This window comes from Nicotiana tabacum, chromosome 14 (assembly GCF_000715075.1).
Source record: "Nicotiana tabacum cultivar K326 chromosome 14, ASM71507v2, whole genome shotgun sequence".
NCBI classification, from domain to species: domain Eukaryota; kingdom Viridiplantae; phylum Streptophyta; class Magnoliopsida; order Solanales; family Solanaceae; genus Nicotiana; species Nicotiana tabacum.
In genome coordinates, this window is record NC_134093.1 from 114,890,065 (window position 1) to 114,962,153 (window position 72,089).

The 72,089-nt window shown below is 37.4% G+C and overlaps 4 protein-coding genes across 6 annotated transcripts; 2 read left to right on the plus strand and 2 right to left on the minus strand.

Annotated features, from left to right (window-relative positions):
• The first annotated feature begins 4,141 nt into the window (after positions 1-4,141).
• On the plus strand, positions 4,142-6,909 carry LOC107773369 (calmodulin-2-like). The gene is made up of 4 exons (XM_016592792.2): positions 4,142-4,547; positions 4,845-5,002; positions 5,275-5,355; positions 6,593-6,909. The coding sequence occupies exons 1-4, from the start codon at positions 4,376-4,378 to the stop codon at positions 6,725-6,727; spliced, it is 546 nt and encodes a 181-aa protein (XP_016448278.1). The 5' UTR covers positions 4,142-4,375; the 3' UTR covers positions 6,728-6,909.
• Positions 6,910-13,745: 6,836 nt separating this feature from the next.
• LOC107773366 (ATP sulfurylase 1, chloroplastic) lies at positions 13,746-17,717 on the minus strand. The gene is made up of 5 exons (XM_016592790.2): positions 17,085-17,717; positions 15,294-15,699; positions 14,725-14,985; positions 14,550-14,636; positions 13,746-14,230 (listed from the first exon to the last, which is right to left on the minus strand). Exons 1-5 carry the CDS (start codon positions 17,591-17,593, stop codon positions 14,093-14,095), a joined length of 1,401 nt encoding a protein of 466 aa, XP_016448276.1. The 5' UTR covers positions 17,594-17,717; the 3' UTR covers positions 13,746-14,092.
• Positions 17,718-34,389: 16,672 nt separating this feature from the next.
• LOC107800409 (transmembrane emp24 domain-containing protein p24beta3) lies at positions 34,390-38,196 on the minus strand. The gene is made up of 4 exons (XM_016623571.2): positions 37,856-38,196; positions 35,823-36,009; positions 35,597-35,704; positions 34,390-34,754 (listed from the first exon to the last, which is right to left on the minus strand). Exons 1-4 carry the CDS (start codon positions 38,081-38,083, stop codon positions 34,621-34,623), a joined length of 657 nt encoding a protein of 218 aa, XP_016479057.1. The 5' UTR covers positions 38,084-38,196; the 3' UTR covers positions 34,390-34,620.
• A 16,973-nt stretch (positions 38,197-55,169) lies between these two features.
• LOC107800406 (cyprosin) lies at positions 55,170-60,585 on the plus strand. Of its 3 annotated transcripts, none has more exons than XM_016623569.2 (13): positions 55,170-55,323; positions 55,999-56,365; positions 56,442-56,502; positions 56,604-56,698; positions 56,774-56,886; positions 57,207-57,375; positions 57,478-57,517; positions 57,779-57,843; positions 57,931-58,044; positions 58,341-58,571; positions 59,450-59,566; positions 59,934-60,019; positions 60,126-60,585. In XM_016623569.2, the coding sequence occupies exons 1-13, from the start codon at positions 55,187-55,189 to the stop codon at positions 60,208-60,210; spliced, it is 1,680 nt and encodes a 559-aa protein (XP_016479055.1). In that variant the 5' UTR covers positions 55,170-55,186; the 3' UTR covers positions 60,211-60,585. The 3 variants fall into 3 exon arrangements, with proteins under 3 accessions (XP_016479055.1, XP_016479056.1, XP_075086010.1); XM_016623570.2 differs by having other exon boundaries at positions 56,825-56,886; XM_075229909.1 differs by lacking the exons at positions 59,934-60,019; positions 60,126-60,585 and adding an exon at positions 59,663-59,909.
• Positions 60,586-72,089: the final 11,504 nt, after the last annotated feature.

A 72,089-nucleotide genomic window follows, 5' to 3' on the forward strand; every position in this document is an offset into this window, starting at 1 on the left:
TATGTAATTACTTTTAGAAATTTAATATATTTTTTTAGCTTTGTTATATTTTTTTTATATAGGGTAAGATAAGGGTGGCAAGTGGGCCGACCGCGGGATAAACGGGTCAGGACCGTTTGGCCCGGCTTTAGTGGGCCTGGGCCGGTCCTATAATTTGGGCCCACAAGGCCCTGGACCATTTAGCCCGCCAGGGACCGGACCGGTCCCTTAGTGGGCCAAACGGTCCCAACGGCTATTTTTAAAAAAAACAATATAGCAGTTGGCTATTTATAAAAAAGTCATTTAATCCCCCAACTTTGTTTTAACCCCAAACTATTTATACATTCAATATATATACTATACTATACTATATATACATCTTATATACTAATACATCTTATATATAGTATATAAGATGTATATATAGCTTATAGTATACATTTAACCCCCCCAACTTTGTTTTAATCCCAAACTTTTTATACATTTAATATATATACTATACTATACTATATATACATCTTATATATAGTATATAAGATGTATATATAGCTTATCGAATATAACTTATTATATATATATATATATATATATATATATATATATATATAAGTAATAAGCTATATTCGATAAGTTATATATACATCTTATATACTATATATAAGATGTATATATAGTATAGTATAGTATAGTATAGTATAGTATAGTAATTTAATATATATACTATACTATACTATACTATACTATACTATATATACATCTTATATATAGTATATAAGATGTATATATAGCTTATCGAATATAGCTTATATATATATACATCTTATATCGATATACTATATATACATCTTATATACTATATATATTCGATATTAAATATTGAATATTAAAATTTAGGTCACAATTCTATAATAAAATTTACAAAGCATTGTCTTAGATATTTTTTTTAACATCCTTTTGTCTTTAATATCTATTTAATTTATTTTTTAAAAAAATATATTGGGCCCACTTAGCCCGTTTAGCTCGCAGACCGGGACTGTTTGGACCGGCCCACTTGGCCCGTTTAGGCCCGGGACCGGCCCACTTGCCAGCCCTAGGGTAAGAACTAAAAATAATTTTAAAAGGTCAAATTATTACTATTAGTATTATTTTTATTTTTTATCTTTATTTTTAAATAAAATAAATTTTAAAAAAAACGAAAAAATTAAATATTTTTTTAAAATTTTCGAATGGGAATAAAATAATAGGAAAATTAAAAGTATAGAATAAAAAAAGTAAAAGTAAAGGTAGGTGGAAATTATTTTTTAAAAAAAGTAAAAGAAAGTGGAAAATTAAAATAATAAAAGTAAAAGAATGTGGAAATTTAAAAAAATGTAAAGTAAAAGAAAGATGAAATTAAAAAATAAAAGTAAAGGTAGCTGATTTCTTTTTTAAAAAAAAAAGTAAAAGAAAGTGGAAAATTAAAAAAAAAAGTAAAATAAGTGAAAATTAAAAAAAAAAGTAAAATAAGTGGAAAATAAAAAAAAGTAAAGTAAAAAAAGTAGGAAATTAAAAAATTAAAGTAAAGGAAAGTGGGGAATTATTCTTTTTAAAAAAGAAGAAAAATAGGAAGTGGAAATTCTTTTTAATTAAAAAATAATAAAATAATAAAAATAAATCTGAAACAATTCCGAATTGTTTCCCCTATAAATAGAAGAGAAATGTGAGGAGAAAAGAGGAGAAGGAAGGAAAAATAGAGGAGAGAATTGAGAGGGAAAAAAATCTTTTTCTGCGCTAAGTGAATTTCTATTTGTTTCATTATTTCTTTCGAAAATTCAAGCAATTCATCACCGTGTTTAAGACCTAAAAATACCTCAAATTCAAGCCTAAAAATACCTTGTGAAGCTTCATTGATAGTCACCTCTCTCACGCCAAAAACCAGCAGTCTCACGAGGTACAGTCGAGTTTCGGTCCGAGCTCGAATTTGAGAAGGTTTGTCGCTAGATTTTTTGCTCATCTGCCGATTTGCCCTTGATTTGGTGTACTTGCTCGGCTCAGAATTGTTTTTTCATTAATCAAGTTCTGAAGGAAATTTTTTACTTAAAGGTTCATTGCTTATTATCCATTTGTTAATTATTTCATTATTTTGTGTGATGTTCTTATAGAGGTTCATGTGATAATTTTTTGTGTTATTTTATTTATACACATTATCATGTTGTAGTTTCTTTTTACATGTTTCGTGCAATTTGTCAATAGATTATTTGAATAGGATTTCATCTTAATGAGATTTGCTATTTAGAATTAAGAATGAAGATCTTGCCATATTAATGGGCCATGCGTTGGAGTTCAAGTACGTGAATCACGAATGAGTTACCACATTTAATATGAAAGAAAGAATTAGACATGAGTTTGATTGAGTATAAATCTGTCAGGCCCAATAATTTTGTCACTAGACTAATAATTAGCTCATTCTTCTATAATGGATAAATGTCTCCTAATTTCAAAGATGGAGTAGTAAGTTGTAAATATTTCTAAGTTTGGATGACTTTTCAATACTTTAAATAACTAATATATTTTCCGACTTCCAAATAATTTTCTATCCATAAACTCTTGGTCTTACAATAATTTCAAATTAGTTTAGGAAAATAATACAAGTGCACGTTCACATGACTTGACCAATCAACTTCAAAAAATAATAAATGTGTTATTGATTGTGTACATGTACGCGTGACATGATTCTTGACGCCAAACAAAAAATGAGTACACGTACGCGTGACTTATTTCAAGATAATTTTTATAGATCTAATCAAGCAATAAAAGCGGATATAGGTAAAACATGAGAACCAATAAAACACATGTTATCCAAAAATAATATATGCCCAATGTAGTCAATAAAACGACCGTGCTAGAACCACGAGATACGGGGAATGCCTTACACCTTCTCCCCGGTCAACAGAATTCTTTACCCGGACTTTTTTTCGCAAACCAATAATAATAGAGTCAAACCTTCCTTTGACTGGGGATTCAAATAAATGGTGACTTGGAACACCCAAAAAATCAATTCCAAATGGCGACACTTTAAATAAAATAATCTCTACTCAAATTTGTCACTTTAATTGAAAAAACTCTTTAACCCGTAACAATTCATAACACATATATCATTGGAAAAAAGAGGTGTGACAGTTTTCGCGACTTGAACCCGTACGTGACCTAGGGCTCATAAAACTAAAAACGTTCTTATTAGAAATTTTTTCATATCTAAGGTTCGAATCCGAGACTTTTGAGGATAGAATCTTGGATGGTTTTTGGTCAAGGTTGACATGGCTTTCGTGACGGAGTCATGACCAACGACTACTCTTAATTCTGGTCTTAAACACAAATTGACTGTTTTTATTTAAGTAATTTGTTTTTTGAATAAAAGCTCTTTATTTGGAAAGGCCTTGGGAAAAACATTTTCAGAAGCCAAAACTAATAATTTTTCGAATAAAAAAATCATATGTTAATATCAAAACTACGTTTTAAAACAAATTATTAATCTCATCCTTTCTTCTATTATACTTTGATCTTCCCCTTTCAGTTTTTTTTTCAAGTTCTTTTTTCTTCTTCCATAATCATTCGCTAAATAAAGTTCACTACTTATTTCCTCTTATGCTATTATTTTTCGGCCAATTTTTGCTTCTAATATTTTAGTTTTTTGTTCTATAATTTATGTTTGTTTATTTTAAGCATTACTACTTGAAATAGTTAAGTGGTCTCATTTAAGTCTCATCTTATATTAAAAGAGGGAAATCTGTAGACATTATTTTCTTCTATTAAAATTATCAAAGGAGATAATTTTTACTTGTCATCAAAAGAAAATTAGAAGGTTAACTCAATTCTTTCTATCACAAAGTGTTGTGATAGGATGGATAAGATTCATCCACCCATAACTATAGAGGTTTCGGATCTTAGATTTGAGAATGAAAAAAATTAAAATAAAATAATGAGCTTGGTTTACTTGACCGAAGGGTGCAGTAGAACCTGAAGGAGAGAAATAAATACCTGGTCTATAATTTTGACTAAAGGAGGACCACTATTGGGAAATATCTTCCTCCTCTTGGTCGTCATCAAAGAAGTTGACGTCCGGACTTCCTCTTTCCCTTTAAAATAAAATCGGTGAAGTCCATCCTAAAATTCAAAATCTAAAAATCTTAAATTTTCCGTTTAATGGGCGTTACGCAGCAGTGCAAATCTAAATTAATCGGAGCTCAAATGCTGCCGAAAACCAGATGAAAAAAAAGAAGCTCAATTCTTCTTAGTTAATTATGTTCTAAATCAAATACTCCCTTCTTAGGTCAAACCCCTTATTTGCTCCTCTTTTTTTCTAACTTGTAATATTAATTTTAATGAAATTGAATGTTTACTAAGCCCTCTAGGGACAATGCTATTTCCTTTATTTAAAGCCCAGCCATTATACACCTATGCCCATCTCTCTCTCTCTCTCAGACACACACACAAAAACAAAAGCTCAAGAATTAATATAATGGCAGATATATTAAAAGCAGATCAACTTATTGAATGTGAAGAAGCACTATTTGACAAAGATGGAGATGGTTAGTAGTCTTCTTTTTCTTGAATGATTTGCTTTTCATTTATTTTCTTTCATTTATACTGTGTTTCACGGTATGTTGCATACATCACATCTTCTTGAGGTGCGGTACTTCCCGTATTCTGGTTGAATACGAAATGCTTCGTGCATCGAGCTGGCCGTTTTAATTATATACTGTGTTTCTTTCTTTTAAAAATCTCAAACATGACATTCATATATATGGTCTAACCAAGAACTGGATTTCATTGTTTTTTTTAGTAACACTTTGACAATGTGTTTTTAAGATGCATTTTATGTACAGGCTGCATTACAATTGAAGAATTGGCGACTGTGATTAGATCATTGGATCAAAATCCAACAGAGGAAGAGCTGTATCGTATGATTAGTGAAGTTGATGCTGATGAGAATGGAATCATTGAATTTACTGAATTCCTCAACCTCATCACACAAAAAATGAAGGTAAAAAGTTAATCGCATTGGGTATTTATACTTAACCATATCAACTTACTGTTGTTAAGTGGGCATTCCGGTACACAAAGTATCTCGCGCTTACGCAAGGTTCGAAAAATGGCCGCAGGGGTGTGATACACACAGCCTACGCGGCTCGAACCAGTAACTTATAGGTTACACAAAAATAACTTTACCGTTGCTCCAACACTCTCCTTAAATTGAAAAAAATTATTTTCTTATATATATGTATAATATTGTTATTTTTTGTTTTTCCTATGCAGGAGACTGATGCAGAGGAGGAACTAAAAGAAGCTTTTAAGGTGTTTGACAAAGATCAAAATGGTTACATTTCAGCTAACGATGTGAGTCTGTATTTTTTTGAATTTCGTGTTTTTATTGTTGTTATTATGTTGATTTTGAAAAATTAACCTTTAATTTATGCTTTTAAAAAAAATTATATAACTTTTTTCAAGTACTCTTATAATCTTCTTCTTTTTTCGTAGTCAATCATGTACGGTATGTACTCATATTGTTCTTGAAGATCAGTCAAAAAGATAAAAATGTTTTTTAATCAAAAGGAATATTTACGAATAACAAATTGTCACTAAATATTATTACTTCCGTTTTAATTTAGATGAGATAGTTTGACTCGGTACGAAGTTTAAGAAAAAAAAGAAGATTTTTGAAATTTGTGGTCTTAAAAGCTTAAGGGATAAATATTTTGTGGGTCATGACATTTATGTGGTTATTAAAACTTCTCATTAAGGGTAAAATGAGTAAAATGAAGAGTTTAAAGTTGAATTATTTTCAATTATAAAAATTTATTATTTTTTTAACGAATTAATAAAAAAAGTGTATCATCTAAATAGAAACAGAGCAAATAATTAAAACAATCTTTCTTATCATAAAATAATAGCTAAGGGTTAGTGCAAAGGAGTTAAACTACATAAGGAGAAGGTGAGGAGTTCACATGTTAATTTTATCTATCATTATCATAAAATATTCTTATGTTTACAGTTGTTCTGTTTCAAATCCTAGATATTTATTAGCTTATCTCTTTAAAACCAATCTGTCGTACAATGAATTTTTCCACAGTTCACACTGAACAATGCACTTGCTCCTTTTGACTTTTTATTATTTATTATTTCTTCCGTCTCAAATTAGTTGTCATATTTCGCTCGTCGAGAATCAATTTGGCTATATTTAAAACTAAATTAATATAGATTAACTCAATATTTTAAAACTAAGATTTAAATATTCAAAAATTATATGATATGATAGAAAATATTTTTAAAATTATTAGTCAAAATTCACATATTTTGACACTCGAGAAGTAAAACATGACAACTAATTTTGGACGGAGTGAGTAATTATCTAAGAAGTTTTTTATACACTATGATTAAAAAATATTTATATAATTAAGTCACTTATAAGATAATTACAGCTAAATTATTTGATGAACATTAACTGATAACCTAATAAAAATAGTAGTAACTAATAAAGTAACATACAATCTTATGTTAAAATTATAAAAATATTCTTTAAATTGTTAGTATATATAATTTAAATCCGTTAAAATATGTTTATGAATCTGCGCAGCTGAGGCACGTGATGATTAACCTAGGGGAAAAACTAACAGATGAAGAGGCAGAGCAGATGATTAAAGAAGCAGATTTGGATGGGGATGGTCAAGTCAACTTTGATGATTTTGTTAAAATGATGACCGTTGGATAGAAGCTTGATGATAAAAAATGTTTTTTTTTTTACTTAATTAGTGTTATTTTATTATTTGTATTATTGTATTAGCTGTTATCTATGTCAGTGTTACAACCAAGGAATTAATTGTAGGATTATTTGATTAACTATTAGACTCTGAAAATTGTAATCAAATGCAGTGGTGGAGCTGGAGTTTAGGTTACGAGTTTGATCGAACGTAATAGCTTTGGTTCAAAACTTCATATCATATATTTGTCTTAAGAAAATTTATTGAATATGTACAAATCAATAATTTAGAATCTAGTAATTTAATAGGACTAGAATCTAAACTTGTAAGCTTCAAATTCTGACTCTGCTTATGATCAAATGACCTCTTATTTTAGTTTTTATAATATATAAAAATAAGTACTCTATTTGTTTTAATTTATGTGACATAGTTCGATTTAGCTCGAAATTTAAAAAAGAAAGAATTTTTTTTAAAATTTGTGGTCTAAAACACGCTATAACACTTGTTTCGTAATAAAAGTTTCTCACTGAAAGTAAAATAAGAAATTTAAAGTTAAATTATTTTTAATTATAAAGCGTGATATATTAATAGAAAATAGTGTCACATAAATTAAGAATGAAAGTGTATAATATATTCAGCCAAGTTTGTTATCGGTATTACTTGGTCAACTGATTATCAATGGAACTCCTCCTACTTTCATCTTACAAATAATAGTCTATAAATAATTTGTTTTGTTTCTTATTTAATTTGCACATTATAACTTAAGAGTTAAAAAGGAACTTACTTTTCTTTTTAACGTTTTATGTTTTACTTTAACCCTTTTTCATGTGTGATTTTTTGATTTATAAATCTTGCTATAGGAACTAATTAAATTAATTTGTGTAGCCATACAACTCGAATAATTAATTTGACCCTTCCAATAGTTGCATAAAAAAGTATCTTCAAGATGGAAAGAATATAAACAATGAAAACAATAGCACCAATAATAATATTATAATAATCGCTATTGTGGTAGAGTAGTAAATACTCATATATCGTTAATCAGATATTATAGATTCAATCCTTGAGCATGAAATTATCTTTGGTAGGTAATTTTTTACCCTCTAAGTGAGACTTTTCCGACAAAATTTGAATTTATCGTATCCCAAAATGGATATCAGATAGACTAAAAATATATTATAATAGACTTAATTTTAGCAACAATAATAATATTAGTAATAGCAATAATAGACTTGTCATTTGAAGGAAAAGAAAAGAGAAAGACTTTGTATTGGTTTATATAAGTCAAGCCACATCCTTCTACTAAGAAGTGTCACATGTCAAACCAATTAAAAGCATTTACTTCTTCACATCCCTGAATTTTGGTGGCATTGTGTTTAATTAATTTAAATTTTTGACCTTAGTTTTTCTCAGAACAAGTCAATAACTTATAACCATAAGTTCTTTCCTTTATACCTTTTTGAGTTAATTTTTTAAAATTACACAGACATAATACTCGTGTGTACTTTATTGTTAATATGGAGAAGTACAAGTAAGGATGAAAAAATATTTGTTTTAAAATTAAGAAATTAAAAAAAAATCAAATATGTTATGTTTATTACAGAACTTATAGTGTATTCTATGACAATATTACATACGACAAAACTATAATACTAACATATAATTTATAAATAAATAAAAAAGTAGAGTTAGCAAACCCACTTTCTTTGAGTAGGTTATGACTTATTTTATTTCATATAACTATCAATTAGTCGTCAACTAATTTCACTAAGGCACGTTAACTAGTCTACTAGCAATCGTCATAGTTTTTGATATGAAGATAGTTAGGATTTGCTACGAAAATATGACAATTACCAGAATTTTTCATATAGTGATTATTAGGATTTGCCACAAAACATGACAGCCGTCAGAAACTTGTATATAGTAATCACCAGAAATTACAAAAACATGACAGCCGTCAGAAATTATCATACGGTGATTACTAGAATTTGCCATAAAAAATGACAACCGTTAGTATTTTTCATATGAGAAAATCCTTGCAGCGAAATTATTTTATTAAATAAATTTTAAGGAGGTCAAAATATAAGCAATGGTTCTAAAAAGATTCATCTGGTGTAAATTTTAATAAAATAAATTGATTTTACAAACATATTATAATCTTCTCTTACGGGGTAAGCTAATGAGCAATGAGTCGAGTCTTTTACTTCTTGCTTGAGGTTTACTTCTTTCATGCTTCAACAACTCCACGTATGTCTTTTGACTACAAAATTTAAATACTTTTCTTCTCACTCGTTGAAGGTGTGATGTGATGAATATAATTTCTTCGCCCTTAATTATAAATCCCGTGCTCGAATACTAGAAATAAAAAAATCTCCGATAGGAGCACTTCTCTTTTAAATAGGTTTTGCGAAACACTAATCTGAATTAGTTGAGTTAGTAGTTTCCAATATCAAATGATTACAAAAAAAAAGTTTCAAATAGGCTTTTTGGTACGTCTGAAAAGTGAAATTCAAAAATAGCCAGATTTACAAATGGTAATTGAAAAATAGTTACAGTTTCAAAAATAATCGAAATTTAGTCACTTTTCATGTAAAGATAAATCTGAACGAAAACACTGTTCAAAATCCGAAAAATATTCCAGCATAATATACTGGAGTTCGAATTTTTTACATGTGAACTTCCAGCATAATATACTGGAGTTCCAGCATAATATACTGGCCCAACATAATATGCTGGAAGTTCATACACAGGTGCTCCAATCTCCAATATATTATGCTGGAACTTTCCGTGTTGCAGCAAAATAGTGGCTATTTTTCAATAATTTTGCAAACGCTGGCTATTTTCCAATTATCATTCCAAAAACTGGCTAGCCCGTGCTATTTTTACAAGTTTTTCATGTTTGAGTGGTGTATGCTTGTATGGGTATGTCTCTTGACTATAAAATTTAAATACCTTCCTTTCCTACTCCTCGAGGAAATGGTGGAATGAATGCGATTTCTTCATTCTTAATCAGACGTCTCGAGTTCGAATTTTATAAATGATATTTTTTATAGGAGTGCTCAGGGGCAGCCCGATGGTAAGGCAACTCAAGCAACCGCTTGAGGCCCTATATCTATGGGGGCCCAAAATTTTCTAATATTAAATAGTTGCATATGATAATTTTTAAAAGAAAATTACTAATATATCAAAAAACAATGTATTTTTCATGAAAAAAGAAATAAGAGATAATATGGTAATATGAATAGTTACTTTTGGGATTCAGCCCTAAACTTTAGGTGTGAATATGTACTTCTTTATACACTATCATCATTATCATGAGACTCATATTAGTTGATTACTTTGTTTTTCTTTACAAGTCCACTATCTCATAAAACATTCCGTCAAGTAAGATAGCAAAATGGCAATTGCAACCCTTTTTTGTCAAGCTTTCCCGGCATTGCACCAAAAATATTGAAGCAACAAAAGTAATATCAAGTTATCTATAACTGTTTGTTAAACCAGGTTCAATTGTTCCGTACTTTTCTTATTACTTTGCATCTATAATTTGTTATTTTTTGATATCTTTTGTTTGTAAGTATATGTATCATCCTTTTATTTATTTATTATGAATTTTAATATGTCAACAAGAAAATATGAATCCGCGTATTAAAAATGCCAAAAAATGGAAGAATTAGAACTTTAATACAATCCCAAAAAGGAGCGCTTGACAAATTTTTAGCGAACAATAAAAATTTTAAATAAAAAATTAGGAAAAATTTTGTGGTAGATGAACAAATCACTAATATAGTTGAGTTAGACGACAATGGAATCCAAGAAAAAGAAGAAGAAATTGGTGAGTCACAGATTTTTTAGAAAATCAGGAAATCCTAAAAGAATTGAATAATAATCCTAGAAAGTGAAAACATATATAATCCTAGTCAAGAAATCGATTATAAATAAATTATAAATAATTTTACATCTCAAAAAACTAGAAAAATAAACTTTAAATAAAATTTTACTAAATGAGTTTTTTAATACCGAAAAACTTAGGGGCCATCATTGAAATTTGGTTTTAGGCCCCAAACACCGATGGGCCGCCCAGGGAGTGCTTCCTTCTCTAATCGGCGTTGCGTACTCAGAATTTGAATTAGTCAAGTTACACACAAAAAAATTCATGTAGGCTTTTTCATTTAGTCTTAGCCAGAGATTTCGAATTCGAACCCTAGGAATAAATTATTTATTTGGTAGGAGTTCTTTCAGCTTAGATAAGTCTTGTTAAGCGCTAATCCAAAATAGTCAAGTTAGTATGATCGGACACGAAAAATCTCATGTACGTTTTTGGCTCATTTGAAAAGTTTTCCATACTTGACTGGTGTGTGTGTCTTTTGACTACAAAATACCTTGCTTCCCACTCCTGAAAAAGAAAAGAACAGAACAAAGAAATAATTCATGTTGAACATTTCATCTGCCGAAACGAGTCAAGTGAAATCTAATTTTTTGAATTAATTATAATTAACTAAGAAGTATTTAATTGATAATAGTAATTGAAAAAGGGGCACAGAAAAAGCGAAAGCGAACAAAAATCATAAAGTAAATGCGAGAATTATAAAAGAGACAATAATATTTTTTGTATGTTTCCCACCCGATGTCTGGTACCCGCATTGATGCCCGACTATATTCGGATTCACGTCGCGAAGGGCCTCATTCGGGGGAAACGCTCCCTACCAAAGATTTTTTTCATACCAAGACTCGAACCCGAAACTCATGATTAAGGGAAAAATAGCCCCATCCGTTGAAGCACATCCTTTGGCGGTAAGAGACAAATATAAAATATCATATTCTTGTGATATACAAAGAATAATGTAGCAAAAGTCTTGGTTTATTTTCTCAACTAAACCAAGGTACAAACTAGTAACATGCATAAGCAAAGGGAATAGAACTACAGATCAAGTAGAAAATACAAACTGAAAATCAAATTAAACTGCATTCTATTACTCTGTCTTTGGCTTCAAATTTTGCCAATTCAGATTGCTAAGGTATTGTTTCTTCACAAAAGGTGTTCTCCTGACAAACCATCCAATCAGGAAAGATGCAGAGCAAAGGAAATACAAGTTAACCATAGCCAATAACTCAACCTAGTTGTTCCTGCACCAACGGCGGAGGCAGGATTTTACCGATGATTCAAAATATTAAAAAAATGTAAACACGTCAGGAAGTAGTGGCGGAGTCACATTGAACCAAGGGGTGTCAATCGATACCCCTTCACCGGAAAATTACATAGTATTGCTAGATAATTTTTTTGATTTATGTATTTTTTACTATACGTTGACCCTCTTGATTTTTCGGTGTATCTAATTTTTTATATTTTGACACCCCTTAGTAAAAATTCTGGCTCTGCCACTACCAGAAAGCCAGAAAATTTTGACCTTATATACATATTAGAATTTTTTAATAAAGGAGATTCAAAAGAAACCCCTTTTTGGTTTCCTAGCTCCGCCCTGGAGGCCTCCCAAAACTTGTAGCATAGTCACTTGTGAAAATAGAATGGGCTAGCCAATTTTCGCATTGATTATCAAAAAATAAGCAGCGGTTGCAAAGTGATTGAAAATAACTACTATTTTATGTGAAGATAAAATTTGGAAAAAATATCCTAACTGAAACACGAAAAATTACAACATAATATGCTGGAATATGGAACATATTATGTTGGAATCTCAAATGTAAAAATTCGAATTCCAGTATTTTATGTTAGAATTTTTTCGAATTTTTAAGGGTATTTTTGTTCGGTAAAAATTGATTACTTTTGAAATCATGACTATTTTTTAATTATCAATTGTAAATCAATCTATTTCTGATTTTTTCCCCCTCGAAAGACTGATTAGCCCCATAAATCCCCTAAACATTTTCTTTTTATGTAAGTTCCTGATAACTTTCTTTTCTCTAAGTCAGGCACTGAATATGTTGCAGACTTGCCAAAGGATATATGTGTTGAGTACTAGTGTATCCTTCTCATAAGCATTTACATTGAGCAATTATTTACCCTTGAAATGTATGGCTAAGAGAATAGTCATCTGATACAATGCTTGAATGCAGATTTTTGAGAGCATATATTTGTTTAACATTGGCTCCTTTCGATCCCTGGGATGCTTATACATTAGCTCTTCAGTAGGTGGCTTTACAATAAAAAAAGGACAGCCCAATGCATGTAGCATCGCACCTCAAGAGGGTGTGATGTAGGCAGCTTATGCTGATGCAAGTATCAGTGGCTGATTCCACGGCTTGAACCTGTGATCTATAGGTTACACGGAGACAATTTTACTGTTGATCCAAGGCTCCCTTTCTACGTTAGGTGGCTTTACACTAATAAGGGCAGCCTGCACGAAGCATCCTGTATTCAAGCAGGGTTCGGGGAAAGGTCGCATCCCAAGAGGGTGTGATATAGGCAGTCTACCCTAGTTCAAGTATCAGTGATTGATTCAACTGCTCGAACCAGTAATCTATAAGTTACACGGAGACAATTTTACCGTTGCTATAAGGCTCCCCTTATACATTGGGTGGTTTTACAATGAGAGCAAAAAGAGATAAATGTAAATTCCTCTTTCCCACCTTAGGATATCAACAATAATAGGAACATGATTATCCCTTATGACAATATCCGCGCAGGCATTTGCCATTTCTGCACTTTGAAGTCCAAAACATAGACCTATACTTGCTTAGGTAGTTCGTAGTGATAATTTATGGATGTGACTAGTGGTGGAGGTGGTTGGCTGGTTTTTCTACGTTGTGATGGTTGACGGTAGTAGTAACAATTGGAAAAGTTGTAAAATGTTATATTTACCAAAGCCGAGGGTCTACTGGAAAACAATCTATCTACGTACACACAACCCTCCCCAGACCCCACTTGTGTGATTATACTGAATTTGTGTTGTTGTTGTTAAATGCCTAAGTAATTTCAAAACTCTGTACAAGTTCTAAATGATTCACATAAATTAAGAGCTAATAAGTTATAGCGAAAGTGAAAAAGAAAATACAAATGCGCTAAATAGGCTAAGATCTAAATGATTCATAATCAAACCTCCATTAAATGAAAATAAATGGGCTTAAGTTTGCTTTACCCTTTCAAAAGAATGAAAAGCAACCCTCCAACTTCTATACTACATATCCAATTCCACTAGAAAACTTGAAACTCATTTTCAATGAAAGCAGAAACTATAATATAGGTGCACACAGATGTGTGCATAAATTTAGCACTATAATTTACAAGATGGAAACAATTTTTCATCAACCTATAACCTATAACTTGTCGCACTATTAATTATTGGTAATTTGAAGAGTAATGTTGAACATATGTTCAGACACCACATAAAGAGAGTAATTCACTTTCTAACATTAAACATTCAAACAGGCACTGCTTCAGGAATTCTGCCATTTTCAGCTGAAGCCAAACTATCATAGTATTCCACCAAAACCTTCCAACCACCTGGGCACATAAATCCATCTGGAGGACTCTCCTTGTTCTTTGCAAGCGCTCGCATCTGAAAAGAAAGAAAAAAAGAACACATTAATTGCGCCATATTGACTGGCGGACAGCAGCACCAGAGGCGTATTCAGGATTTAAACTCTATTGCTTCAACCTTTAAGGTTCTTAGTTTGAACCTATTATATTTTTAAGGTTATACGTTCGTAGTTACTCTGTATTGTAATTTTACTGGATTTTAATGCATAATTGAAAGTATTGGATTCAGATGAATCGGTATTCCGGTGCTGCATCCGCCCCCTGATCAACACAATAATTGATCTAGCACGGGGTTTGGAGTGGGGTAGAACACTGAAAGCCAACGGTGAGATAGATACCTTAGTGCCTGAAATGAAGAGAAAATCTTGAGGCCTAGAGGGATCAAAGAAAGCCATTTTATTCTGAGTCTTGTCATACGCAGCCACCTACAAGTAAATTCAGTATTCACATTAGAGTTCGAAAATAAAAAGGAAAGACGCGCTACACTATAACCACGAGTAATTGTTGTCGTACCCTGAAAGGCAAGATATTTAGCCGTTCTAGTCCCGGGGCCATACTGAGTACCTTCTTGCCATGATCGGCGTCATACAAATCTCTCTTCTCCAGTGGATGACCCATACCTGCTGGATCTCGTCCGACAATATAAAAGTTAGCACCTGCATTGATCCGAGCCTTTGCGTGCCATTGCACCTCGGTTGGACCAGCATAGTGCATGGGAGATGGGAATATAGAAACCACAGTTGTCTCTGGATCAAGCACCCCGTCTTCGAGTACCTGAGAAGAGTTTCCAGTCACATATAGGAGTTAGAAAGCAACCAGATCCAGGATTTTAGCGTTATGGGTTCTATATTCTAAAATGACGACTTCAAGTATTAATAACTGGGTAACGTTCTAAATTTAAAAATGTGTTCATATTTAATGAATTTTTTAGTGCAAATACACTGGATTCAGCCGAATTTGTATTCAAGCTTCTGGCCACTGTTGAGCTTCTTAGCCGATTGAAGGGGGAAGAGAATCAAGTAGCGTAGCGTTTCATTGCTTTATTTTACTACCAAAAACAGAAGGTAAACAGAAGGACAAACCTTCTCATGTTGCTTCATTCGCCAATGAAGAGGAACATCATCTGCCTTTGTGAAACCTCCAAGAGGATGAAGCAAAAGGATTGGATTTTTATACCCTATTTCAAGAAGTCGTCGACGTGTGTCAGTCATTAATAACGCATGGCCATTATGCACAGGATTTCTCAGTTGAAAAGCGAAAACTGCATCTGCATTACGCCTTGTAAATTCGTCACGAAGTTCAGCAGGTGAAAGCCGGAACCTGTCAAGACCATCATTGTACTTGATCGGTTCTATAACTTCCAAATCGCCACCAATTAGCCAGTTTCCAGCATTTGTTATAGTTTCCTCCGCATAAGGAAGTCCCCGGGCAGTGGTGCCCCAAGTTCTTGCTATCCGTTCTTCTTTGTTATGCTTGTAGATTTCGATACTATAATTACCATAAAAGTAAAGACATTAGACGTAAGAAAAACATAACATCAGCAGCGGATTCAGGATTTAAACTCAATGTCAAATGAAGTAAGAATATTAGTCTGATCAATATCTAAGATACATTACAAAATGTAACAACATCCATTGAGTAAATCACAGAGTAAGTTACTCCATTTGAGCAATTTCAGTCGCTACATCTACTAAACAAACGATTACTGATATTGGATTCAAGATAAATAATTCATATATAGAAAATATTTTCAGACACTGTAGTTTAATATTCCCCTATAAGCACACAAGATAGTGCATAAAATATTTTACAAATAAGATTCAGTTGCATAATATTCTTTAAGTAATTTGACTATATTATTGATGGTGAACAGCCGACCTCGTGCCATTGACATAGGCATGCCACGACCGACCTCGTGCCATAGTGGCCTGCCACGGCCAACCTTGTGTCATTGATATTGGCATGCCACGGCCTACCTCGTGCCATAGTGGTCTGCTACGGCCGACCTCGTGCCATTGATATATGCATGCTGAAAGGGAATTTGCGAAATATCGACAAATTCAGATTTTGGTGCTTCTGATATCTAGTTAAGCACTCTAACCTTCAATTAGATGAAATATCCACTTTTGATCCTTTTTCTTGTGAATCTTCACAAATTTAAGAAATTATTAATAGTTAAAACCATTAAATTACCTACTCCCTCCATTTCACTTTATGTGGCAAACTGAACAGGCAGAGTTAAAAAATAAAAAAAATAAAAAAAAATTAAAAAAATTACTTTTTAAACTCGTGGTCTTAAATATGTTTCTACATTAGTGTGATTATAAAAAAAAATTCTCATTAAAGGTAAAATATCAAGTTTAAACTAAATTATTTTTAAATTTAGAATGTTATCATTCGTTTTTAAACAAACTTAAAATGAAATTTTGCCACATATCTGGGAATCCAAAGACCATATGTTATGTTAAATTTGTTAGATAATCTAAATATCACATATTTCGGGACTTGTCCCTTTTCGAGGTTTAAACTTTAAAATTTTGACATGTATTTGGACTTAGAATATTTAAGTTTTTTGAATTTTTTTTATATATTTGGAAACTATAATATAAATCACAATAATTAATAACTCAAAATAATTAAAAGACATATGAAAAATTTACGGTCAAACATATAACTCAGTTTGACTCTCAAAATTCCACGGCAGTAGGAGTACATTTTAATTAATTCAAAGTTAAAAATGCTTAGCAAAATATCACAAGGACTAAAATCATAATTACTGGTAACTAACGGGACCAAAAGTTGTACAGAAATTGAAATAAAATGGTGTAAAAAATTAAATTAATGATTTCGATAACACAGAAAAATTCACTTACTCATTTAAAATGGCAATGGTGTTATTTTTGTCATCAACAAGGGCCACACTACTGGACCCACCAATTTGATCCTTTTGAAAATCATCAATTGCAAGTACAATTGGAACCGACATGTTAACAACCGACCCGTTTTCAAGTCGGGTCGAATTAAAATGAAGAGTTTGGAGGAACTCGGATTCTCTCATAAATCCTTTTAATGGGCTGGCCCAACCTTCACTTAACACATGAACCCACTGAATATCAATTTTTGAGAGCTTGATTTGGGCCAACGATAAAGCCCGTTTAGCTATTTGGGCTTTTTGTGATTCCTCGACGACGAGATTCACAAGTTTGCCGCCATCGGGTTCTATCAACTCGCAGCGAATTCGGGCCCGGACTTGTTGTCCAGGCCCGAGTTTGCGGGATGAGAGAGGAAGATTGAGAGGTGTAGAGAAATGGGTTTTGTGAGTTTTAGGGAAAGGTTGAGTTGGGGTTGGAGTTTTGAGAAAAAGATAGCTTATGGTCGCCATTAATGGAGTTGCAGAGAGTAATTCTTTCTTTTTTCCTCTATTTTCTCAGTTTGGGGGTTAACAAAAGCTGGTGTGGTTTTTATAGGATGATTAAATATTGGAGGGAGAGATTCTTTGGGTATTTTTATGGAAATAAAATATTTGATTTCCTTTGGACTAATATATGTCAGCAATGTCGAAAGACAAAGATTCTATAATCAGTTTGGACTTTAACAACTATTTTTTTTTTATTCCGTGTCTCGTACTCATTTTGAGATCTGATTAAATTTATGTTCATCTCAAAAATTTTCACATCCGAACAAAATACTCTCTAACAAAGACGATTTCTTATAACTCAATACATTTGATTAAGAATAAAAAAATATTTATCATTTTTTAGACTAATGAAATCACTTTTTTGAAAAATAGTCTTACACAAAAAAAATTCAAAAATAAAATAACAAAGAAAAAACTAACAACCTGTTTTAAAAGATTTAAAAAAAATATTTCCAGAAATAAACCCGAAAATGATTCATTCATATAAATAAGATTATAGGGACATCTTGAGTGGATACGGAAGGATGAACCTAGACACTTTTTATGGATAATGAGAGTCAAATTAATTGTAATATAAATTTAGATAATATAAATTATTTATAGTTTGAATTCAAACTTGTACGAACAACTATTTATATGTGAAAGTAATACTATAATGATTTAAGCATGCTCTTTATCTCTTTCCAATGAATGAATCATGCCCATTTTAAGGCCAAATTCGAAGTGGAATGAAAAAGAAACTTTTCTTCTTCACTATGTAAGACACTTGTTGTCACTATTTTCCAATTCAATTGGCCGACCAACCGAGCTAGTCAAAGGCCTACCTGTACTTTTAGATATTCGATATTCGTATGAAAAAACTTCATATTGCCAGCAAAGCACTCTTTAATAAAAACGCATTTTGTATTTATAGCTGGAACCAGAAACCGTTTATTAAGGATAAAGAGAACTTATTACTCACTACTGTAATGACTTAATCGGTCATTTTGAAAGTTCGTATGTAGCTATTAATTATGCTATATTCGGGTAGTTTAGGACTCAAATCATGAATTACTTGTGATAATTACATCTTTTATTTGATTAAATTACTGGAATTATATTGTAAATTATTTGAGAAAATAGTAAAAGATCGAAACTTCGTATACTCGATTTTTGTGTAAAGTATTGAATTGTTAATAGAGATTGAACATCCTACGTGTTAATATTATAATAACTTCTCATTCCGGAGGTTCATAAGAAAATGTCCTCATTTCTTGTGGAGCGGGCCGAATGCCTCGGCAGTATAGATGCATCTATGGATCGTGCCGCACGTCTCTCGGCAGTGTACACGACACTCTGGATCGAGTCGTACGACCTCGGCAGAAATCGTGCCTAATAATAATAATTACACGATACCTTGATATTTTAATTGATGTTTGTGAAGTTAATTGATAAATTGAAAATTATTGAAATGTAAGGAATTAATTATTTCTGCTTGTTAAGAAAATTATTTTTGTTCATCTAAAAATCATGTTTAATTCAATATATTCTATTGAAATATTATTGACCCATAGTGAGTGTCAAAGTCGACCTCTCATCACTACTTCTTCGAAATTAGGCTTGATACTTACTGGGTACATGTTCTTTACGTATTCATGCTACACTTGCTGCATTTTTTGTGCAGGACCTGAGACAGGTACTATCGGAGGACCTATCGGCGCGCACCCACGTTATCCAGAGTTTTAGTGGTGAACTGCCTTTCTGAGCCGTTCTGCAGCAACTAGTGCCTCTTCTTGTATTTGTATTCTGTCTATTTTATTTCAGACAGTATTTAGAATTTTGTATGATCTATTAGATGCTCATACACTTGTGACACCAGGTCTTAGTACACACTAGTAGAATTTTGGATTTAATTATTTTACTTGGGATTTAATTTATCTTATTTTCTCATATCTTTCTTAATTTTTGAAATTTCGAAGAGTTTGATTACTCGGATAATTTTTAAAGAAATGAATATATGTTTAAATCATTAGTTGGCTTGCCTAGCTGGGATGTTGGGCGCCATCACGACCTATAGGTGAGTTTGGGTCGTGACAACATGGTATCAGATCACTAGGTTCACGTAGGTCTCACAAGTTATAAGCAGGCCTAATAGAGTCTTGCGGATCGGTATGGAGATGCCTGTACTTATCTTCGAGAGGCTATAGGGTGTTAGAAAAACTACCTTTCTTCATCTCCCATCGTGCAAATAATGTAGTACTAAATATCTTTCTCTTATTCTCTCACAAATAGTGAGAACGTGCTCTAATGAAGTTCCAGACCAGGGAAGAGCTACTCCCCCTGTTGTTAGAGGCTGAGGGAGGGCTCCAGCCCGTGGTAGGGGACGAGGATGTCCCAGAGTTGTTCCAGTTATACCACCAGTGGGTCCATCAGAGGATCTTATTATTGAGGAACAGGGCGATGTGCCCGTAGCAGAGCCAGCTCTGGTGGATTTCATGTCTGCACCGGCATTCCAGGAGGTCATAGGCCGAATGATGCGGTTCATGGACACTATGACTCAGGCCGGTTTATTTCTGGCAGACCCAGCCACATCTCAGGCGGGCGGGAGAGCACAAATCCTTACCGCACAGGCTCATGGGCAGGCAGCTATTGTATATCAAACCTAGGGTGCACTACCCGTGGGTGGAGTCCAGCCAGTGGCAGCAGCTACACCTGAGCCCAGGCCAGCTACGGCCGCCGAGCCGCATAAGCTATTGGACCGATAGACTAGACTACATCCTCCTATCTTTGGGGGTGAGCGACATGAGGATCCCCAGGATTTCATTGATCGGTGCAGGGACAGACTGCACAACACGAGGATATTGGAGTCTCATGGGGTAGACTTTTCTACTTTTCAACTGGAGGGCAGAGCCCGTACATAGTGGAAGTCTTATCTTCTTGGCAGACCAGCAGATTCTCCTCCCATGACATGGGACAGGTTCACCCGTATTTTCCTGGATAGGTATATTCCACCCTCCCAGAGGGAAGAGTTGTGGTTTCAGTTTGAGCAGCTCCAGTAGGGTCAGATGTCAGTGACCGATTATGAGGCGAGATTCTCTGAATTATCTCGCCATGCACTTATGATACTCTCTACTGAGGCGAAGAGGGAGCGGAGGTTTGTTGCGAGTTTACATACTGGCATTCAGGCCACTATGGCCTGAGAGGTTGAGATGGGGACTTCTTATGAGTTGGTTGTGGAGATAGCCCGAAGGATTGAGAGTGTGCATCAGCGCAGCCGAGAGCAGGTTATGAGGGATAAGGGATTTAGATATTCTGGAGAGTTCAAAGGTGTTCTGTCTAGAGGTAGAGGTCAGTTCGTGAGAGGGCAGTCCAGCAGGCCCCCATATCCAGTACCACCGCCTCCTTGGGGTGCCCCAATTCGACCTTATTTCAGTGCTATGCCAGAAAGTTCTTATCGCCCACCAACTATTCAGGGTTCTTCCAGTGGGTATTCAGGTCATCAGGGCCAGACTTCTAATCAGCATCTCATCGCACCGAGAAGTTGTTACGAGTACGGGGATTCCAGTCACATGCAGAGATTCTGCCCCAGGCTACGGGGTAAATCAGTGCAGCAGGGTCAGCAGCCTATGATTACCGCACCAGTTACTCCACCAGTCGTCCGACCACCCAGAGGTGGGGGGCAGGTAGGTAGGGGCCGTCCTAGAGGTGGACGCCAGCCAGTTGGTGCTCCAGCCCGGTTCTATGCTTTTCCTGCCAAACCAGATGTAGAGGCCTCAGATGCAGTGATTACAGATATTATTTTTGTTCGCGGCAAAGATGCCTCCGTTTTATTTGATCCAGGATCTATGTATTCATATGTGTCCTCTCTATTTGCTTATTTCCTGGGTGTTTCTCGAGAGTCCTTGAGCACTCTTGTTTATGTGTCCACTCCTGTGGGCGATTCTGTTGTTGTGGATCAGATCTATCGGTCATGTGTTGTTACATTCTGTGGTTATGAGACTAGAGCAGATCTTCTACTGCTTGATATGACCGACTTCGAGATTATCCTGGGCATGGACTAGCTATCCCCGTATCATGTCGTCGTAAATTGCCATGCTAAGACTGTTACTTTGGCAACGCCGGAATTTGCCTAAGTTGGAGTGGAAAAGTTCGTCTGTCAGCGCATCTAATCATGTTATTTCTTTTCTAAAAGTTTGACATATAGTCGAGAAGGGTTGTTTGGCTTATCTAGCCTATGTTCGTATAACGACCCGGCTAGTCGTTTTTAGAGTTATAGCTCTGATCTCCTATTAACTGCTTCTCCCATATCTATTTCTGCTATTGTGACTTGCCGGGAGGTTTCGTTTTGGTTTTTGGAGTGATTTGGGACACTTAGTCCCTAAATGATAGCTTAAGTCTTAGAATTTTAACTGTAGTTGGAACTGTGTGAAGACGACTCCGAAATGGAGTTTTGTCGGTTCTGTTAGCTCCGTTGGGTGATTTTGGACTTAGAAGCGTGTCTGGATTGTGTTTTGGAGGTGTGTAGCTTATTTAGGCTTGAAATGGCGAAAGTTGAATTTTTAAAGATTTGGACCGGTAGTGAAAATTTTGATATCGGGGTCGTATTCCGATTCCAGATATTGGAGTAGGTCCGTAGTGTTGAATATGACTTGTGTGCAAAATTTGAGGTAATTCGAATGAGATTTGATATGTATCGACGTCGTTTGTAGAATTTAGAAATTTCAAAGTTCATTAGGCTTGAATCCATGCATAATCCGTATTTTTGATGTTGTTAGACGTGATTTAAAGGCTCGACTAAGTTCGTATGGTGTTTTAGAATTGGCTGGTATGTTTGGTTGAAGTCCCGGGGGCCTCGGGCATGTTTCGGATGCTCAACAGGTCATTTTTGGACTTAGGGAGTTGGCAGATTTTCTGGTGTTATTGCAGACATTTTTCTTCATCGCGTTCGTGAGGGAGATCTCGCGATCGCGTAGGTCATCTGAGGGGTCAGCTAAAATTGCTCTTCGCGTTAGCGAAAATGAAGACGCGATCACGTAAGGTTATCAGGAAGTGCACCGCGAACGCGTGGGCTAGGCCGCGTTCGTGAAGAAGAAGTGAGGCAGCAGTGGAGTTTGAGTGTTACTCTTCGCGGTTGCGTGAGGAAAATTACGATCGCGTAGGTGTGAGCAGCTAGTGCATCGCGTTCGCGTGAGGTGTTACGCGTTCGCGTAGAGTAAATTTTTGAGGAAGCGAAGTTGTTCTTTGCGATCGCGAGGCCTTTTCCGCGATCGCGATTAAGGAACCACTGGGCAGAATTTAAAGTTCAAAAACGAGGGTTCAAGTTCATATCACAAAATTTGATTAAGAGCTCGGTATAAGGCAAAATTTGGAGAGATTTTCGGAGGAAGTTATTGGGTAATGATTCCTTACTCCTTTATGATTAAATCCCACTTATCTATGCTTGATTTCATCATTTAATTTCGGATTTGGGGTGGAAATAGGAGGGAATTGAGAAAAGTTCTTAGGCCGAATTTTGGGATTTTGATCGAGATTTTTGTATCGGATTTGAGTGAATTTTCTATGGTTAGACTCGTGTGTAAATGTGTGTTCATAATTTGTGACTGTTACCTGATTCCAAGACGTGGGCCAGGGGAGGCTTTTCGAGCATTTTTCTAATTTCTTGTCTTAGCTTTGATTTTGTTAGCTAGATTAGTTTGTTGTAGCTATATTTATGTTATGTGATTGATTTTGGCTAGATTTGAGCCATTCGGAGTCGGATATTCGTGGAAAGAGCATTGTGACGAATTGATTTGAGCTTGGTTCGAGGTAAGTGGCTTGTCTAACCTTGTATGGGGAAACTCCCCTTAGGATTTGGTGAGCGCCATGTACGTGAGGTGACGAGTACGTACACGGGCTATTTGTTGTAAAACTCCATTTTTCACTAAGTCATAACTTGTTTTCTCCTTATTTGAAACACACTAGCATATGTAACTATCCTGTTTAGACTAGAATAACATGCCTACTTGTTAAATTGCCTATTTGAACTCTGTGCAACATGTTTAGTGAAATTACCTGCTTTCCTTGACTTGAACTTAGTCTAAACTGTAGGATTTCTTGCTGTAATTATTATTTCGGTTGGTTGCGCTGTATATTTACTTTGCGACTATAGAACGGTATTCCGGGAGATCCCCCTGTACTGCATATTTACTTTGGGACTACAGAACGGTATTCTGGGAGATCCCCCTGTTTTGCATATTTATTTTGGGACTACGGAACGGTATTCCGGGAGATCCCCCTGTTTTACATATTTATTTTGGGACTACGGAACGGTATTTCAGGAGATCCCCATGCACATTTACGTTTGGGACTACGAGACGGTATCTCGGGAGATCCCCTGTTTGTTATCATTGTGTTCTGAGCTGTTGTCTTTTGTTGATTCTATTCTTGTTAAATTCTCGTATTTATTTTACTGCGATATTTCATTCTGTCTTATTTCATTATATTTATATCAGTAGGGCCCTAACCTGATCTCGTCACTACTCGACCGAGGTTAGGTTTGGCACTTACTGGGTACCGTTGTGATGTACTCACGCCCTTTCCTGTACATGTTATTCGTGTGCAGATCCGGGTTCATATTACCAGCCTCATCACTAGTTGCAGTCGCTGCTGCTTATTGGATACTTCAAGGTACATCTGCTCGCGCCCGCAGATTCTCGGAGTCCCCCTCTATCCCCCTTTATGTTCATTTTGCTTTCTTTCTGTAGAAATGATATATAGAATGGTTAAGACCTCTTAGTAGCTTGAGACTTACGGTATTCCGGATTTTGGGAAAAGTGAATATTATATATGCCGAGTGGCACTGTTTCTGCTTATTTACTATATCTGTTAGCTGTTATCTTTGTGTTTTCATCTCATTTCCGCAATAATTAGGCTTACCTAGTCGTAAAGACTAGGTGCCGTCATGACGGTTCACGGAGGGAGAAATTGGGTCGTGACAGTTCGGGATACTACTGCAGAGACTCCGACTATTGATTCAGTGTCTGTAGTTCGGGAGTTCTCCGATGTATTTCCTTCAAATCTTCTAGGCATGCCACCAGATTGTGATATTGATTTTTGTATTGACTTGGCTCCAGATACCCAACCTATATCTATCCCACAGTATCGCATGGCTCCGAAAGAATTAAAGAAATTGAAAGAACAGCTTGAAGAGTTACTAGCAAAAGGGTTCGTCAGACCGAGTGTATCGCCTTGGGGTGCACCGGTATTATTTGTGAAGAAAAAGGATGGAACTGTGCGAATGTGTATTGACTATCGCCAACTAAACAAAGTTACCATTAAGAACAAGTACCTGTTGCCGTGTATTGATGATCTATTTGACCAGTTGCAGGGTGCTAGGGTGTTTTCTAAGATCGACTTGAGGTCGGGGTACCACCAATTAAAGATTCGGGATTCGGATGTTCCGAAGACTGCTTTCCGAACTAGATATGGTCATTATGAATTTCTGGTGATGTCTTTCGGTTTAACTAACGCCCCGATGACGTTTATGGATTTGATGAATGAGGTATTCATGCCATATATTGATTCGTTTGTCATTGTCTTCATTGATGATATTTTGATTTACTCGCGCAGTAAGGAAGAGCACGAGCAACATATGAGAGTGGTGCTTCAGACACTACGGGAACAAAATTTATATGATAAGTTCTCCAAATGTGAGTTTTGGCTAAATTCTGTAGCATTCTTGGGGCATATTGTATCGGGCGAGGGCATTAAAGTTGATCCTAAAAAGATCGAGGCAGTTCAAAATTGGCATTGTCCCACTTTGGCGACTAAGATCAGGAGTTTCCTAGGTTTAGCAGGTTATTATCGTCAGTTCGTGGAGGGCTTTTCATCTATTGCAGCACCTTTGACCAAATTAATCCAGAAGGGTGCTCTGTTCCGATGGTTTGACCAAATTAGTGTTGCCTTTCGGTTCGGGGATGTATACAGTGTATTATGACGCTTCACGCGTTGGTTTGGGTTGTGTATTAATGCAGGAGGGGTGAATTATTGCATATGCCTCGCGTCAGTTGAAACCCCACGAGAAGAATTACCCGGTACATTATTTGGAGTTAGCTGCAATTGTTCACGCTCTTAAGATTTAGAGGCATTATCTTTATGGGGTGTCTTGTGAAGTTTACACTAATCATCGCAGTTTGTAGCATTTGTTCAAGCAGAGGGGCCTAAATTTGAGGCAGCGCAGATGGCTTGAGTTACTAAAAGATTATGATATTACTATCATGTATCATCCGGGCAAAGTAAATGTGGTTACCGACGCCTTGAGTAGAAAGGCAGAGAGTATGGGTAGTTTGGCTTTCATTTCAGCCGAGAAGAGACCATTAGCTTTGGATATTCAATCATTGGCTAACAGACTTGTGAGGCTGGATATTTCAGAGCCCAGGCGAGTTCTTGCATGTGTTGTGCCCCAGTCTTCCCTATTTGAGCAGATCAAGGCTCGCTAGTTTAATGATCCACACTTAATGGTTCTTCGAGAAACGGTACTACGGGGTGGTGCCAAGGAAGTTACTATTGGCGCGGATGGTATTCTGCGACTCCAGGATCGTCTATGTGTTCCTAATGTGGATGGACTAAGGAAAAAGATCCTAGAGGAAGCACACAGTTCTCGGTATTCTATTCATCCAGGTGCTAAGAAAATGTATCGTGACTTGAGGCAGCATTATTGGTGGCAGCGGATGAAAAAGGACATAGTTGAGTATGTATCTAGGTGTCTAAATTACCAACAAGTTATATATGAGCACCAGAAGCCGGGTGTCCTACTTCAGCATATGACTATACCGGAGTGGAAATAGGAACGCATTACTATGGACTTTGTAGTTGGGTTACCGCGGACCTTGCGTAAGTTTAATGCAGTTTGGGTCATTGTCGATAGGTTGACCAAGTCGTCACACTTTATTCCGGTTGTAACTACGTATACTTCAGAGAGGTTGGCCCAGATTCATATACAGGAGATAGTTCGGTTGCACGGTGTGCCAATTTCTATCATATCAGATAGAGGTCCTCAGTTTACTTCACTTTTCTGGAGACCAGTACAAAGTGAATTAGGGATCCGCGTAGAGCTCAGCACAGCTTTTCATCCGCAGACTGACGGACAGTCAGAGCGAACAATTCAGATTTTGGAAGATATGCTCAGGGCATATGTGATTGACTTTGGAGGTCAGTAGGATCATTTCTTGCCTTTGTCCGAGTTTGCTTATAACAACAGTTACCAATCCAGCATCGAGATGGCTCCATTTGAGGCTTTATATGGTCAGCGATGTCGTTCGCTCATCGGATGGTTTGAGCCCAATGAGGCTAAGTTACATGGTATTGATTTGGTAAGGGATGCCTTGGAAAACATAAAATTAATTCAGGAGCGACTTCGTATAGCACAGTCCAGGCAGAAAATTTACGCGGATCAGAAAGCGCTTGATTTATCATTTATGGTGAGTGAAAAAGTTCTCTTGAAGGTTTCGCCGATGAAGGGAATCATGAGATTTGGGAAGAAGGGCAAGTTGAGCCCAAGGTTTATAAGACCATTTGAGGTGTTAAGACGAGTTGGGGAGGTTGCTTATGAGCTTGCTTTGCCTCCCAGTCTATCAGGAGTTCATCCGATTTTCCATGTATCTATACTCCGGAAGTATCATACCGACCTATCGCATGTGTTAGACTTCAACAGGGTTCATCTAGATAAGAGCTTGGGTTATGAAGAGGAGCCAGTTGCCATTGTTGATAAATAGGTTCGCCAGTTGAGGTCCAAGAAGATTACTGCGGTAAAAGTCCAGTGGAAGGGCCAACCAGTCGAGGAAGCGACTTGGGAGGCCGAGGAGGACATGCGGAGCAGATATCAACATTTATTCAGCACTCCAGGTATAATTATAAACTCGTTCGAGGACGAACTTTGTTTAAGAGGTGGAGAATGTAATGACCCAATCGGTCATTTTGAATTTTAGAACCCCATTCTCCTAAATAAATCTCCCTGTATGTGCTTTTATTAATTTATGACTTGCAGGGATGGTTGGTTCGGGATTTGGAAGTGTTCAGGTTGAAATCGGAACACTTGGTTCCTTAATTTTGTTTTAAAACTCCAAGTTTGACTTCGGACAACATTATGAGAAAACGACCCCGTAATCGGGATTTGACAGTTCCAATAGGTTAGTATGATGATTTTGGACTTGGGCGTATGTTCAAATCGGGTTTTGGACAACCCGGGAGCGTTTCAGAGCTTAATAGTGAAAATCAACTATTTGAAGGTTTAATGTTCTTTAAACTTAGTTTGGAGTAGGTTTTAGAGTAATTGAAGTCCGTTTGGAATTCCGAGCCTAATAATAGCTCCGTATGGTAATTTAGGACTTGCACATAAAATTTGGTGTCATTCCGAGTAGTAGAAGTATATTTCGGCACGTTTGGAGTAAGTTTGAAGAATTTGAAAATTCTAAGTTGAATCAATTTGGCTTGAGGTATGATTTTTAGTTTTGATATTGTTTTACACGTTCGTAGGGTTCGAGCGAGTCTGTTTTATGATTTCAAACTTGTTGGTACGTTTGGGCGGGGCCCCGGAGGCCTCGGGTGTTAACCGGAAGAGGCTCGGATCGATTTTGGACCTTAGAGCAGCAACTGAAGCTTCGAGCTTCTGCTGCAACCGCACCTGCGCTTGGCCAACCGCAGGTGCATGAAAAGCACCGCAGAAGCGGACTGGGCGCAGATGCGCAGGTATAACCGCAGAAGCGGATCGCAGATGCGATATACAAGCCGCAGAAGTGGACGGGGCCGGCTTAGGGAAAAACCGCATCTGCGACGCATTTTCCGCAGATGCGGAGCCGCAGATGCGAAAGGGTTGTTTAGCAGAACCCTTAAAGAACGGGGAAACAACCATTTTTGTCTATTTCTCTCCATTCTTGGGTTATTTTGGAGCTTTTTGATATGAGATTTCAACTAGCAACTTGAAGGTAAGTTAATTCTACAAATTTTGAGTTAAATACATATATTATGGGTAGATTATAACCTGTAAATTTGTGAAAATCAAGGGATAGAGGCAAAACATAGATTTGTATAAAAATGAGATTTTAACCACGAAAATGGTTATAGAATTGGATGAAAATTATATATTTGAGTTCTTGAGATTATGGGTAACGATTTCCTCCGAAAATTTCCGAAATCCGGGCACATGGGCCCGAGGTGAATTTTAGGAATTTACCATTTTTGGATAGGGTAATTTATTTAATAGTCTAATTTCGAATTATTGAGCATGTATTAATTATTTTATATAACTTTTGGATAGTTTCGGATCTTTCGGCACCGAATTGAGATTTTACACGACATTGTGATTGGGAAGTGGGCTTTGAGACAAGGTAAGTCTCTTGCCTAACCTTGTAAGAGGAAATTTATCCCATAGGTGATTCACATTAATAATTGTTGCTAATTGTGGGGGCTACGTATGCACGAGGTGACGAGAGTCCGTGCATAACTACTAATTATGCTATGTCCGGGTAGTTTAGGACTCAAACCATGAATTACTTGTGATAATTGCATCTTTTATTTGATTAAATTACTGAAATTATATTGTAAATTGTTTGAGGAAATAGTAAAAGATCGAAACTTCATATACTCGAATTTTATGTAAATTATTGAATTGTTAATAGAGATTGAACATTCTACGTGTTAATATTATAATAACTTCTCATTCCGGAGGTTCATAAGAAGATGTCCTCCTTTCTTGTGGAGTGCGCCGAACGCCTCGGCAGTATAGATGCATCTATGGATCATGCCGCACGTTCCTCGGCAGTGTACACGACACTCTGGATCGGGTCATACGACCTCGGCAGAAATCATGCCTAATAATATTAATTACACGATACCTTGATATTTTAATTGTTGTTTGTGAAGTTAATTGATAAATTAAAAATTATTGAAATGTAAGAAATTAATTATTTCTGCTTGTTAAGAAATTTATTTTTGTTCATCTAAAAATCATGTTTAATTCAATATATTCTATTAAAATATTATTGACCCATAGTGAGTGTCAAAGTCGACCTCTCGTCACTACTTCTTCGAGATTAGGCTTGATACTTACTGGGTACATGTTCTTTACGTGCTCATACTACGCTTGCTGCACTTTTTGTGCAGGACATGAGACAGGTACTATCGGAGGACTTATCAGCGCGCACCCACGTTATCCAGAGGCTTAGTGGTGAGCTGCCTTTCTGAGCCGTTCTGCAGCAACTAGTGCCTCTTTTTGTATTTGTATCCTGTCTATTTTATTTCAGACAGTATTTAGAATTTTGTATAATCTTCTGGATGCTCATACACTTGTGACACCAGGTCTTGGCACATACTAGTAGAATTTGTGGATTTAATTATTTTACTTGGGATTTAATTTATCTTATTTTCTCATATCTTTCTTAATTTTTGGAATTTCGAAGAGTTTGATTATTCGATAATTTTTAAAGAAATGAATATATGTTTAAATCATTAGTTGGCTTGTCTAGCTGGGATGTTGGGCGCCATCACGACCTATAGGTGAGTTTGGGTCGTGACAACTAGAATCCTTGTTAATTACAGGCGGGCCTACTCTTAGGGTAGGAGGTCACTGGCACTCAATAGTCGAAAATATGTATATATATATATATATATATATATATATATATATATTAAATATCAAAAACCCTTCCACTTCTTCCCGTACTCTATCTTTTAGTTGTAGATTATAGTTTTATATATATATATATATATATATATATATATATATATATATATATATACAATATATATTTTGATTGACACCTGCTTTTCTATCCTTTAGTTGTAGATTATAGTTCATTTAGTTCCTTTGTTTTATTTCTTCACCTGCTTTTCTGACCTTTAGTTGTAGATTATAGTTCCCATTAGTTCCTTTATTTTATTTCTTCACATATTTTGTGACCTTTAGTGGTAGATTATATTTCGGTAATTCATTTTATTTTTATTGCTTATTTTTGGGATAGAACTTACGTAGTAGTGGCTTTGGTGAATGATGGTAGGGTAAGATCTTATCCTTGGGGGTGCCAGCGTAGGGGAGGGGGTAAGAGGGTAAGAGGGCTAAGGGAGCTACTAGGCTGAGAGTGGGGTCTTGGAGCATAGGTACTTTGACTGGAAAATCTATAGAGTTAGCGAATATTCTCGAAAAAAGGAAGATTAATATAGCTTGTGTACAGGAGACTAGGTGGGTAGGAGATAAGGCGCGGGATGTGGGCAGTTTTAAAATTTTGTATTTTGGGAGGGTGGGGGCAGGATCGGGGTAGGTATCTTGGTTGATAAGGACCTCCGTGAACTAGTGGTGGAGGTTAGGATGGTGAATGACCGGCTGATGACTATTAAGCTAGTTGTGTCCTGCATACCGAGAAGCTTTTCATAGGAAGAGATTTCAACGGCCTTATTGGAGCGTCGCCTGGGGGGGTATGATGATGTGCATGGTGGCTTTGGTTTTGGAGATAAAAACAGAGGAGGAACGTCTCTGCTGTACTTTTTTAGAGCATTTGATTTGGTGATAGCAAACTCGAATTTTCCGAAGATGAGGGAGCACTTGGCCACCTTCCGGAGTTCGGTGGCCGAGACTCAGATTGATTATTTACTCTGCAAGAAGTCCGATAGAGGTCTTTGCATGGATTGCAAGGTCATCCTAAGTGAGAACCTCTCGACCCTACATAGGCTCCTAGTCATGGACCTTGAGATCACAAGGAAGAGAAGGAAGAGGGCGATGTATAGCCAACATAAGATTAAGTGGGGAGCCTTGACGGAAGCTAAGGCACAGGAATTAGGGGTCAAGCTGGTGACTATGGGTGCTTGGAGAAATATTGGGGACGCAAGCGCTATGTGGACCACGACTGCAGTGTATTAGAGAAGCCGTGAGAGAGGTATTAGGGGTCTCAAAGGGTTACTCTGGTGGTCAAATAGGAAACTAGTGGTGGAATGGAGAGGTGCAAGGAAAAGTGAAAACCAAGAAAGCAGCGGATCTGAAGCTAGTGGAAAGTGTAGACGGGGAGGAGAAGAGAGAAAATCGAGAGTATTATAAGTTGGCTAAGAAAGAGTCAAAACTAGCAGTTATGGCGGCCAAGACTGCAGCTTTTAGTCGTTTGTATGAGGAACTCGAGAGCCGAGGTGGGGATAAGAGGTTTTTCAGGTTATCCAAGGCACGAGAAAGGAAGGCGCGTGACTTGGACCAAGTGAAGTGCATCAAGGATGAAGAAGGTAGAGTTTTGTTGGATGAGGGGCTTATCCATCGGAGATGGCATACCTACTTCCATAGTCTCTTGAATGAGGAGGGGGACATGAGAATTGTACTGGGTGATTTGGAACTCTCAGGGAATCGTTGTGACTTTGGGTATTGTAGTCGGATTAGAGTTGATGAAGTTGAGGGGGCTATACGTAAGATGAGCAGGGGATAAGCGACCAGGCCGGATAAAATTCCGGTGGAGTTTTGGAAGAGTGCAGGCAAGGCAGGCTTGGAGTGGCTCACTAGGATATTTAATGTCAGTTTTAGAACGAAGAAGATGCCCGAATATTGGAGGTGGAGCAGATGGTTCCTGTATACAAGAACAAGGGTGATATCCAAAATTGCAATAATTATCGGGATATCAAGCTGCTTAGCCATATTATGAAAGTCTGGGAGCAAGTGGTAGAGCTAAGGATGGGGAAGAGTGTGTCTATTTCCGAGAACCAGTTTGGATTTATGTCGGGGTATTCGACTACAGAAGCCATGCACCTTGTAAGAGATTGATGGAGCAGTATAGGGAGAGAAAGAAGGACTTGCATATGGTATTCATCGACTAAGAAAAGGCGTACGATAAAGTTCCGAGGGAGATTTTGTGGAGATGTTTGGAGGCTAAAGGTGTACATGTTGCCTATGTTAGGTTGATTAAGGACATGTATGATGGAGTAAAGAACCGTGAGGACGGTGGTGGGGACTCGGACCATTTTTCGGTTATGATGGGGTTGCATCAGGGGTCGGCACTCAGCCTTTTTTTGTTTGCTATGGTGATGGACATACTGACGTGCCACATCCAATGAAAGGTGTCTTGGTGCATGTTATTTGCAGATGATATTGTATTGATTGACGAAACGCGAGACGGTGTGAGTGCGCAATTAGAGGTATGGAGACAGACCCTTGAATCTAAAGGTTTCAAGTTGAGCAGGACCAAGACAGAATACTTGGAGTGTAAGTTCAGTTGCGAGACTCAAAGAGGGGAAGGGGAGGTGAGGCTGGACTCGCAGGTCATCCCTAGGAGAGGGAGTTTTAAGTAATTTAGGTCGATTATTCAGGGGGATAGGGAGATTGATGAAGATGTCACACATCGTATTGGGGCGGGATGGATGAAATAGAGACTCGCTTCCGGTGTTTTATGTGACAAGAAAGTGCCACCAAAACTTAAGGGTAAGTTCTACAGAATGGTGGTCAGACCAACGATGTTGTATGGGGCTGAGTGTTGGCCAGTCAAGATCGTTCATGTCCAGAAGATAAAGGTAACAGAGATGAGGATGTTGAGATGGATGTGCAGGCACACCAGGTTAGATATGATCAGAAATGAGGTTATTCGCGACAAGGTGGGTGTAGCCCCTATTGAGGACAAGATGCGGGAAGCGCGGCTTTGGTGGTTTGGTCATATGAGGAGGAGGAGCACAGACGCCCCGGTGAGTAGGTGTGAGAGGTTGACATTGGAGGGCCTACAGAGAGATAGAGGTAGGCCAAAGAAGAGGTGGGGAGAGGTGATTAGGCAAGACATGGCGCAACTTTAGCTGACCGAGGACATGACCCTTGATAGGAAGGTATGGAGGTCGAGGATTAGGGTAGTAGAGTAGGTAGTCTAGAGTGTTCATAACAGTAGTATTGGCATGCAATCTCGTTTTCTGTTGGTAGTAGGTTTCTGTTATTTTTTCTTTCATTGTTGATCACCTTACTATCTTATTGTTTTTATTCTACTTTTATATGAATTTTTGGTAATGTCCCTTCTTGTCTATATTTTCATTAATGTGGTAGCTTATACTTTCCTGAGTCGAGGGTCTATTGGAAACAGCCTCCCTATCCTCATAAGGTAGGGGTAAGGTCTGCGTACACACTACCCTCCCCAGACCCCACGGTGTGGGATAATACTGGATGTGTTGTTGTATATTGTGATTGACACCCTAAAACTCAAAGATTAGACAGTTGCATTGGTCGATTAGGGAGCACAACTTAACTTTTAGTATGCTACTTAGGTTCGATTCCACTCCAGTATTTGCTCAAATTTTTATTCGGTAGTGATACCCCGCTTTCAAATCCAGTTGGTAAAGGCCATCGGAAAAATTCGTCATATTTTTATTGTTTGGTTGTATCTTACATGAGCACGTACGCAATTGCTCATTGACCGAGAATATAAATATACTGTTCCAAATATGTTTCTTTTTTCCTTTTGTCCCATAGCGCCATCTCACGAGAGTCCCAAATCCTACATCCCCGTTCTAAAATCTTAAATGGCCATTGTAATTTGGATTTAATTATATTTAAAGATTCTTTTCCCATTAATGTAATCATGTAATAGCAATATAGCAGGTTAATTATTATTTTTATCAAGTTAGAAACTATAGCTTTACCACAGAAATTTACTTTACCTCATAAATGTCATAACTTTGTACATATTTTTACTGCCCCTAATGTCCCGACACATGGCAAGCTCAAAAACAAATAACCCACCCCGGATTTTAAAACCCGAAAACCCACCCCTTATTTTGTTCAATCTATTCAATAGGACAAACTGTAAAAATAGGAACTTTTAATTACTCAAATAGAACATAAACCAAAGTTAGACATTTCATCAAAACTCCAAAGTACCACTACAATTAAGTACATCGATCATATTGAGAAACTTGAAATAACTCAAAATTAGTTTACCAGAATGATACATCTCTTTCAACTGCAACTGCTTACAAGGTTACTTAAGTTACTATGGGACAAAGCAGAAAAAGGCCGTGGAGCTTCATGAAATTTATCAGATCCGATTATAACCGATGGACTTACTGAACAGGCTTCGAATGTACAGAACTTGCAGTCCACTTGCCAATATAAGTAGAACATACTCTGCGACGGTGTAAAATAAAACGCGCTTGCTTGTGCTCTCATTAGCTGCACCAGAAAACATGCACATCAATGGAACAGTTTTAGCAGATAATGCCTCAAAGCTCTGACCATGACCAAAAAATTGCAAACAGAAAGCTATAACAAGACTTCCATCTATCATAAGAAGAAATGAGAACGGCTAAAGATACATTTAACAGTCTGAAGAAAAATCGTATTTACTACAAACTCCAAGCGATAGAAAAGTGTGACTCTTCAAATATCAAAGAACTTCACGTTACTCACTTTGCTATGATGCTCAAAAAACTATAAACCACAGCTTCTTTTCTTGTTTCAAGTCATATAGCAATTTAGGGGAAAAAGTTATAAAGCAATTGGACAGATAGTAAATGAGCATAGATTCATTTTCCGAATCAAATAAGGAATCTCGAAGTGCTGCAGAATATGTCAACCCCAAGTTATAATATAACCAAAATATATTAACAGAAGTAGATCGATATTATTCCAGCAATTATCAGTATCAATAAGCTATTACTATCTAGATCTACAAGAATGAGCAACTCATAATATTCTAATAAAGCAAATAGGTTGCTGAAACAAGAATGATTGCCACAATCATTAGATGTTACTGTCTTAACTTAAGAGCATGTCATGTTTCACTAAAAAAGGTCTTGGCATAAATGTCCACACCCGGTCAATGGTTGTCGTGAACATTTTCAGAAGTAACCATTACTTGGTTTAAATGCAAAAGAAAGAGTTGTCTATGTCAAGAAATATCTCATTAGAAAGCAAATCTACCAATGACAACTAAAACAAAAACCTGTAACATTATGCATCTTCAGAATTAAAAAACAATTAAGCTTTTATTAAGGAAAAGATTGGCGACTCACTATGACGATGACGAGCATCACGTGCTCTCAAGTATTTCTGCTCTGCTGTAACTGACTCCAATGCCTCCCCTAGTTCAGCAATTTTGACATTGATGGGGTCCAAATGTTCTGCAAAAAGGTCAGTATAGATTATATCTAGAAACAGGAATCAACAAACACAATGTACAACATGCTTAACCGCTAATCCTGGCCATAAAAGAACAATACTATAGCAAAAAAGACAAACCATCTTTGGCTAGGTCATGCTCATTGGGAATGTGTCCAACATGTATGTAGAACGAGACTGTTTCTGGCGTTGAATGTGGATTATGAAAACAGAACTTAAACATCCCACTCCTTGGGGCCTTGAGCTCAAATTTATCCTCTGCTGTTCCCTTCATGGTATGCACGACATTTCCCGCAGGCGATGTCACCTGCACAAGTGAAAAAGTCACATAAAAGGAAGACATCTTGGCTAGGTATCTCTTTTTCTCTAAGTAGCCGCAGAGAGAGCAGAATCAAAAGAAAAAAGGTACTCCTTGTTCTGTTTATGTAAATATTTTAGCATATCACCAACTTCTTTTTTAATTTCATGAGTAAATTTTAAGTCATGCATAAGGTCAACAGCGAGTTTGCCTCATTTATTAAGTCCAATTAGTTGTGTTAGCTAGTTTTTATCATTTGAATCATGTCGCATTTAGCAGCCATGGCAAGACACAATGTTAAGAGGAGTTGAATTCCCACGACTTGTCATAAGCCAAAAAGACAATCATAATCATCTATTCCATTTCACCAAGGTAGGTGGGAAATTTCACCCACACTCAGTGTTCATCTCCACCAGTCCATAGGTGGACAATATTTTATGAAGAAAGTGGGGATGCGAGTTGAGGACGGATAAAAATGTTGTTATGAACCAAGGGCTGCAAGCATCATATAGGCAAGCTGTTCCAGCCTAATCAACCTATATCTATAGAAATGTATTTACTAAATTCTACTTTTATAGTCTTTTAATTCAAGTATACATGTTATGCATGGATTTAGAAGGACATAGAAATCTATAGCAAAAATTAAAGTTGCAGGTGCGCACATATGTTCTACAAATGGTGGGTACCATGATCGGCATGGGTACATCAAAAACCGACCCACTGCGCCGGGGGAGGTTGGGTATAACAGGATATTCTAGCCATATTTAAAGTTATCACATCTACCCACAGCTCCACTGCGGCTCCTACAACAAGATAGAGCACAACATCTGCTCACAAAAAACCACTAACAAGTACCAAATTATTCTGAAGATTGCAACTCTCTGTCTGTCAACAGCTCTCACCATTTCTATCATTTTTGCATTATAGGTTTCAGGAGATATATCTGTCCTCAGTGCATTGACCTTTCTGGTATGAAGAAGCCTTTGTATATGTGATGACATGGTTGATTGACTGGGAAGGTTAATAGTTGGAAAAAAGGTTCGCATAGAAGAGCTAATGGGTTTTAGAACATACAGAAGAGGCTGCATGAGGTGGAGAGAGAAGAATAAAGGCTGTGAAGAAGGAAGCAGTAGTTGGAAAGTTGGAGAATGGTTTAAGAAGTCATGGATATTGCTGAAAAAAAGTGAAGTTCACTTAATATGAGAGAGAAGCATCAGTTCATAAGCTCACAGCTCAGCAACATATGCTTGAAAGATTTGTTTCGCGATGCATCTAGGTGAGTCAGACAAACGGTAAGTCCTATGCTACATCGAATATGAGAGTCAACCCTAGCTGAGGGTGGCTCTTCAGTGGGGGCAGAGCTAGCTCTTTGGTTATAAGTTGGCCGAACCCAGTAGCTTTGGTTAAAACCATATATTCGTCTTAAGAAATCTGCTAAATATGTACAAATAAGAACCCAATAACTTGAAAGGACTAGAACCTGAAACCATAAGCTTCAAATTCTGGCTCCGTCTACGCTTCAGAGAGTATCATACACATAGGATCTAAGTGTAGTTAAGAAATCACCTAGTGGTTTTTGCACACCTGAGACTTATTGATTCTTTCACGCTTCATTGACCACTAGGCTACACTCTTCGCTGCACTCTAGTTTACAAATTAGTTCACATTATAGATTCCAATTACCATAGATGATTAGTTAATTTTTTGTATAAAATCATATTGAAAGAGATTTATCCCTTTCACTCTAATAATAAAAGATCTAGCAACAATCAAAATAAATCAATTTCACACATTAAACAACTAAGCATAAAAATAAAAGATTTATATTTTGGAGAAAGGAAAAAAAAGGTCATACAGTGAAATCAATGCCGGGGTGGTCAGAGCTCCAGAAAATTTCATGATCTACAACGACGAAGTTCCCCGAAATTGTGTCGCCTTCATTCAGCACGTATTCGTAAACGCACTCCTCGTCGTTTACTGTCACAGACAACGCCGTTAGGTTTCCGACGAAACTGAATACCAAAATCGCAACCAAAGCGAACACTTTGGAGCACTTCACTCCGGCTCCGGCTATCCTTCCCATCTCCGGCCGACGAATTTCCAGTTTTATCTCCTCGGAATTGTGACAATGTCTATATTTTTTACTTATATTTATTAGAAGTGGGAAAATAGATTTGGGTTTGGAGTGAAAGTCGTGTATAAGACGTGCGAAGATGGAGTTTTGACTTTATTAAGCTGTGAATTTTTTTTATTTTTATTATATCCAAAAACTACTACCAAGCTAACACTTACCAGAAAAATAATTGCAGAATTTGAACATCTCCATTTCGGTCAAAGTATAATTTCATTATTGTAAATACCAAATAATTACTAAAGTATTGTCGATGATTTAAGATTTTAACACTTTTTTCATTAAAATAACATGAGCTAGCCAGTTTTCGGACTGGTAATTAAAAAAGAAAGAATTACAAGAAAATACACGTGACTTCACATCATAACAAAAAATGACCCATGTTTTTAAGTTTTACCCAACCTAACCCATATACCCATATTGTACATATTTTGAAAGCACTAGCAAATTTAAAATTTGTGTTCTTACAATCATTACTTCTAAAAGTTATGGAGTTAAATCTGTGTTCTCACAACCATTGGTTTCACTTTCTCTCTTCTTCTTACATCTTCTACATATGCTTCAAGGGGCCATATATTTTCTGTTTCCCCACTGTGTCACCTGGTTGCAATATAAGAAAATTGAAGAGTAGAAGTCCATCATTGAAGACCATTCAAAGCTTTGCTTTCGAAAATATAATTTTTTGAATTTGTTAGTTGTTTGGATTGGGTATTGTTCCAATTAATTGAAAATATCAAAAGGAGTTCAAAATTTAAATTTGAAGTGATTTGGAGTAGATTTGACCAATATTTGAGTTAAATTTCAAAAAAAGACGCAATGAAGAAGACGGAGTTAGTTTTTTGTATAATTATGTATAATATTATATAATTGTGTATATGAATGTATAAACACATCTTATACACTATTATACACTTTTATACACCTTTATACAAGCGTCTGTAGATTCTTCCACGATTTTCAGTTGCAATTCTTGTTCAAAACTAGTCCAAATCTCCATTAAATGACTTCAAATTTTATATACAACCTCCTTATACTATTTCTAACAAGTCTAAATAATACCCACTCCAAATTTCTCACAAAATCAAATTCAGAATTTAAACCCACATATTTAAGCTTCTTAAAAATCTAATTTTCACCACCCAAATGGATTTGGTTTGTTGAACTAATATTTGAGTCACAGTTACTGATTTGAAAATTAACTTATGAGCAATCTTTTTTAAAAATTAAATAGTAATTTCGTGAACCTATTGGAGTTGGATGTTGAATCTTAACCTATTATTTTTGGGCTAGTTGGTTGTAAATTAAAATGTGGTCTATAAAATTGAAAAGTAGGGAGCCCGGTTGTTCTTATGTGAAAATTTTTCATTAAAAAATAGCCAATGTTTGCGAAATCATTAAAAAATAACCAATATTTTGCTGAAATACAGAAAATTCCAGCATAATATGCGGGATTATGGAGCTCCTACATATAAATTTCTAGCATATTATGATGGAACTCCAGCACATTATAAATTCTAACATATTATGTTGGAAGCTTATATGTAAAAATTCGAATTCCATCATATTATATTGGAATATTTCCAATTTTTTAAGAGTGTTTTTAATCAGATTTTATCTTTACATAAAAAGTGACTAAATTTTGATTATTTTTGAAAGAGTAGCTACTTTTTAATTATTGTATGGGACAAAACCTACCCTAGAATATTTAGGGTAATATAACATTAAGGAAAGAATCAGTCGAGGTCGGCCAGGGAGCAACAAGATTGTAAGGCCTCGTAAAATTTTTCCTACAAACCCAGTTTTCGTGATGCCGAAGTAGGCGTAGAGGTTAATCGGTTCGGACTTTTTGGATTAAACAGTGCGCTGGGGAGTTGAAGAAAAATGTTGGGCAGAAGTAGGCATTTCTGCGGCCCGTTCTGCGACCGCAGAACCACTCTGCGGACCGCAGAATGGCCGCATAGTGGAGCAATCTTTTGGGCCATTTTTAATGTCATTTTTGCGGCCCATTATGCGACCGCATAGCTATTTCGCGGGCCGCACTCTTGTCGCATATCCCGCTTTGGAATTTTTCGAAGGGAGGTTCTGCGGTGCATTATGCGACCGCAGAATAGGTCTGCGGGCCGCATAGTGACCGCATACCTGGTCAGTTCCTTTCCAGTTTTGGCACACGAATTTCACGGTCATTTCGTGGACCGCATATTCATTATGCGGTCGCATATGCGACCGTATAACCTGTTCCGGAGTTTTATTTTTGGAATTTTTAAACCCGACCCTATTCCGTTAAAACACATCCCATAGACCATTTTGAGCTTATTTCTGATATCTTTGGAGTGAGAGAGAGAGAGTCCTAGAGGGAGAAAGTGATCCTCATCAAAAATTTCTCTTCAATTATTGCTTAAACCTTTGAAGATTATTAAGAGAAGCACCTAGGTCTTCATCCTAAGAGGTAAGATTCTATCACCAAGCTCTTAAATTCGAAATATAACTAGAATGGGCAATTAGTAAGGTAGTTCATGGGGATGGGAGTGCTTACCTTGCATGCATGTATTCTTAAGGTACGTGGGGAGATGGTGAGTTAAAAATAGAAAAGAATGGGGTGTGGGATGGTGAAGTCTTTCATAAAAAGGGCCATGGAACCTTAATACACACATAGTGTTTGATGAAATGCTCAAGTGAGCTAGAATCATGATTGTTTCCCTATGGTTCAATTTTTGCTATATTGCTAAAATTGATTGAAGTTGCTAATATTTCGGAACATCTTAGAGTTTTAAAAAGCTCAATTGAGATATGTTGGCTAAACCCCCTCTTCTTAGAATTGAATCCCATGGTATTCATGAAATCGATGCAAGTCCCAAAATGAACGTCCTAGAAATTGTTATCCCGGATGTGCTTGTTTTGAAAATATATGTGTAATATGTATTCCCATGCTTCTATCATGTTATCTCATCGTCTGAGAAAATGTTCATTCAAGTCAAATTCGAATAAAGATTGTTATGCCAAATTGTGTGAAAAGCCTCTATGTGCCTTAGATTCTAAATTACTCCCATGTGAAATCAAAAGGTCTTGAATGAAAAATTGTGTTGTTGTTGATGATAATAAAAATGTTGGAATGTGGAAAAGAACCTAAATCATGAAATACGGCCAAGCGCCAAGAATAACTTTATAGTTGGAGTCACTCGTGCCATTGTATTGAAAAAATGGGAAAGAAATATGAAGTGAGATGACTAATTGAAAAAGTATGATGTCTCAAATGAGATGGCTTAGCCGATCGGACCGAGATCGGACTTCGTGTAAGAACACGGTGGTATTGTGGATGAAATTGTGGATATGATTGATGTCTCAAATGAGATGGCCTAACCGATCGGGCCGAGATCGGACTCCATGTAAGAACACTGTGGTATTGTGGATTGTGGCATATTGACACTAAAAATCATCCAACCTAATAATGCGGGAATTGACTTAAAAAGCTATGTGATCCTTAACTTGATGTTTTAATATTATCTGAAGCTCTTATTGAATTCTTGATGGTTCCTCTTGTATTATTATTCATTCTATTGAAATGGTGTTTAGCTATACATACTAGTGCTATTCGACGGTACTAACGTCCCTTTTGCCGGGGGCGCTGCATCTTTAAATGGATGCAGGTAGTTCCATAGCAGACAGTGTTGATCACATATAGTGCTGCATCCTCTTCCCAGCGGACTCGGTGAGCCCCATTTTATTCCGGGTCATGTATTGTACCTTTTATTTATATTGTGGTCGCTTTTTGAGATATAGTCGGGGCCTTGTTGCCGGCACCATCTTTACTCTCTTTTGTATCTCTAGAGGCTCCGTAGACACTATGTGGGTTATATATGGGTATTAGAAAGGTCAACCTATCATGTTGTATTTGGGGCTCTTGTTCCACTCAGTCATAAGGATGTATGTATTTTGAAACTTAACATTGATGTAACCTTGATGTAACCAAATGAAACGAGTTAGTAATGTATATATGTATGAACTTTCTACTGCCTAACTAATGAGAGCATGCCTTCTCTGGATCATAGGTGAGTCGGGTAGATAGTGTCTAACAGGCTTGCTTGACCGGGTCCACTCGGTTGAGCGCCGGTCGTGCTCCCCGAGATTGGGACGTGACAAAGATTCATGGTCGCGACGTCAATAATGACCGAGGTCGAGCACCACTGACAGAGCAGTAACGGCTAATTTTTGAAATAGGATGTTAAAAAGAATATTCTAGTAAATATTCTCTGCACTTGTACCATTAGGGTTTGTTAGATGTATGTCTCAAAGAAATAAGAAAAGGGGGGAGGATATGTAATATTCACTCGACAAGAACACTTTTCAGAGGAAGAATCTCTCTCTTGTAAAGATACAAAGATTACTTTTTTATTAAGATTTTTGCCCATATTATCACTGACTTTTTCATCAGATCCGAGAATAATTCGAACAAACCTTGGATTTATCTGTCATTCATCATTGTCACGAGGAACATTCGTCCAATCCACCATTTATTAAGTGAATCATCCCTCTTATTTACTTAAATGTCATTTATTGTTATTTATTGCTAGTTACACCTCCATTATTGCTCATTCTTTATGAACGTTTTGTGCCTATCATTGTCAACATTTCACTGGATCTGTCCCATCTCATGCACGTTTTTAAGATTCGCATCTAGATTTATTATCTTTAACTAGGTTTAATCCATTATTACATAAATTGAATAGTTTAGCCGAAAGTTATACTTTTTGGTCAAATAATTTGGCGCAGTGTGTGGGGATTATCTAGTTAACTCTCTTAGTTTCTTCTAGATCTACAACTAACACTGGTCATTAACATAAAAAAAAAAAACAAGAACTCTTTTCCCTCTGCATACATAGATCTAACATAGCAGGTAAAAGAGAAGAAAAAATGAGAATAACAAGTGACCTCCCAACCAACCTCATGAACATCATCCATGAGAGCTTTGAAGTAGTGGACGAGGACACAACGCCCAATACCTCCCCCAGACGAGGTGGGTCACCCCCTCCCCACTGCAGCATTACAAAATCTCTTGGTAAGACAGCCTCCACGTCCGCGGTAGAGGAGGCGCCGCCAGCAATAAAGAAGCTCCTTGAGGCCTGGCTAACTGACATACTGACCATCGTCCTCCATAAGCCCGTTTGAGATACGGCCACATAAAATGCAAGAACTTGTGTTATACCACCAGTGGACGAGCAACATGATCAACCTCCTCCCACGACAGGTAGTACTCACAATGTTGTTAGCAATGTAGGTGATGACGCTTTCATGGCCATTCTACAAAGGATGGAGGAAATGGAAAATGAGAACAAGGTACTTCGGGACCAAATGAGAGAATACCAAGAAAGGGTCGATAAAATACCGGGCTCTCCTAAGCTCTTGCCGAAAAGAGATGCCGGTCGGTTCGTCGAGGAGCCGTACAGTGACAGTGCTTCCTCACATGCCATACCAAAGACCTTTAAAATGCCACCCTATTTGAAAATATACGATGGTACAACCGACCCGAAGATCATGTGACTCACTACGTCACCGCCGTGAAAGGCAATGATCTCAACAAGGAACAAGTGTCCTCCATCCTACTAAAGAAATTCAACGAGACCCTCACAGGAGGCGCGTTGACCTGATATTCACAACTGCCTGCACGTTCCATTAAAACCTTCGAGGAAATGGCCGATAAGTTCGTAACTTCTCATGTCGCGGCCAAGAAGTCCGAGGCAAGAGTAAACGACATCTTTGCTATTAAATAGTCTCTGGGAGAAGGGCTGAGGGACTTCCTCACCCGTTTTAACCGAGTAAGAATGACCTTGCCAAATGTATCAGAAGGAATGGCGGTAGCAGCTTTTCAAAATGGGCTGAGCAAAAATGGTTCAAGGGCGACAAGAAAGTTATTACGTCGGCTTATGAAGTATCCCCCAATGACTTGGGACAAAATACATAACGCATATTACGCCGAGGTCCGAGCAGGTGAGGACAACCTCAATGGGCCAACCCATCGACTAACCTCGGTGCAAGCAGAATCCAGGAAAGATCGAAGAAATATTATCAGAAGAGATCCCCCGGCATCACGACCAAACCGGGAAAGACATCTCCCATATGTCAGAACCACCACTGCATCCTCATCCCGTCATGAAGAAGGCCCACCCTGATCAAGAACAGGGACTCACCAGAACGAGAGAGGTATGCCCCTTTACTATTTGCTCACAATTTTTGTGTATCACCTACAGAGATAGTCTATGCCTTGGAGAAACTCGGACCAAAGGTGAAGTGGCCACAAAAGATGAGGTCAGACCCGAATACCAAAAAATCAGATGCCCTCTGCGAGTTCCATCAAGAGCGAGGACACAAAACCGAAGATTGTATCGACTTAAGATAGGAGGTCGTAAACATGCTACGATAAGGGCATCTCAAAGAATTGCTGAGCGATCGGGGAAGGACCAACTTTGCCAGAGGACGTAAACAACATCAAGGACCACCGAAACCATCCTCGCCAGCCCGCACCATCCACATGATCATCGGTGGCAGGGACGATGCTTCCATTAATAATGTGAAGTTCACCACAACCCACAAGCTCAAACGGTCGATCACCCACGAACGATATGATGAACTCGAAGAAAGTATCATCTTTGATAAGTCAGATACCAACGGTTTGGATTTCCCTCACTATGATGCTCTTGTTATCACTTTACGAATTTTAGATACCGACGTGAGACGGATTATGGTAGACGAGGGGAGCGGCGCATGTATTATCCATCCTCAAGTACTTGCACAAATGAAACTCGAGGACATGATAGTGCCACGCTGCATCACAATAACAGGTTTTAACAATGCAGTTGAGCGAACATCCGGCGAGATCACACTCTTCGTCCGAACAAGTGGTGTCACTCTGGAAACCACATTCCATATCATGGACCAGGACACAACATACAACGCCATAATAGGGCGACCATGGATACACACCATGAGAGTCATCCCCTCCAGCCTGTACCAAGTCTTCAAATTCCCAACTCCATGGGGAATATTCAGTATACGAGGGGAGCAATGCACGTCCCAGGAAAGCTACCGTATCGCCTTAGACTGTATGACCACCCAACAAACAAAGGATAAAGAAAAAGAGGCATATCAATCAACAGGGTCGAGGTCGGTATGCGATGACAACGAGGACGTTATTAGGGACCCCAATATGGTTGAGGCCACAAGATCAACCGTAGAGGACCTCGACCCCGTTCATTTAGATAGCGACGACCACAACAAGAAAGCTTACATCGGCTGCAAACTTTAGGAACCGGGTAAGTTTCGTGAATTTTTAACTACTAACGCGAATTTGTTTGCTTTTAGCCATGCAGATATGCCAGGTATCCCAAAGAAGATCGCCACGCACAAATTGAACGTCGATCCACTCTACCCCCCCGGTGAAGCAGGTTAGGCGTAAGTTCAACTTTGCAATTAATGACGCAGTATGCGAAGAAGTGGAAAATAGTTGGAAAATGGCTCCGTCAGGGAGTTGAAGTACCCCAAATGGGTCGCCAACGTAGTCATGGTCAAAAAGAAGAACGGCAAATAGCGGATGTGTTTAGATTTCATCGACCTGAACAAAGTTTACCCCAAGGATTCATTTCCAATACCCCATATCGACCAACTCATCGACGCAACGGCCGGGCACGAGCTACTAAGCTTCTTGGACACCTACTCGGGCTATAATCAAATCCTCATGGAGGAAGAGGATCAGGAAAAAACCACCTTCATCACCCACCAGGGGATGTATTGCTATAGGGTCATGCCCTTTGGACTGAAAAATGCAGGGGCAACTTATCAAAGGTTAGTAACGAAGATGTTCAAAGACCAACTCGGTAAAACGATAGAGTTCTACATAGATGATATGCTGGTCAAGTCCAAAAGGAAAGAAGATCACATCGACCACTTGAGGGAAGCCTTCGGTATACTCAGGCAATACGACATGAAACTGAACCCCGAAAAATGTGCATTCGGCGTGGCCTCAGGAAAATGCTTGGGTTTCCTAGTGTCGCAACGAGGTATCTAGGTAAATCCCGATCAAATCAAGGCCATCGAGGGGATACCAGAGCACTTGACCACCAAAAAACAAGTCTAGAGGTTGACTGGCCGTATCACCGCCCTTTCGAGGATCATTTCACGATCCTCCGATAGGTGCCATAAGTTCTTCGGCGTACTCAAGTAGGATAATGGCCTCTAATGGACCCCTGAATGCATCCAAGCCTTGAAGGAGTTAAAGGTGTACTTGTCATTGCCACAGTTGCTTTCAAAACCAGAGCCGGGGCAGCCCCTCCTCGTCTATCTCGTCGTGTCTGAAGTAGTCGTAAGCGCGGTTCTGGTCCGAGAAAACAAAGGTACGGAATCCCCAATCTATTACATTAGCAAAACACTAGTCGACGCTGAGACAAGATACCCACATCTCGAAAAACTGGCTCTGGCCTTAGTCGTAGCTTCACGGAAGCTTAGACCATATTTCCAATGCCACCCCATCTCGGTCGTCACGACTTTCCCTTAAGAAGCATTTTGCATAAACTCGAGCTATCGGGCAGGTTGGCCAAATGGGCCATTCGAACTGAACGAGCACGATATTACATATTGGCCGCGAATGGCGATAAAGTCACAGGTCCTCGCAGACTTCATCGCCGACTTCAGTGCAAGAATAATGCCTGAAGTTGAAAAGGAAGCCGTCCACGCTTCTCCCCAAACACAAGACCTTTGGGCCCTGTACACTGATGGCGCGTCTAACACGTCAGGATCTGGGTTAGGACTCGTACTCGAAGTCCCAACGGGCGAAGTGATTCGCTAGTGCATAAGATGCCCGGATATAACTAACAATGAGGCCGAGTATGAGGGTGTGATTGAAGGACTAAGACTAGCACTTAAATACGAGATGAAGCGGCTAAAACTGCGTTGCGATTCTCAACTCGTGGTCAACCAAGTCATAGAGACTTTCCAAATCAAGGAGCAAAGGTTACAAAAGTACCAGACCAAAATCTGCAAGCTGCTATACGATTTTGATGAATGTCAACTCGACCAGATCCCCCGAGCACAGCACACCGAGGTGGACGACCTCGCCAAATTAGTTGTAGCCACCAAAAACATTACAACCAGTGAAAGAAATGTGGTCCACAACCTCAACTCATCGATAGATCAAATCAAGGTAAGAACTATAAACCTGACTTGGGACTGGCGCAACCGCATTGTTACATATTTGCAGGATGGCACACTCCCCAACGATAAAAAAGAGGCCAAGAAACTGTGAATGCAAGAAGAAAGATACATCATCATTCACAATGACCTGTACAAAAGAACATATGGCGACCCTCTGGCGAAATGCTTAGGCCCAAATCAGACGTGGGGCGTCCTTGAATAAATACACGAAGGCCACTATAGAGCTCACTCCGGTAAACGAGCTTTGGTTAGATGCCTCATACGGGTAGGGTATAACTGGCCCACTATGAAAAAGGAGGCCACGGATTTATGAAAAAATACGAGCAATGCCAGAAGTACGCCCCAATGATCCACTAAGCAGGAGAACACCTACACTCAGTTACTTCCGCCTGGCTGTTCATCAAATGGGGAATGGACATCGTGGGCCCTCTCCCGGCCGTACGAGGTAATGTATGATTTCTTTTAATTTTAACTGACTATTTCTCTAAATGGGTAGAAGCAGGAGCATTCACCAAATACGCGAACATGAAGTGATCGCCTTCATATGGAAAAACATCATATGACGTTTCGATCTCTCCAAAGAGAGATCAGCTGCAACAACGGACCCCAGTTCGCGGGAAAAAAATTCGATGAGTTTTTTGAAAAATGGCACATCAAAAGAATACACTCAACGCCATACCACCCCGCGGGCAACGGGCAAGCGAAATCCTCCAATAAGTCGATACTGAACATCATGAAGAAGATACTCGAACACGCCAAAGGACTGTGGCCGGAAATATTACCAGAAGTACTCTGGGCCTACCGAACAATGCAAAAGATGAGCACAGGAGAGACGCCATACTCATTAGTCTATGGGACTGATGCGGTAATACCAGTCGAGGTCGGGGAGCCCAACTTAAGATACTCCCACAAAAGCAGACCCCAAAACGACAGTAGAAGGAAGGAGCTCGACGAAGTCGATGAACGAAGAGATATGGCCTACGTAAGAATGGTCGCCCAAAAGCAACAAGAAGAATGCAATTATAACAAAAAGGCAAAGATCAGGCCACTCAAAGTCGGGGACTATGTACTTAAAGCTAAAACACAAGCGAGCAAAGACCCACAAGAAGGCAAACTAGGAATAAATTGGGATGGCCCGTACAAAATCACGGCAACAACGAACAAAGGGTCATTCCAACTAGAAACAATGGAAGGAAAGCGACTACTAAACAACTGGAATATTACACACCTCAAGTACTTCAACTTCTAAAAGACGAAGCGCCCCCAAAGTCGTACTCTTTTTTCCCTCACTTGAGTTTTGTCCCAATTGGATTTTCTCGAGGAGGTTTTTAATAAGGCGGCGAAGGGAACACTTCAAGATTGAAGGAAGTGTGCAACGGCTAGTTCACTGCTCGACCTCTCAATACTTCTCCAGGTCAACCAATGAAGGGACTAGATAGACTGGGACTGGGACGGAAATGCTAGCCAACGCCCGAAAAATATGTAAATTTCTCCAAGTGTATGAGCAAAGCACAAATGCATAAAGTTTATTTCTATCTTCTCCAAATGCACAACCAAAGCGATGTTGCCTTATAATCATATCGCCTCATTCGAATTAACGCATAATCGGCCCTCAACCGTAACTAAGCATAGGTTACATTCGCCCTCATTCGAATTAATGCCTAACCGACCCTCAGCCATGACTAAGCATAGGTTACATTCGACCTCATTCGAATTAACGCCTAACCGGCCCTCGGCCATAACTAAGCATAGGGTACATTCGACCTCGTTCGAATTAACACCTAATCGGCCCTCTGCCATAACTAAGCATGGGTTACATTCGACCTCGTTTGAATTAATGCCTAATCGGCCTTCGACCATAACTAAGCATGGGTTACATTCGACCTCGTTCGAATTAATGCCTAACCGGCCCTCAGCCATAAATAAACACACGATATACCCGACCTCGTTTGAACTAACGTCCACTGGCCCCCGACAATGATCAAACCTAAGTTTGTTTCGACCTCGTTCAACCCCACTCAAGCTGAATCATTACGACCAAGAAAACCAAGGCAACCAAGCAACAAAATCAAAAAGCATACAAACCCAAACAAAAGAAAAAAAGGATCAGGTACAAATAACGAAACTGGTATTTTATACTTAGAATATATTTTACAAAGGCTCGAGAAGACGCCCACCAAAAAGCGCACAAGTCTGTGGCAACACAAAAAGGAAAAGAAAAGCTACTAATCGCTGCCTGGCCCAACCACACTATCGGCCTGGTCGCCTAGACCATTGTCGTCCGCCCCTTCACCATCACCATCGCCATCAGGATACTCAAATTCATACCAGGCGTCCTTTTCAATCCGGCCCACGCCTGCATCCTCTTCATCGTCACCGGCCTCCGGTGTAGCAGGATCGTAGCCACATGCAACCCGAGCTTCTCGTGCCTTAACACGAGCATCCTCGAGGACGACTTCCAAAATGGTTCCCCCTTCATCAAATCTCTGAATATATATAGCTGGGCCTCGGCGTGAATCCACTCCTCGTATAAATCTCGAGGAACATCAGGAAAGTTAGAAACATGGGAAGAGGATGGTCGAGCCAATAATTGTGCCTTCTCGGCCTCCAGAGCGATGACTCGTTCACAAAGGCCAGAAGCCTCTTTCTCCAATTCTCCAATCCGTTCATCAAGCCGCTCTTTTTTAAGTCTGGCCGTCTCCAAGGCATTCTCTCGCTCGGATCGGAGAACACGTATGACTATCTCCAAAGCCTCCATATTCCTCATAGCCCCCGACCGAGCTAACTCCGCCTTCTCGAGATCCGCGGCCTTCTCAGTGACCTCGCCCCTTAAAGCATCGGCTTTGAATTCACACCCCTCGATCTCGGCGCGCAACGAGAGCAACTGGTCTTAGAAGCAACGAGAATCGCTAAAACCAGTAAGAAAACACACGACAATGGAGGAAAAAGAAGGAGATAGAGCTTTTTGATGCAGGGGTTTCGTAAAAATTAAAACGTTTCCCACACACCCCTATTTATAAAAGATCAAGAATCGTGACCAAGGAATTAATCATCATTACCTGGCACTGTAACCGAAGCGGCAGACTCATTCAGGAGACGCACGTGAAACGAAGCAACATCTTGGGAAATCCCGCCATAATGACGTCAGTCGCCATGACGTCACCCTGATTCATGGGACTTACAACCCCAGAAATTATGGCTCAAAAGGAAACGTTACCAACTCGCCCCAATCATCACGGACCGTTCAGGTCATCCAAATCCTTCAACCACATTATACAATATCCGTTCATCGAGCCCGCCTGAGGTCGGCCTCAATTAGCAGAGGGACTAACTGTATGGATAAAATCTACCCTAGAATATTTAGGGTAATATAACATAACGGGAAGAGTCAGCCGAGGTCGGCCAGGGATCAGCAAGATTCATGGTCGAGACGTCAATAATGACCGAGATCGAGCACCGCTGACAGAGCTGTAAAGGCTAATTTTTTGAAATAGGATGTTAAAGAGAATATCCTAGTCAATATTCTCTTCACTTGTACCATTAGGGTTTGTTAGAGGTATGTCTTAAAGAAATAAGAAGGGGGGAGGGGGAAGGATATGTAATATTCACTCGACAAGAATACTTTTCAGAGGAAGATTATCTCTCTCTTGTAAAGATACAAAGATTACCTTTTTATTAAGATTCTTGCCCATATTATCATAAACTTTTCCACCAGATCCGAGAATAGTTCGAAGAAACCTTGGATTTATCTGTCATTCATCATTGTCACGAGGAACATTCGTCCAATCCACTCTTTATTGAGTGAATCATTCCTCTTATTTACTTAAATATCATTTATTATTATTTATTGCTAGTTACACATCCATTATTTCTCATTCTTTATGAATGTTTTGTGCCTATCATTGTCAACATTTCACTGGATTTGTCCCATCTCACGCACGTTTTTAAGATTCGCATTTAGATATTATCTTTAACTAGGTTTAACCCATTATTACGTAAATTTTATAGTTTAGCCGAAAGTTATACTTTTTGGTCAAACAATTACCAGTTATAAATCTGGTTATTTTTTAATTTCACCCCCTTTTTCTAGTTTAATCATTCGATGTCCCATATTCAAAAACCCAACTAATCTAGATTCACCCTATATATGACTTATTTAAGAGGGAGGCGTTGCCTATAGAAATTTTTCCATAAGGCTCGATTTTATTTTTTGACACATTATATTTTATACTTGAAAATTATTTTTCCTTCGGACTTTGTGTTGGCAATCAAATTTTTCCTTTAACTTCTTACTGTTAGGGATATAGTAGATATGCCCTAGATTCATTCTTATATTTGATGATTTGAACATATTTTTGTGAACGTTATTTGACATAAAAATATATGGTATTTGATATTCTTTTATCATGGTTATTATTAATTGCTTGACTAATTGAATAAGGTCCTTGATTAAATTTTAAGACTTATGTGATAAAGATCATGATAATGAGAGTAAAATTTCTTACAATTTAATCTAAGTTTTATTCTTGATCATAGGATTATTAATTTGGACATTAGTAATCCGGTTAGATCAATATTCATGTGATCGTCTTTATGGGATAAATATTAGTTGATCTCATTAGTTAAATCACATAGATAGATGATGCATATAGAGATATGATCGTTGAGCCGACTCGTTGGATAATTCCTAATGGTTAGAATTACCATAAACTAGCAATAAGATATTCTCTTGAAGAATGTGATGTAAGAGTTTCCTTCGACCTGAGATCGTCATAGTAATTGACAAGTTATTTATTGTGTTTTGATACTAGACACTTATGGCCCTAGGGCAATAATTAAAAGGATATTGGTATGACTAAATGCTTGTAAAATTAGTGATTGATCAAGATGAAATCTGTCAACACTTGGTAATGAGTTTAAGCTCCATGTTGTCATGAATTATAAACGACCAAACTAAGACCTTGGCCATGGCGATTGAATAAAAGAAGAAAAGAGTTTCTTAGGTCATTCAATGGTCGATTATATTTGACATGAACACATAGTTGGTCGCCTATTAGGATTTGACAGTTGAATCATATCCTAGGGTGACTCAAAGCTATAAGGACAGAAGAAAATACTACTTTATTCTTCTAATGGTTCTTGAAAATAAATTTTATACTTTATTCTATCCGGTCGTTAAGGAGTGTTGCTAGACGCCACCCTTGATTAGTATATTGATGTGATCAATTTACTATCGGCTTAGTATTGAACCTATGGGGTCGCACACTAACGAGTGTTCTGATCTTTACTAAAGGATTATTTACTTTATTATTTGATAATTAAATTAAAAAATTTAATTAGTCAAATAAATTTAGTTATTAGTCCAAATAAAATATTATTATATTCTTTGCTAGCACAGATGATATAATTAATATTGTGAATAATGTGAAATATTCTATTTAGAATAGAGAAACGAAAGTATATTTCTTGGTTGAAATATATATGTGATATATATAACTAATATTTATTTATGTTAAGTATGTATATAAAATATTAATAGTTAATTATTTGTTAAATTCAATTTTGAATTGAATTAACTTATAAAGTCCATGAAAGGACGAGCGGCTAATTTAACCCATTGAGAACGGGATTTGATTTTAGACAAGAGGGGTTGCTCTGATGGTAAGCAACTTCCATTTCCAACCAATAGGTTGTGAGTTCGAGTCACCCCAAGAGCAAGATGAGGAGTTCTTGGAGAGAAGGATGCCGAGGGTCTATTGGAAACAGTCTCTCTATCTCATGGTAGGGGTAAGGTCTGCGTACACACTATTCTCCACAGACCTTACTAGTGGAATTATACTGGGTTGTTGTTGTTGTTGTATATTAAAATACTAATAAGGATTTTATAATCCAAATTGGAATTGGACTTTGCGGAAATCAACCAAATAAGAAAGGAGTTTATAGGTGATGATGCTATATAAAGGGTGATAGAGAAAAATTTACAGGATCATTCAGTTTTGAGAAGAAAAAAATTACTTTGTGAAAGTGAGAATACAATACAAAGCCAAGAAAGAAAATACAATTACAAGAAAAGTGTTTCTTGTTCTTCTATCTTTGAATTGAGATTTTTGAGAAAAATTTCAGCACAAGTTTTTCATTCAATTTGTTCGCGTGTTTCATTGATCAAAGAGTTGATAACAAGGATCGGTTTCGGTGTGGATACGCATAGAATCTTCGCACTATCGAATTTTTTTTTGATACAAGACTGTCTTCACCAGATCCTATCTTTGACATGTAAATAAATTTTAAACACGAAAAGATCTTTCTAAGATTGTTATTATTTTCTATTGCGTGTTACGAACACCTATATGCAATCCTTCAATTAAAATAGTCGTTTTATAAATAGAGATGTGAATTTTGCTCTATAGATTATCGACTTCCTCTTTTTGTATATTCATTTAGTACTATCATTTATACCTTGTGTACTCTCCTTGAATAGTATTTATGGATTCAAAAGTAAATAAGAAGTAATCAAACACATTTATTAATAACCTTGAACAACGAAACAATTTCAAGTAACAAATAAAATTCATGTAAAATAATGAGAAGAAAATTTTACACCTAATCACAAAATTTATCAATTCCAATAATTGAAGCTCGAAACTTCATTTACAAAATAGAAAATGAAAAGAATAAGGCCGGGGCTCAATAGTAGTTGTTAAAGGGTTAGAATAATAAGTATTACCTCCGTTTCTATGTGAACATTTTCGCTTATAAAAATCATCCAGACTTAAAACACCTTCACATTTTCATTGAAGGATAAGGTTAATAGCTTTTGGCCAAGTTTCTAAAATCTGCTTATTTTGAGAAGTGTTTTTTTTAAAAGTGCTTTTCAAAAAAGTACTTTTGGTAAAAATCGATTTGTGTTTGGCTAATTAATTTGAAAAGTACTTTTGAACAGTAATTAGTGTTTGGCCATGCTTTTGAAAATTACTTCTAAGTATATTTTTCTCAAAAGTGCTTCTCAGAAAAGTACTTTTGGAGAGAAGTTACATTTTTCTGCTTCTCAAAATCTGCTTCTACTTCTCCTCAAAATCACTTTTTTTTCCTTCTAAAAGTTTGGCCAAACAACTCAATTTTTTTGCCAAAAGCACTTTTGGCCCCAAAAAAAAAAGCTTGGCCAAACAGCCTATAATACGTTTTAATTAAGTTGCTAGGGGTACCTATTGTGACCAGTTATGACATGACAAGGAAAATTCTCTACCAAGTATTTTCCACTTTAGGAAATTGCTCACATAGTTACATATTTTTTACATGTTGAATTTTTTTAATTATATATAAAGCTTGTAAATTATAGGCGAAATCAAAATTTAAAGTTTGATGAGTTTGATCTTTAATGTTCTTACCACTTAACTCATTATGCTTCCAAAAAGCCTATGTGACTTTTGTGGTGAGGAAAGAAAGTGGATCAAGGACTTGAACATTATGGTTCTGAGTTCGGGATTTTATGAAAACCTAATCGATTTATTGGGTTTGAAACCCATTATTTGCATAGGAAGAGTCATGATTTGAAATTTATGGGTTCTGGATTCTAATCGTTTTAAATTATTGGGTTCTAAATTAATAATTTATGCATATTCATTCGATTTTTAAGACAAATACAAGCTTCAAACCAAAACTATTGAGTTCAGCCGAACCCGCTCCCGACACTCTAGCTCCGCCACTGATTATTTGTACCGATTTTTAACACATATACAGTCACTTTCTCGAACTCGACAATGATGAAACTTTCTGCTCATTGTCAAGTACATATCAGACTATACTACTTAGGCGAAATTGCAGGGTGGTTTCCTCAAGTATTGGACTGATTTGCTGCGAATGATGACTGTTGATCACGCTTCTGAGTTTCTGCCTACATATAAAAACACCCTTTATATACTTTGGGATTTTTCATCTGTTTCCTTGCCTTATTGGTTATTTGCATTATCCCTGGAGTTTTTTTTGCTTTCACTAAGGTACTAGCTGCTTACTATAATTGTGCATACAATTATATTTTAGTTTTTTTTTTAGAAAAAATGGGAATTGTTTTTGTTTCCATTTTAGTCTTCAAGCTTTCTATTTATAGCTTTCAAGTTTAATGCAAATTGAACACTCTCTAGTTCCTAGGTTCTGTCGCATAATGACAGGAATTTAAGTTATACACATTGAGAGTGTAAAGATTTTTTACTCAATCAGTGTAACTTGACCTATTACAGTCGGTAATTAGTTACCAATTTATCAGGTTACCGCATAAAGATTTGTCTGGAATTATGTTATAAGTGACATGATTGTATAAGAATTTTTTACTGTCTGTATGTAGAACTTAAACTCTCATGACTTATTTTGTGCGGATTCTCCAAAGTGTTGTCGTACCCGTATCAAATCCTCCAAAAATACATTACTTTTACAGGACCTGACACGAATCCAACGAGAGAGTCCGAACAATATAACTCATGACAAAGCATGATCAATGATAGGAACTAGTAAATAATGGAGTATTTTGCTTTATTATCAACCTAAAACCATACATTTTGATTGAATAGAACCAGGTGGAGTTAGTTGTTAAAGGGTGTAAAGAGGGTAATAATAAAATAGATAAAAAAAATTGAGAAAAACTTTCTTCTAATTGTTTTCACCTTTCTGCTACGTAGAGCTCAAGAACTTGTGGACAGCATGGGAATCAAACTTTTACTTGCAGCATTACTAATATGGGATTTCATAACCTGTGCTTTTGGCTTCAATGTATCTGCTGATAATATGATAAGGATTGGATTAAAGCGACGACCTTTGGATCTTTATAGCGTAAAAAGTGCAAGAATCTATGCTAAAGATCATCATAAAAAAGGTTCAAATAGGAACTTTGCTGCACTTAAAGATGAAATAGTTTATCTGAAGAACTACATGGACGTTCAGTATTTCGCAGAGATTGGTATAGGTTCACCTCCTCAGAACTTTGCTGTTGTGTTTGATACTGGTAGTTCCAATCTTTGGGTCCCGTCTTCAAAATGTATCTTCTCTGTAAGTCTTGTGAAAATGTGGGGATATACTTTTCATAACTAGAAATTTCCTTTTATGATCATACTTTTTGGTGCAGATTGCTTGTTATCTTCGTTCGAGATACAGATCAAGACTATCCACTACATACACAAAAATTGGTAGTTAGCCAATGGACTTAAAAACTTCTATTTTTGATTGAATGTCATGGATTTCAATGAAATCCTTTATAATATGTTTACGTTTGCGCCCTTTACTATAGGAAAATCTTGCAAAATCCCTTTTGGAACAAGATCAGTGCGCGGATTTTTCAGCCAAGACAATACTAAAGTTGGGAATGCTGTTATAAAGCAGCAGGTGCAATCTATATTCTTTGCAGCTGAAGTTTTACATATATTTTCAATGTTACATGTTGAAATAAGAATCTGTCAGGTTTTTACTGAGGTAACCCGCGAAGGATTTTTCACATTCTTGCGTGCACAGTATGATGGAGTACTAGGACTAGGATTTCAGGATGCTGCTGCAGGACGAGTAACGCCAGTATGGTAAATATATCTATCTGTTCATAGATTACTTACTTTTTCACATAATATTTACTGCTTGTCTCTAACTGAAAGCTGAATCACGAAGGGAAAACTACACAGTATAACCGCTCTCGAAAATAATAGTCTGCCAAAATGTATATTTTTTGTATATTAATGTATAATATACATACGTTATACAAATTTTTCGTATATTTGGCTAGCGAATATAATTATTTTTGGCTGACCGACCAAATGTGTAACTTGCCCAATCGCGAACAATTTAAATCAATCTATATATTTTTACTTAGATCATGTGCAGTAATTTAGCACTAAAATTGCAGGTACAATATGTTGCTTCAGAGTATAGTTACTAAGCCAATCTTCTCGTTTTGGTTAAATCGAGATCCTAAATCTATTTTGGGGGGTGAAATTCTCTTTGGAGGTGTCGATTCGACACACTTCAGAGGTCAACATACTTATGTTCCTGTCGCTCAAAATGGTTACTGGGAGGTAAAAACTATATAGAGTATACATTATATTCATGTGTTTTAGAGTTTTCGTCTTATGATTTACTTAATCCCCTGATCATACTGAGTTTGTTACATATTCCAGATTGAAATAGGTGATCTTTTTATTGGTAACAATTCAACAGGTAATATATTCATATACAGATGTTCATTCACTTCATATCCAAAACAGACTATTGAGCACGCAACTGTTGTTTTTCTGTTTTTTCCTTAAGATTGTTACATAAATAGTCGTCAAATCCAATGTTTACATATTCTAGCCGATATATATTGTTTATACTTTGTTATATATTTTTTATACATGAATTATACATTCTCTGACTATTTATAATTTAAGAAATTAGGCCGGCGGCAACTTTGGTTAATTCTTCTTTTTCGTTTCACAGGTCTTTGCAGAGGTGGTTGTCCGGCTATTGTGGATACGGGAACGTCTTTTCTAGCTGGTCCGACTGTATGTATTTCGACGATTGCTCCCTTTTTCTTCGTATTTTGCTACGTTTTTCTCTTTTCTTAATCATTTATGTGTGCTAAATTTCAGACTATTTTGACTCAAATAAATCATGCTATTGGAGCAGAAGGAATTGTTAGTATGGAATGTAAAACTGTTTTCTCAAATTATGGGAATTTGATTTGGGAAAACTTAATATCAGGGGTAAGTTCTTTTCCACTTCTCGTTGTTTTTCTATGCATAATATATAGTATGCGTCTGGAAAGGGAGCCTTGGCGTAACCGGCAAAGTTACTGTCATGTCATGTAACCAGGAGGTCGCGGGTTCGAGCCGTGGAAACAGCCTCTTGCAGAAATGCAGGATAAGGCTGCATACAATAGACCATTGTCGTCCGGCCCTTCTCCCGACCCCGCGCATCTATAGCGGAAGCTTAATGCATAAGGATGCCCTTTATATTGTATGCGTCTAGTGCTTTAACGTCTCACTCTTTGTTCCTGCAGTTACAACCTGAAAGAATTTGCCACATAATTGGCCTCTGTAAACATAACGTCTCGTTCGATGAAAATGTACACAGCCACGAGCAGAAAATGGTGGTTAGAAGTTCAAAATTGGAGAAGCTACCAAATGATGAGAGTGCTTTATGTTCTTTCTGTGAGATGACAGTTTTCTGGATGCAAGTAGAATTTAGAAAAGAGAGAACAAAGGAAAAAGCATTTGAATATGTTAATCAGGTAAAGCCTTTGCTGAACATTGCTACAGTCTTGTTATCTCCAATACTAAATACCCTTTTATTCCACTTTATATGGCACAACTTCTATTTCGAGATATCCTAATTTATTTAATGATTAGCTATAAGAATCTCACTAATTCAAGTTACAGAACAATTAGATGTTTTCTTATCACACTAGCTTCCTATTTTTGTTTTTGTTGCTTCGGTTAATTTTTTATATTACTGCTTGCTGGTATTGCTTCCTTTTCATCTTTAGGAGCTCCTGTGTCAATCACTTACATTCCCCTCGTTAGACCGTCCGTAGCACTCATAGCTACAGTCCTAACTCGATTATCTCCTAATAATTGTTGTACCTCACAAGCCACATTAATTGGTTGACCAAAACTATCTCGACCTTGAACTACTAGAGCGTTATAAATATTCGACACCTTGCCCGGGGAAAAGGCTACATCTAATACTGGATCGATGATTTGGACGACACGCCCCGGTTCTTTTTTCAAGAGTGGAAACCCCAGAACCAGAAGTAGTAGGATTGATTCTCATAATAATAAAATAAATAAATATGTCGAAATATTTTTGCAAACATTATGGAATTCAAAATAAATGTCCACTAGCACGTCCATTGGAAACAGTCTTTCTACCCTCACAAAGTAAGGGTAAGGTGTGTGTACACTCTACCCTCCTCATACCTCACTTATGGCAGTACACTGAGTTTGTTGTTGTTGTTGTTTGTCACATGAGCCATTCTTTAATGTATTATACTAGTGAATTTACCTTACTACATTGCTTAAGCAGTCAAACTACGTCACATAGAATGAGACGCAAAGAGTAAGAAAAATCTATACTTGTATTTAATGCCTCTTTTATTTTGTGTTGAAGCTGTGTGAGAAGCTTCCTGATCCGAGAGGAAAATCGTTTATCAACTGCGACGTCTTTTCCTTGCCACATATTACAATTACAATTGGGAATAAATCTTTCCCTCTTTCTCCAGATCAAGTAAGTTGTTACTACCAAACTTAACATGCTATTATTACATGTTGCACAAGCACTTCCTTTTATTCTTAGACGTCCGTTTTATGTTTTTGACAAAAGTGGGTTGCTCTAGTGGCGAGCACCCTCCACTCCCAATCAAGAGGTTGTGAATTCGAGTCACCCCAAAAGCAAGGTGGGGAGTTCTTGGAGGGAGGGAGCCGATGGTCTATCGGAAACTGCCTCTCTACCCTAGGGTAGGGGTAAGGTCTGCATACACATTACCCTCCACATACCCCATTAGTGGGATTATGCTGGGTTCTTGTTGTTGTTGTTGTTGTTGTCCGTTTTCTGTTTTCTGTGGACTAACTTTCTGTGTGTATTTTGGTAATAGTATGTTATCAGAATCGAAAATAATCACGGTGCTCACTGTGTTAGTGGATTTACAGCTTTGGATGTGCATCCACGACGTCCCCTCTGGTAAAAAACAATTGTGTGGCGCGAGTTTATCTGCATGTTTTGACACCTTATCATATCACTTGTACATGAAATAGACAAGAATGATTTTCAAATTTCTTGATTGCAGGGTACTTGGAGATGTATTCTTGAGAGCATATCACACTGTTTTTGACTTTGGTAATCTACAAGTTGGATTCGCGGAAAGTGCTTAGATCAAAATTTCATAATTTGCTTGGTTTTCGTCGTAGTTCGGCCCTTCCCCGGACCTGCACATAGCGGGAGCTTAGTGCACCGAACTTCTCTTTTTCTTGGTTTTCGTTGTTGATGTTGTCATGTAAGAGCAAGCTCTCCAGGTTTGCTTGGGGAAAGGTTGGCAATTTGGAAGCACAAACTCTTAAGGAATTTGTTCTAGATGTTTGTTTTTTTGCTTTTTCAGTAGTTGGAATAATGCATGAAGAGGTTGTGTATAAAATTGCTTTAGTAATGAATATATTTGTAGCCCTACTTAGCACAGGTTGAAATCTCTATCTACGATCAAATCCTCTCTAAACTTCCCTGTGATCAATTATCAAACAAGATATTTTTCCTATATTATGGCAACAAGTAGGTGTGAGGCATTCCCGAGTTCCGTGATTTTAGCACGGTCGCTTAACAATTAATATTTGGCTTAATTGTCTGATATTATTGCGTGTTTATGAACCTTTTATGCATTGTCGCTTTTATACCGTTTTTATTTATTTTGAGCCATTTTCAGTATTTATGAAATTTATTTGAACAAGTCGCGATGTCACGCACTTGTTGTTTTTGTACATATTGCAAATCACGTCACGTGAAACGTACCCGCGATTTATAACATATTTATTTTATTACTTCGAAGTTGTAAGGTCAAATCACATGAACGTGCACTCGAATTTGGAGTTACGTATCACGGCTATGCCACGGGAACCGACCCATAGCCATGATAATTTATTTCATTAATCGCGCCTAAAGAAAACTACGATTGTTCATGAATTATTTCCCAAAACTACTTTGAGATTTGTTGTGAGGTTATTGATTATATCAAATAATTATTGTGGAAGACGTGATGTACTCTAGTTACTAAGCTAATGGGCCAGTGAATATTTCTAAGGAAATTAAAGCTCAAATTCACCCTTTTTTAAAAATCGATGGGGTCCAATTAGTCTCAACCGCTCCTATAGTCTAATTATTATCATGACAAAATTTAGCTCAACACCAACACTTTAACAAAATATCTAGCAATCCCAATGGCCCAATGATCTTGTCTAACATCCCATTTGCCTAATACAAAATCTTCATTATTCATTTTCTTAGAAGATTAAATCTTACTACAGTATATAAAAGGAAATCTTATCTAAATAATCTATCAATCAATTGCCTTGAATCACACAAAAGAAATCTGAAACATTAATCTAAAGCATGAAGAAATTACATAAATAATATAATATAACAATTAACAACTCGTGGCATGGAAACATATATCATTCGCACAAAAGAACTAAACAAGAACTTAAAACATTTATTTAGACAGAAAATGAATGCAGTGGCAAACTTTTAATGGAGTAAAACTTTCTTCATTGTATTAATAAAATATTCCAAGCGTTGAAGGCAGAAAACTACAAACAAGTACCTCTGACCGGAAACCTCGATGACGACCTCAACGGCAACTTTCGTTGGTGGTGTTTTGGGGTAAGTTTCAGCTGCTATTTTGTGGATTTCGCGGCTGTTATTGGGCAGTTTGGTGGCTGTTTTGTAGCTGATTTTCGCTACTCTTTTTGGCTGTTTTCGCAGCTGATTTTGCTACGATTTTGGGGTGGATTTTGAGGTATTTTGGGGTGAGTTTTAGGTGCTGATTTGGGGGGTTAGTTGTGGGAGGTTTGAGCTCGGTTTTGGGGCTGGTTCAGGGCTATTTCGCAGCTGTTTTTGCTGCACATTTGGGGTGAGATTTGAGCAGAAATTTGTGGTGGTTTAATGCTATTTTTGTTGGGTTTGGAGTGCTGATTTTGGGACTATTTTTGGGTGGAAAAAGGGGCTGGTTTTGGGGGTGGTTTCATGGCTAAAAAGTTGATGTTTTCAGCTTATTTCCATGGCTGGATATAGAGTTTTTGGAGTAGTTTTGGGCTCGAGTTTTTGGTTGGTTTTATGGAATTTTTGTGGAGCTTGGTGGTGTCTTTAACAATGGTGGAAATGGAGTAGATTTGCTGATTTTTGTGTGGAGGAAGACGGCCCAGGCCCCCCTTTCTTCATGTTCTCTATGTTTTTCCTATGTTTTTCTTCCCCTTCCCTCTAAAGTTGTTTCCACTTAGACACTCCATTTTAAGTCAGTTCCATTTAAACACTTCAATCATATTTAAAATGTATGACACAACTTGGTGATGTGGCATAGTATAGCATGTGTATTACATCATTTTCCAGAGCGTGAGAGATTAATATTTCTTTTCTTTAAAACTTTTTTCACTTTCTTTGTCCTCATATTCTTTGGCACACATCGTTCATGTCACCACCTTCCTCTCTCTTTCTCCCTCCACCACCATCGCCTTATTGTCTTAATTTTATTGCCAGAAAAAATGGAGTTCGCCGAAAACCCCCCAAACATTTTATTCTTTTTTGTTTATTTTTACTTTTCTCAACTCACATTCTTTCTTCTCCAATTAGCTAAAAGAAGAGATTTTCAACCCAAAAAAAGAGAAAAAAATTGACATAAAATTCTCCCTTCCCCATATCTGAAAATCAAAAAAGGATAGTTTGGGGGTGGAGGAACGCTAATGGTGGTAGTTTACTTTTGGCATAATACATCGACAACCCTTTGAATTTATCATCAATTTTCACTTAGATACTTCATTTTAAGTTCATTCCATTTGAACACTCTCAACCACAAGTCAAATGTGTGATTTAAACACAATTTGGTGATGTGGCATAGTGTGTGTTACCCACCTCTTTAGAGCGGGCGAGATGCTATTGTTATGGGTCCCAAAGAATAAATGTCAATAGAGAAAAAAAAAAAAAAGTAACTTTCTTTCTCTCACCTCTCCGTCTTCTCATTCCACCATATCCTATCAATTAACACCATGTGAGCTTTACCAAGTTTCACTGTAACACCCAAAACAACCATGTCCAACAACCCATTTAAGTCTAAAAACGAGCAGCCCCAACACCACCAATTAACTCGCGCACAGAAGCGCAAAAACATCATGTAAGCTAGACTCATCGCTATCTCCTCAACCCAAAAATAACAAAAATCTTGCGAGTTATCCAAAAGTAGCAAGAACAAGAAAGAAAAACTTTATTACCTACATCTTCTCTTGAACAGTATTTGGATAATAGTAACAAAATTAACATTAAGAAGAAGAAAAAAATTGAATAATAATATTTCCGGTGAAACTTTATTTTTTCCGGCGTAGTTTCATTTTTCTCAACATTAACGAAATTAAACTTTGCGACTTGAATCTGAAGAAAAATCAGATTTACATCTCAAAAAAGGGCAAAACTTTATTTGTCCTAGCGAATTTCCGTGAATCTAAAGAAGGAGAAAATCAGATTTGGATCTTTCAAAAAACAATCGGCCAAAGCTCCAATGTGAAGAAAAATAAGAAAACGAAGAAAGAAAGGACCAATTTTCTGGAGAAGAGTTGGTAAAAAATGGCTGAAAATTGATTTTGCCGGCATGGAATGGTCAATGGGGAAGATGACGACGGGTGGGTGGGGTTCTCATTTTTATATGCAATTGTTGATACCCAATTTTGTCTTCATATTTTTTAATAGTATATATACTTTTAAAATATCATTTTGCATCATTACTTAAATTACAAGAGTTATATAAGTATTTTCTATAATTTTTAAAGCTTTAAAATTAATTTTCTTGCATTTTAATTACTTGAATATACATTAATTACCCCTTAAATTATTTTGTGATGAATTAATCATCCAAATTTATTATTTATACCCACATATATATTTTACAACATTTTTACTTCATTGCATATGATTACATTTGAATTTTTACCTATTTACACAATTTTTGAAAGAATAGCCTACATTCTATACATAATTATATTTATTATATTATTTATGTTGGAACAATATTTTTATATTTTTATAACATTAAGCTATTATTTTCCAGCATTTTACTGCATAAATAGTATTTTTTTAATTTTTATTAATCACTTTTATAAATTATTGTTTCATAAATTTCGTATATTTAATTTTTATAGCCCAATGAAGGGCTAATTTTCAGACCAAACAGACTCAAATCCATGGCCCAATCCCTTAGCCCAAACCTAAAGACCCTTTTGATTAAACCCGGTCGTGACCCGTTAAACCAACCCGCCCCGCTCGATTTTTAATCTTGGTCGTTGATCTCTCAAGATCAACAACCCACAACTACCCTACCACTTTTAATTACCCTACCACTTTTAATTACCCAACCCCAAACCCTAATCCCCATTCTCCTAAAGACCGCTTCCCCCGTTTCCCTCGTCTTTCCTCCTCCCTCCTTCAGAAACCTTAGTCGTCTTCACCAACCTTCTCTGAATCTGATTAATATGGATTCCTGCCATGATTCACTTATCTTTTATGGATTATCTCGTAGTTCTTTACAATATTATGGTATTACATAGAACGTTCCCTATTTTTGGCAAGCACCAATCTTCTGAATCAAGAGAAATTAGACTCACTCCTCAAGATTCAGATAATATTTTGTCTATATACACTCATGGCAAGATTATATGGGTCTGATTTATCAAGTTTCTTGGCCAAACTGAGATTCTGGGCAAAACTAGGGTTTGCCTGATTTTTCTCCTAATTTGGTTCTAAATCGATTTTGCATGTTTTTCTTTCCTTATTTGTGTTTGATTGATTATATTTCCTTGTTTGTTTGTTCAATTTCCATTACTATATAAACCTATCTCCCAACTACCCCAAGACGGATTCTAAATCGAAAAACTACTACTGTTCTGTTATTCTTTCTTATCCTATACTATTCTGAGGCTCAATCTTTTGGCCGGCTGAAAGCCAAGACCACCGGAATTCAATTCTCGAACCTTTATTAGTGTGAGCATTGCCTGGGGTTCGTTCAAAACCCTTAGGAACTCTGACGTACCGAGATTCTTGGGTTCTACTGCTCGTTTTGCTATTGACATTGAAGTGTTGCTGAAATTACTCCCTTTGTTACTTGTTCATCTGTAACTGGTAATGTAGCTACAAATCTTGCAATTTTATTTATTTCCGTTTGAATTCATGCTCTTCATATCTATGTCTTTGAGAATTTTTATGAACCAACATGCCATTATATGCTTTGAAGCTCTTCTTGAGGCTCTATACCTTCTAGTATCCCAACTTGCATATTTGTTGCCTTGATTATGCCTTCTTAAGCTTGTTTGCTAATATATGTACTCGAATGCTCATTACTGTTTTCTATTCTGAGTTTGGTTTCTTGCCTTGTTTTGTACTCTTGTGATGAGTCTAGTCATGCCCAGAACATATTTTAATCCTTGAGTCATCTAGGCGCGACTTGATACTTTTCTAGAATTAATTCCTAATCATGGTATTAGCTTACGCATGCTTTCCCTGCTACTTGTGAACTAATGCTCGTTCCATGCCTTGTCTTGTGCCTTTGTGATGAATCCATGCATGTGTTTCAGACCTTGTTAAGTCATTCCTATCCAACCTGCTAAGTTTTTGATGTTGTACTGATTAACTAGGCCTGCTTTCATGTCATTTAAGTTATAATATATGCTTTGACTTATGTAATCATGTTTGAGACCATAGGGAAAACCTCATGTCTAGCCTCTTCCCCCATATGTGATTAAGCCTAGTGCAGGCTAGTCATGTTAACCTATATCTGGCATATTCTTTCCCATTGTGAGTCCTGGTGCTATTTAAACCTTCATGTATGATTGATAATGTTAAAGTCTTCATGGCCAGTTGATTGGATTATTACAGACTATGTTCATTAGCCTGTTTGTTATTGATCATATTTGCACTAGACCCTCATGCTAGAAATCTTACTTGTTTCCATCTGTGATTCTGCAAGATTCCCCTGTAAAGATTGTGTTTAAGTTAACCTTAGATCATATTATATTCTAAAACTTTATTTGGGGTTGTTTGTTGGTTTGTGATGTTCCATCTTGTCTTCTGAACTTCTAGCATCTTATGTGTATAACTTCGTGTGATCTCATCTACCTGCTCTGGTTTAAACTACCATTAGTTATAGTCCTAAGAATTAAGTGTGTGGACTTCGAATGGTTTGATTAATTTATGAACAACTTGTTACTCATGTGGTTAAGTCTGGCATTGCTGGGTAAGTTGGTTCCCCCTTTTAGACTTAGCATGGGTTTGGGTTCGAGTCATGCAGCTGATACACTCTAATGTCCTGGGGTGTACCTATACCTGGGTTTACTATTTTTTGTGTGAAGAATGAGATCATTGAAGACCTTGAAGTTGTTGGGTTATTGCTTTTTGGCCTTGCTCTGCTTATTAGGCTTGTACTCATTCAGCTTGTAATATTCGAGCATGTACTCTTCATTTTAGGCTTGTAATGATTTGTAAACAAATAATTGGGGCGTTAGTGAAACTCAGAAATGGGTGTGCTTTATTCTTACATAAGGGGTAGAGAACATGCTTATAGGGTCTATGTGCTTTATTTGCTACCTTGTTTAACTTGCTCTACTTCTGCACGCTAGTAGAAATCATATCTATAAGAATCGCACACACCTCACTTAATTTGTCTAATACTCACACATTATCTCAAACATGTTAGTATTTTCTATATTTGATTTTCATATTATTACTATGCGTTCAGACATCCTGCCTATAGGATGTATAACACATGCTTTGTCAACCTAGAAACCATGTCTATAGGACTTCAAATAATCAATTGGTCCATTGCTTCTATTACTTTTAGTGTACTACCCATCTATACATCATGACTATAGGACCCTAATCTTTTAATCAACTACTTCTGTTATTTTCATTACACGGCCCCGCCTAGATGACATGCCTATATGAGTAAAGTGTTATAAAATCAAGAATAATTCTCAACTACTTGAAATCTTGTCTATAGGATGTTGTCACCTGCCTAAGAAGTATGTCTATAAAATCAGCACTGGTAATTCGGAATTCTGAGATCGTTTCACTGTCTTATTGCGCAAATAATTAGAAATCATGCCTATAGGACTTGCAACGCCTTTAATCTACAAATTCGTTAGTTTAAAGCTGCAACGCTGCCTGTACAACGCTGGAAATCAGAATCACATAGAAACTATGCCTATAGGACTTAATGACTCTACTGCGTCTGAAATTGTCTGCCTAACTACCCGCGTGCATTCGTTGTTTATGTGTGGAGGTTAACTTGAGCTTTTAATTGTACTTATATGTAGTCCTATATATTCTTTTGAATGTGCACTAGTTTTATCATTTTGAGCATCCTAAAGGAAGTCTAGAACCACCCAAATAGAGGTCCAAAGCCTTATAGGCCATAGGTGTGGGACTGGTTGTGCACGCATAGGGTAAGACCTAGAATTGAATTAGAGCGCCTTTAGGTAAACAACTTTAACATAGTAATCGGGTAGCAGGAGATGATAGTCTGTGCCTGCTGAATAATATGAGCAACCCCTATCTCAAAGTAGTTGCGAAGTATTATTTATGTTGTACAGGGTGGTCCTTTAGGCTAAAAAACTTAGGACCCCCTTCTTTTCTTTATGTATTTGTTATTTACACTTAGTCATCTAACATAGATCAATGTAATTGTATCCTTGTAATCATTAAGATTTGTGTCGATTCTCACATGTTCTAATAAGACTCTTCGGCTTCTAAATTTTCCTTTATTTATCTGATCACCTAGCCTAATTACATAATTCACATAATTTAAAGTTCGGTCGGGAACTACAGTTGTGGACCTCGAAGAGTGCCTAACACCTTCTCTTTGAGGTAATTTGAGCCTTTACCCGATCTTTGGTGACACAGACTAGTCAAATAGAGTTATTTACAAATAGGTGCCCTAACGAACCTCAAAATCGTTAGGTGGTGACTCATCCCTTTTAATACCTATTTAAAATAGTTGTCACACGTTGAAACCTGCTTTCGCGAGAAAACGGGGAGCGACAGCGTGTCGACTCTGCTGGGGATAGACTTAGGCTTTTACCATAATGAACTTGACTTATGTGGATTACTTTCTTTGTCTTAAATTGCTATTACATGCACATCCCTTCCCTTATTCTCCTTTATTTTCTATGACATGTATGATCTTTCTCCACCTCCTTCATCTTATCTAATATTGCTATATTATGATTCTCTCATCCATATTTCCCTACCTGCTTCATTGCGTTCTCGCACATGTGTTTCATGAGCTAAACTAACTTCTCTCTTTTGTATTTCTTTTCTTTTCTCCTCATGTTTACTTTTACTATTTTATTTACTGCTTTTACGTACTTTTATCATGCAAATACTTGGCAACGTGTTATTATTTTTGCATAAAGCATGCTCCGTATCATACTCCACTTGTGACAATTATCAACATAGCGGCGCTTGATGAATGCCCGCGCTTTCCTGAAATCTCCCCTTTTAAATCGTAAAGGCTTATTTGCATGAGAATAGTCGATCAACGGTGCAATCAACGGTCCCATACCTTTCCCTCTCAAGTTTTCCACTTGGGAGTACCAGTCTAGACCCTTCTAGAAACCATACTCCAATTTGAAATGTACATGCATCATGCTAAACCTAGTACGAGTTGAAGCGTTATTAACATAACAACCCGCTAAGATGATTCTTGTTCAAAGTCCAACAGGATTTCCACATTCCCAATGGACACTATCATATTATGTGCATTACTTGGAGAAAATGTGCCAACGTGTTGATCATTATTGTGTAAGTAGTCAAATCTGGAGGGGGAAAGGGCTAACCTTTGTTTGTTTGCAGAAAATGAAGCACGAAATCCCCAGGTTCGGTATGGTCCAGAATATCCCGTCTTTGCTACTTGACTGGTGGAAAGACCTTGCGCCTTGTGACAAGAATCATGTGAGGAGAGTACTTGGTGACCTGCCCTCTTTGTTGAACATTCAACCAAATAGGGAACTGATCGAGGGCACCACCATGTTCTGAGACGAGACAAGAGCTGTTTTCCGATTTGGCAATATAGAAATGACTCCTCTCCTAGAAGAAATAAGAGGTTTTGCCAAGTTGTCATGGGATAGTCCGGGATTACTGGTACCAGAGAATCGTACTCCCCGCGGTTTTCTAAAAATGTTGGGTTTTAAGAAGAATGACGAACTGCTTTGTCTAAAGAAATCATACATCCATTTTGAATTTATCTACAAGCGTTATGGGCAGAGCAAGTCATATCATCTTCACCATTCTTAACTAGCCATCACTTCCTTAGGATGGGTGCACTGCATGGTTTATGTGTTCATTGTCTGCTTCTTGGGCTTGTTGATATTTCCAATGAAAGGAAGAAGGATTCATACTCGCTTAGCCATGGTCGACAGGACCTTAATGGATGGCATCGAGGGACAAACTTACACTCTCATCCCCATGATCTTAGCTGAGATGTACCGTTCTTTAGATCGGAGCAAGCAAGGATTCATGCACTTTGAGGGTTGTAATCTATTGTTACAAGTCTGGCTGCTGGAACACTTTCAGAGGGGCGAGTATCGTCAACAGCTTCTGCGAAGGCCACTAAATGACTACATAGCCAACCATCACCCAAAGAAAATGACGTTTGTTCCAGACAAGTTTGCAAAGCTTGGAAATGATGTAAGTTGGGTGCGTTTCTTCAGCAATCTGACAGATGAGTAAGTATATTGGATGTTCGAATGGTTTCCTAGTAGTGAGTTCATTATCGAATAGAATGGGACTACTCACTTGGTGTTGATCGGGCTGCGAGGTATCCACCGTTACGCTCTTATATGGGTAATGAGACAAGTTGGAAGAAAACAAGTCATACCTCGGGTTTCCAATATGGTCCAGCACAAGGCAAATTTCAAGGGAGATGTCATTCCATTCAAGTTCGAAGCGCAACACATGTGGAACCAAAAGATCACTGTGGAAGGGAAAACTATTGAGCCAGATAGGTATCACGCCGGTCATATGTACTACTATCTGTCATGGCTAGAAGATGACGTAGTAGGGGACATCAAGCCATGAGTTAATATGAATGATAGGGTCATAGATGGAGTGGATGAGGCACAATTTGAGTACAAGAGGCTACACAAAAGGGTATTCGAGTCCGAAGCTAAACATCTGGAGCAACACAAAGTAAACATGGAAGCAATAAGGGAATGGAAGGAGATTGCCACTAAGTCAACAAAAATATTGGAATACCTGGAACAAGGACTGATGGATCTAGTAGGGAAGATGAGAAAGAGACTCTCGGATTGTCAAGGCATGGACGACGATGAAGGAGGAAATCTGGCGAAAGCTTACTTACTGTTGGATATGTGCGATCTAGGAAATCTGATTGATGGGGTCAAAAGAGCCAAGCATGGAGAAGGTCCTTTAGGGACCCAGTAGATTAGGAGATGATGTGTTTACCGCTTTCTAACTTAGATTAGATTTTTATGTAATATGGCTATATGTTATTAGTAACTTTATTATATTATTGCCGATTTAGTAAAAGTTTGGTTTTGGCTCATTTTCGCATTGGTGAAATAAAGTAAATGTTGGCACCAATTTTTTCCAAGTCTATGTGTCTCTTAGGCCTACTTCAGTTACAATGAGGTCCCCAAATTAGGACACGAATTATTGCATGACTTTGTGAGACATGCTTAAATATTGCGAACACTCTTTTATTTTACCTTACTAACTTGGTTATATTTTACTTTTTATTTATTTTGATTACTCCCGTTCTCAAAGGTTGGTTCGTGCATACTGGCATCATCAACATACCACACTAGATCCATAGGTCCTCAACCTAGCGACTTGAAAAGTTAAAGCAAGGGAAAAGATAAAATGGATGATTTAAGCGGTATCAGGAAAGACAATGCTGTTGTGGCAGAAAACGTTGAAACTTCAGATGGCAGAAGTACTCCGAGGCAGAATGAGTTGGTCTTACGTTTGGAGCAGAAAATCCTGGAATTACACGGCGAGCTTGAGCTGGTCCGAAATCTGGCAGACCTCTCCCTCACTCTCAATATTCCAGACATCAACCAGCAAAACCCGACTACCCATAACCAAACACCACCACAAAATGCACCAAATCAGAATCGACCACCCATAGTTCCAAATCCTCCCGTACAACACCAATATCATAATACCGCACCTCTCCAGAACCTTAACCCGCCTCTAGTGCCAACCCCTCAACACCACCACTATCATCCAACTTAATACCTGTAAACCACCACTTATCACACTCCCCAAAATGCACCACAGCCTACTCTTGATCCCCAAAACTCGACCAACGACTACCCGTATACCCAAGTTCCAGGAACTCATCAAAGCAAATCTATATATGTGGAAACCTTACCCCATACCCCATAGTAAACCCTATACATACCTGAACTAACTGAAAAGAACCTGCTCATTAGAAACATGGCAGAGGAACTCAAGAAACTCATATGGAGAGTCCAGAGTGTTGAAGGTGGGAAAGACGTTGAAGGTCTAAACTATGAGGACCTATGTATTCAGCCGCATGTGGAACTGCCAGAGGGTTACAAACCTCCCAAGTTCGAAATATTCAATGGTACTAGTGATCCGAAGGTGCATCTGAGAACATATTATGACAAGCTTGTAGGAGTGGGCAAAAATGAACAAATCTGCATGAAACTGTTCATGCGAAGTCTTACAGGAGACGTTTTGTGTTGGTGTATCAGTCAAAACCCAAAGAAGTGGGTTAATTGGGTGAGTATGGTATCAGATTTCATGGATAGGTTCAGGTTCAACACGGAAAATGTGCCAGATATTTTCTACATTCAAAACCTCAAGAAGAAGTCAACTGAAACCTTTCGTGAGTATTCTACTTGTTGGAGATCAGAGGTGTTACACCCCATGTTTTTGTACGTAAGAGTATGTCGTAAGTCAATTGATGTAAGATCAAAAATGAAATCTTCTTTGAAAAGTTTATAAAGTAAGTTAATCATGTTGC

Coding starts and splice junctions, on each gene's coding strand:
- LOC107773369 (XM_016592792.2), top strand. CDS start 4,376: ATGCTATTTCCTTTATTTAAAGCCCAGCCATTATACACCTATGCCCAT. Junction 5,003..5,274: donor TCATCACACAAAAAATGAAG/GTAAAAAGTTAA, acceptor TTTCCTATGCAG/GAGACTGATGCAGAGGAGGA. Junction 5,356..6,592: donor GTTACATTTCAGCTAACGAT/GTGAGTCTGTAT, acceptor GAATCTGCGCAG/CTGAGGCACGTGATGATTAA.
- LOC107773366 (XM_016592790.2), bottom strand. CDS start 17,593: ATGGCGACCATAAGCTATCTTTTTCTCAAAACTCCAACCCCAACTCAA. Junction 15,700..17,084: donor ACCATTGCCATTTTAAATGA/GTAAGTGAATTT, acceptor TGGTAATTATAG/TATCGAAATCTACAAGCATA. Junction 14,231..14,549: donor TCTTCATTTCAGGCACTAAG/GTATCTATCTCA, acceptor CTTTCTTTTCAG/ATGCGAGCGCTTGCAAAGAA.
- LOC107800409 (XM_016623571.2), bottom strand. CDS start 38,083: ATGGGAAGGATAGCCGGAGCCGGAGTGAAGTGCTCCAAAGTGTTCGCT. Junction 36,010..37,855: donor ACCCCGGCATTGATTTCACT/GTATGACCTTTT, acceptor TCACTTGTGCAG/GTGACATCGCCTGCGGGAAA. Junction 34,755..35,596: donor TGATGCTCGTCATCGTCATA/GTGAGTCGCCAA, acceptor TTTCTGGTGCAG/CTAATGAGAGCACAAGCAAG.
- LOC107800406 (XM_016623569.2), top strand. CDS start 55,187: ATGATGACTGTTGATCACGCTTCTGAGTTTCTGCCTACATATAAAAAC. Junction 56,503..56,603: donor CACTACATACACAAAAATTG/GTAGTTAGCCAA, acceptor CCTTTACTATAG/GAAAATCTTGCAAAATCCCT. Junction 56,699..56,773: donor ATGCTGTTATAAAGCAGCAG/GTGCAATCTATA, acceptor AGAATCTGTCAG/GTTTTTACTGAGGTAACCCG.